This window comes from Nyctereutes procyonoides, unplaced genomic scaffold, assembly GCF_905146905.1.
Source record: "Nyctereutes procyonoides isolate TBG_1078 unplaced genomic scaffold, NYPRO_anot_genome, whole genome shotgun sequence".
In the NCBI taxonomy this organism is placed as follows: domain Eukaryota; kingdom Metazoa; phylum Chordata; class Mammalia; order Carnivora; family Canidae; genus Nyctereutes; species Nyctereutes procyonoides.
In genome coordinates this window covers 527,862-590,175 of record NW_026575112.1, presented here as the reverse complement: position 1 = coordinate 590,175, position 62,314 = coordinate 527,862, and the positions used below count along the sequence as shown (strand labels likewise).

The 62,314-nt window shown below is 35.9% G+C and overlaps 4 protein-coding genes across 4 annotated transcripts; 2 read left to right on the top strand and 2 right to left on the bottom strand.

Annotated features, from left to right (window-relative positions):
- Positions 1-9,246: 9,246 nt before the first annotated feature.
- Positions 9,247-10,236, top strand: LOC129514963 (olfactory receptor 1094-like). The gene has a single exon (XM_055333652.1). The coding sequence runs from the start codon at positions 9,262-9,264 to the stop codon at positions 10,234-10,236; it is 975 nt and encodes a 324-aa protein (XP_055189627.1). The 5' UTR covers positions 9,247-9,261.
- A 5,512-nt stretch (positions 10,237-15,748) lies between these two features.
- LOC129514953 (olfactory receptor 10AG1-like) lies at positions 15,749-16,705 on the bottom strand. The gene has a single exon (XM_055333644.1). The coding sequence runs from the start codon at positions 16,703-16,705 to the stop codon at positions 15,749-15,751; it is 957 nt and encodes a 318-aa protein (XP_055189619.1).
- Positions 16,706-29,462: 12,757 nt separating this feature from the next.
- LOC129514910 (olfactory receptor 5F1) lies at positions 29,463-30,434 on the bottom strand. Its single transcript, XM_055333599.1, has one exon. The coding sequence runs from the start codon at positions 30,432-30,434 to the stop codon at positions 29,463-29,465; it is 972 nt and encodes a 323-aa protein (XP_055189574.1).
- Positions 30,435-47,925: 17,491 nt separating this feature from the next.
- LOC129514909 (olfactory receptor 5AS1) lies at positions 47,926-48,864 on the top strand. The gene has a single exon (XM_055333598.1). It carries the CDS (start codon positions 47,926-47,928, stop codon positions 48,862-48,864), a length of 939 nt encoding a protein of 312 aa, XP_055189573.1.
- Positions 48,865-62,314: the final 13,450 nt, after the last annotated feature.

Here is a 62,314-nt window from a genome sequence, read left to right as displayed (position 1 = left end):
ATTTTTCTTTTATATAGTTAATCACATGTAAAATTCTGTTGTCTAGGCAAAAGTTTCATTGGTGAGATAAAAGAGATACATAATACCGGTTATGATGGGAAACTGTTTTGTAATCTCTGACTACCCAAAACAAATTAAGCACCACCAAGTACTAGAAATACAATTTTTATGCATATGATTGTATTTTTTTTTGTTATTTTATGTAAGCTTAACAATGTGTTTTCCTAATTTTAACTGTTTTTCCCCAATAGAATATGTTACACAAAAATAGATTTTTTCAAGCCATTTTATACATTCTAGGTCAGACTTATCACCTTCTGACTACTCCTGAGTGACCACAATCAGTGCCACATGAGACAAAATAGTCACCCAGCTGTGTCCTGCCTCAATTCCATACATTTATGAAGTAGTATTATTCTAAGTTTAAAAGTCTGGAGTATTTTTTTTTAATGAAGCAGTAGAATACTGGAACAGAGGCATTACATAATTGTTATAAAATCAACTTTCTTGGTAGTTTTTCTTCCATTATTTCTCTAGATTGGCACCATGTAGAAATATTTGATCATCAGTTACTATTAACATTCTGTGCTCTGAAATTATTGTCTTAATTCATTGGTGTTGTTTTCATAAAATGATATTACTGGAACCATATCTATTTAGATTACAAAAGAACTAACTAGGTAAATTAGGGTGTGCCAAAAATAAATAGTGTGAACAAGTATTATGTTAAAGGAGAGAGATATTTAAAAAAATAAAACTTCATTCATCATTTAATCCAGTATGATTGAAAATGGACCCAAATGAGTTGCCAGTATTTACTGGGAATGCTCTGAAGGAAAACAAACCAAAAAAATCGGCTTTCTTAATGGAACTTCTTGCTATTTGTTTGGGCACCATCATGATTCTCTTTTCAGATGTCACCTTTCTCAACTAGGAAGACTTGGCAGAATGATACAGTGAATACTTCTAGAACAATGATTTTAGTTTCTTTTTTAAGATTATTTATTTATTTATTCATGAGAGACAGAGAGAGAGAAAGAGAGAGAGAGAATGAGAGAGAGAGGCAAAGACACAGGCAGTGGGAGAAGCAGGCTCCATGCAGGGATCCTGATGTGGGACTGGATCCGGGGTCTCCAGGATCACACCCTGGGCTGAAGGCGGCGCTAAACTGCTGAGCCATTTTATGATTGGATTGTTTGTTTCTTTGCTGTTGAGTTTAATAAGTTCTTTATAGATCTTGGAACTGGCCCTTTATCCGATACGTCATTTGCAAATATCTTCTCCCATTCTGTAGGTTGTCTTTTAGTTTTGTTGACTGTATCCTTTGCTGTGCAAAAGCTTCTTATCTTGATGAAGTCCCAATAGTTCATTTTTGCTTTTGCTTCTTTTGCCTTCGTGGATGTATCTTGCAAGAAGTTTGTGGCCGAGTTCAAAAAGGGTGTTGCCTGTGTTCTCCTCTAGGATTTTGATGGAATCTTGTCTCATATTTAGATCTTTCATCCATCTTGAGTTTATCTTTGTCTTCCTCTGTGAAATTTCTGTTCATGGGCAAAAGCCATGAAGAGGGGATCCCTGGGTGGCGCAGCGGTTTGGCACCTGCCTTTGGCCCAGGGCGCGATCCTGGAGACCGAGGATCGAATCCCACATCGGGCTCCCGGTGCATGGAGCCTGCTTCTCCCTCTGCCTATGTCTCTGCCTCTCTCTCTCTCTCTCTCTGTGTGTGTAACTATCATAAATAAATAAAAATTTTAAAAAAAAGCCATGAAGAGAAATCTCACAGAGGAAGACATAGACATGGCCAACAAGCATGAGAAAATGCTCTGCATCACTTGCCATCCGGGAAATACAAATCAAAACCACAACGAGATACCACCTCGCACCAGTGAGAATGGGGAAAATTAACAAGGCAGGAAACCACAAATGTTGGAGAGGATGCGGAGAAAGGGGAACCCTCTTGCTCTGTTGGTGGGAATGTGAACTGGTGCAGCCACTCTGGAAAACTGTGTGGAGGTTCCTCAAAGAGTTAAAAATAGACCTGCCCTACGACCCAGCAATTGCACTGCTGAGGATTTACCCCAAAGATACAGATGCAATGAAATGCCGGGACACCTGCACCCCGATGTTTCTAGCAGCAATGTCCACAATAGCCAAACTGTGGAAGGAGCCTCGGTGTCCATCGAAAGATGAATGGATAAAGACGATGTGGTTTATGTATACAATGGAATATTGCTCAGCCATTAGAAACGACAAATACGGGGGATCCCTGGGTGGCTCAGCGGTTTGGCGCCTGCCTTTAGCCCAGGGCGCGATCCTGGAGTCCCGGGATCGAGTCCCACGTCGGGCTCCAGGCATGGGGCCTGCTTCTCCCTCCTCCTGTGTCTCTGCCTCTCTCTCTCTCTCTCTCTCTCTCTCTGTGTCTATAATAAATAAGTAAATAAATCTTTTTAAAAAATCCTGAATTGTTCAGATACCTAGTTCCAATTTCTCCTAACAGCTATCCATCTCCACTAGTTTAAAATTTTAGGAAGTGGAAAAACTTGATATGCTTTGCTGTATTGTAAAACTTAGACAATATCTTTTTTTAAGGTTCTACTGCTCATCTGTTCTTAGATTAATGACAGTTTAAATTTTAAATAAAAAAGAGGTAACATGCATGTGTTAAATGCACAAAACTTGTAAAAATATAAACTAGAATCATTCAGAAGTTATTCTCTAAAGGCTAACGATACAGTATTCTTAATTAGCTGATGTCTTTTTGAAATGAATAAGAAAATACATGATGGGGGAAAGGAACAAGAATATTCTCAATTTTTTTTTTAGGGAAATAGTATTGGGACATTAAATGTTAAATGAGAGAGGCTTTATTTTTCAGTAAAATAGTCCCTAATTACCAGTGAATTTCTTAGGGACAGTAGACTACTAGCTCACTAAATATGAGACTTAATGAAAAATTAGTTTCTCATGGGCAGCAGCAGAATCTGGATATATCAGAAAGTCCAGAATAAAACAAGCTCAGAAATGAGTAAGGATAATGACGTACACAGTTTATTCATTCACTAGTTGATGCACATTTCGATTATTTCTAGTATTGCAATATAGTGAATAAAGCTGTTATAAATATTGCAATGAGGACTTTGTGTGAACATATGTTTTCTTTTGTCTTAGGTAAAGAGCACAGAGCAAGATTTCTGGAGTAAATGGTAACTGTATTGTCACTTTGTAAGAAACATCACATTGTTTTCTAAAGTGGCTGTACCATTTTGCTTCTTACTAGCAACAGATGAGAGCTCCCTGTGCCCTGTATCCTTACGAGAACTTTCTATTGTTATTTACTATTTTTTAAAAGATTTTATTTATTTATTCATGAGAGACACAGAGAGAGAGACGCAAAGACACAGGCAGAGGGAGAAGCAGGCTCCAAGTAGGGAGCCCGACGTGGGACTCGATCCCGGGTTCCCAGGATCACACCCTGGGCCAAAGGTGGCGCTAAACCGCGGAGCCACCCGGGCTGCCCTGTTATTTACTATTATATTTTAAAACTTTTAGTCATTCTAATAGGTGTATAGGATTATATTGTGATTTTAAATTATATTTCCCTCATCTCAAATGCTATCGAATAATTTTTCATGTGCTTGAAAGATACACAGTTAACATCTGTGTATCTTCTGCGATGATGTGTTTATTTAAATTTATGTCTATTTTTTATTGTTTATTCTTCTCTCTCTGTTATTGAGTTTTTAGGATCTTTATATATTCTGGATATACTGTTTATAGGGTAGCTATTACATATTCTGTACAAGTCTGAGGCTGACTCACTCCCGCGACATTGTCTTCCAGTAAGCAGATATTAATTATGAGGAACACTTCATCATTTTTCTTTCCTCTGATTCATGAATTTTGTGTTTTACATACAGATTTGTGACTAACCCATGGTCACACAAATGTCTTATGCTCTCTCTATAAACGTTATAGGATAAGGTTTTATATTAGGGCCTAAGGTCCATTTTGAGATGAGGTTTTTATTTGGGGCAAGGAATGAGTTGCTGTCTCCTTTTTTTGAGGAGTAAGGTTATTCTACATATTTAGCATCATTTTTTAAAAGATTATCTTTTCTCCATGAATTTTTCTTAGAAACTGTCAAAAATCAACTGATTATGTTTTGTGAATGAAATTCTGAAGACTACTGTACTCCATTGATCTAGTCTATCTTTTCATGAATGCCACACTCTATGTTATTTTAGCTTTGTGGTAAATCTTGATCAACTTATGGGAATCCTCCAATGCTATGTTCTTTTTCAAAATTGTTTTGACTACTTTATTTCCTTTGCCTTTTTATATGAAATGTAGAATTATCTTGTAATTCCTGCAAAAACACTTGTTTAATTTTAATTAGAGTTACACTGAATATGTGGGTATTTTGCATTTAATGAATATATCTTTGTTCATAATTGAACTGGCTACAAATACTGTCTTCTCAGTTGGGATGCCTATCATTTTTTCTTCCTTCTTGCCTCCCTAACTTCCTCATCCTCTCTCTCCCTTCCTTCTTTTTTTTCTTTCTTTTTTTTCCTTGCCTTTCTTCTTTCTTTCTTTCTTTCTTCTTTCTTTCTTTCTTTCTTTCTTTCTTTCTTTCTTCTTCTTCTTCTTTCTTTCTTTTTCTTTCTTCTTTCTTTCTTCTTATCTTCTTTCTTTCTTCTTCTTTTCTCTATTTTTCTTTCATTCCCTTTCTTCTTTTTTCCTTCATTCCTTTATTCTTTCCTTCCATTTCTTTTCCTTTCTATCTCCCTTTCTTCCTTTTTTCTCTTTATTTGTCTCTTCCTCTTTTTCTCTTCATCTCCCTCCATTCCTTCCTCCTTTCCTTCCTTCCTTTTTTTCTTTCTTTCTCCCTTCCTCTCTTTCTTCTTTCTTCTCTTTCTCCCTTTATTTCTTCCTTTTCTTTTTCACCCATATTCTATGGCCAACATTCTTTAACTACTAATTTAGAAACTCTGAGTGTACAGTTCAGGTATCTATGTATTATTTACAATTTAAAAAAATTAAGTACATAACTAAGTACTAAGATATAGATTAGTATATGGGATCCCCAAGACAAGACAGGACCACATACAATGCAAGAAATTGACATTTATCTCTGCCACATCTCTAATATTCTAATGAACTATATAAAATACAGTAGTTGTCTGTACCCTACACCATATCTCCTGTCAATACTTGCTATTCATTTATTTATATTGTATCTCCTCTGTTAAACTCTCAATGAACTTATATATATATATATCTTGAACCACGTAGAAGTATAGCACTTTAAAAGTTAAATAAGTACAGGGCACCTGGGTGACTCAGTGGCTGAGTGTCTGCCTTCATATCAGGGTGTGATCCCGGGTTTGGGATTGAGTCCCACATTGGGTTCTCCGCAAGGAGTCTCTTCTCTCTGCCTATTGTCTCTGCCTCTCTTTCTGTGTCTTTCATGAATAAATAAATAAAATCTTTAAAAAAATAAAAGTTCAGTAAGGACAATAAGACTTATTAAGTGATTTTGAAGTCCATTATAGGTTATGCTTTCAAATTATTTCATTATGTACATGATTACAGAATTTTGAAAGAAGGAAACAAATATTTTTCCCATGAAGGAGAAAATACATTTTCCAAGAACTTAAGTCATCAACCCAATGGCATGTAGCTATTTATATCAGAGCCAGGATTATGTTGTATAGCATTAGATTTCTTTCCCAGCCCTACGCATATATTTTTCCCACTGAGAATCAGGTTATATGAGGCCAAAGTGCATCACATAGTCATTTTTCTCATGTAGATAATTACTCCAGAACTAGTCACTTGTTCATTATGGAAAAAAAATTAAGTCATCTTGTTATTTTTCTGTCCCAGAAGAGAATTAATGCTTTTTGTCCTTGGGGCATCATTGTGGACTTCAAGAAGAGCTTGAGAACCTGGCACACGAGTCCAAATGCTTAATATTTGTAGTGTACCTTAACTGAATGAGCAGTTTATTTCCACAGGTAAGAGGAGAGGTTTTTTCATACCTTACAAAATATTTTAGAAGCTATGAACTTAAATTTCAAACTAGATTCTACATTTTTAAATTTAAATCTAAGATAGAAATTTCTAGTCAACTTACTGTTGAATTAAAAATTGAATGAAGGTATTCCAGGGAATATAGTAGGGGAAATTGGAAAATTTCCATTATATTTAGATCAATAGAGCTATAAATTAGAAAATTGCTTTAATTTCTTTGATGGGCGGTAACAGTGAGAATGAGGATAGTAGTAATAAATGGCTATATTTAAATTTTAGGAAAAGCATTAGGTGGAAAAATCAATTATAAAACAGGCATTGAGTATATGCCATTTTGGGATCATAGATGAACTTAAAATTTATTTTGCTAGTTAGCTAATTGATCTACAAGCTACTGCAGGTTTTTATTTTGTGTGTCTTAAGTGTACTTAAGCCCGATGGCTTTTTAAAGAAATTCAAACATATGCAGATATTATTTTGTATTGATTCTAGGGGATAGCACTTCCAGAATTAGCGCATGTTACAGCGGGTCTTCAGTATGGACATGTGGAAGCAGCTTAAAACGTGTGACAGAGAAACCTGGAATTTAATCTTGCCTCTGTTAGTAATTTACTATGTGAGCTGGGTTAATTTACAGCTCCAGCTGGTCCTCTGTGTTCTCATCAATAAAGGGATCTGAATTATTTAGTTTGTAGGTTGCACAAAATGAAGCACACAAAATTCTTAACATCTTGTAGCCACTTCATAATTTATGGCAATTGTTATCAGATCTTGCTTTCTTCTCAAGCTTAGTGTTTGTAGTACAGTTCTCATGGCTTTCCATGTGGTCTGTTTCTGACTGTATTAGAGTTGAAGAACTCTTGATTTTAGTTTGGGTTCTGTATTTTGCCTTTCAAGCTTCTGTCTTTGAAAATCAGCTAGATGTAAAAATAATCAGTTCTAATGTCTTTAAATGTTAGTTGACAGAAAAGCCTGTTTGAAGAACCATCTTGGAAAAGTAAATGAACCTCATATTTTCTGTCATAATTTGAAACAAAATGTACCTTTATTCATAAACTACCTTCTTGCACTACACAAATGATCAGATATGAGTTATGGGAAATTATTATGGACAAAATTATGGGGGGGATTTGAGTAAACATTCTATTATTTTACTGACATGTCCAAAGTCAGTATGCAGTGACAGAGGTACGTTTTTAAGATGTCTGATACCACAGGATATTAGGATTCATTAGGTTTAGTCTCATGAGATTGGTATTTTAATATGTAAGTGTCATCTAAGAGATATATACACAATAAAAGAATAACCACTTGGGATTCTTTGATTGCTCAATGCTTTGATGAAAAATTGATCTTCTAACTCCATATTTATTTTGTTGTAATTAAATAAAATTTGGAAGTCATATTTCATGTGTATGTGCCCCTCACGTATAGCAAATACTTTATTAAACATATTTTAGTGCATCTCATACATAAGCACTCTGCAATCACATGATGTTCATGTAGATGAACAAGAGATGCACAAAAAATTTTGGTTAATCTTAATCTTTGGTTAGGAGCATAGAATTCTATTCCCGGGTCATATTACGTGCTAATTCTGAGATTTTAATCCAGTATTTTAGAGTCTTAGTATAATGTTCTTTATCTTCCACAGGTGTGCTACTTCAGACACATCAGTTAAGTAAAGGTTAGAACGGCATTGAAGCTGGAATTTCCCATATGTATGTCAGTCAACATGTATTTCATAATGGAATCCTCTAGTAGACCATCTATTAGTCTATTTTCAAAATTTGCTTTCATATTTTAATTTCTTTTCACTCTGTTTCTTTCTACCTACTTAATTCCTATTTTGTATCTGATCCTCTTTAGTAAATATTTATGTACACAATACATGGATTCTTGAAAGAGAGAGAGAAAGAGAAAACAACAAAAAATTTTGAAACATAAATGTATTTTTTGATGGTCAAGCAATACAATCATACATTTTAAGGTTGCTAATTGATGGTTTTATAAGTTATTTTATCACATAACCATTCAAACTAAGTTATTTTTTAAGAAAGCATTTGAGTGTGTGTGTTCTCGTGAGTAATGTATAAGTTGCCTGAATTAACACAGAAGTCAATATTTAGCTTAATTACATTTTTTGTTTTGCTCTTTAATTCTCTAAAGATCAAATGAACATTTTTTTTTTGGTTTGAAACCCTCATATTCAAAAAGCTATTTATTCTATGTATTAAGAAAGATTTTCATATGAATCTGGGAGGAATTTTTTGGGGGAAAATAAAGGTGAATTTTTTTTTCCTTCTAATAATAGTTCTAAGCTGGTTTTCCCATTCTGTCCTTGGTGTGTGGGTATCTCAGTATAACAAACATGGTGTGTTTCATTTAAGATATAAGTCAATTGTAGCTCACTGAATTCACCAGTCCTATACACTATAGATTTTCCACTCCTTTATAAATTTTGGTCTATGACACGCAGGGGAAAAACAAGAGTCACCATGCCAAAATCTGCCATCAAAATATGGTAGATGCAATATTTAATTATTTCAGGGAGGGAGGCTTTTAATCCATTTACTGGTGACTCTGCAACATTTTGTTCATTTGTTATGTGCTTATGTTTCTTCATGCTCCACTGGGTAGGAAACAGTCTGACAGCCTAGAAAAATAGAGCAGTAATAAAACACTATGGTGTGCTTATATAATGATTTTATTGTTTTAGAATTCACTCATACAATTTTATTATCTATTATCAGGTGATATTTATTTCATAGTAAATATAGAAATTCAATAAGCAACCATAACCCAGTAAAGGAATGGCCATGAATCATTTTTCACAGAAATGTATTTCAAAATACACCCAAGAGCTCTGTAAGGATAACGACCATATGTTTAGAGAAAGATCTTGACTTGGTACCAAGTTAAAATTTGAAAAACAATAAAAGTAAAATAAACTATGGAGAGACATGGGAAAACTGGAAATTGAACCACATGAAGTGCCATTGTTTTTCCCATGGTAAATTTAGCCAACAATGAAATGAAGTAACTTGTTTAATCTGTTTGTTCAGGGTAATGCATCCATGTGGACTCCATTTCTTCATTGCTGCTTATTCCTTCAGTGCCAAAGGTATCCATACATCCTTCTAAGAGACAAACATGAGGATATGACTGAGTAGATTATATTTTCCAAAAAAAAAATATTGTCTTTAGAACCTATGAGTAGAAACTGAAATGTCAGCAGTGCCGTCAGATTCAGATTTGTGCAGGGTTCAGATGGAAAATGTGACTGAAGTCACCACGTTTATATTGACGGGCTTCACAGATGATTTTAAACTGCAAGTTTTCCTATTTTTACTATTTCTAGCAATCTACCTTTTTACAATGATAGGAAATTTGGGAATGGTTTTATTGGTCGTTGGGGATTCTCGGCTCCACAACCCCATGTATTATTTTCTGAGCGTGTTATCATTCCTGGATGCCTGCTATTCTTCAGCTGTCACTCCAAAAATGTTAGTCAATTTCCTAGCAGAGGATAAAACCATTTCATTCCTTGGATGTGCAGCACAGATGTTTCTCTTTATTACTTTTGGGACCACAGAATGCTTTATTTTAGCTGCAATGGCATATGATCGCTACGAAGCAATCTACAACCCTCTCCTGTATTCAGTTCGAATGTCACCCAGAGTCTATGTGCCACTCATAATTTCCTGCTATGTTGCTGGATTCTTGCATGCTACTTTACACACTGTGGCTACTTTTACTCTATCCTTTTGTGCATCCAATGAAATTAGACATGTCTTTTGTGACATCCCTCCTCTCCTTGCCATTTCTTGTTCTGACACCCACATAAACCAGCTACTAGTCTTCTACTTTGCGGGATCTATTGAGATATCCACTATTCTGATAGTCCTGGTTTCTTATGGTTTCATTCTGGTGGCCATTATGAGGGTGCATTCTGCTGAAGGGAGGCGGAAAGTCTTTTCTACATGTGGCTCTCACCTAACTGGAGTGTCAATTTTTCATGGTACGGTTCTTTTCATGTATGTGAGACCCAATTCCAGCTATGCTTTGGATCATGATATGATAGTGTCAGTATTTTACACAATTGTGATTCCCATGCTGAATCCTATCATCTATAGTTTGAGAAACAAAGATGTGAAAGATGCAGTGAAAAGGGTATTTGGTAAAAACTGGTTTGCCAATTAAGTATACTTTTCACACTAAACATCAAATTGAAAGAAATTAAGACTGATGTAATTGTCTTCATATCAAAAATTTATGATTAAAGTGTTTTGTTTTCATTTATTAGTGTCTTTCTATTCTTCTTGGACATGTTTAAATAAAGATCATAGTCAACTCACTGCTAGTGTGGTTTTCACACAAGCAGAAACTGTGTCATCCATTTGTTTCTGAAACTGAATAAAGAGAAACCAATTTAAAAAGGAGTCAGGAGGCCAGCAGAAGCAGCACTTACCCCTACCACTTGTCAGCAAGAGAACCAACAGGAAGAGATGTATCTTATATTCCTAAGAGAAGAAGAATTCAATATTTTACTAATTCCAGCAAGAGGAAGGAAGGTTTCCTCCTCCCCTGGCAACAGCCCAGCCAATGAGAGACAGTCACAACCCAGCCAATGCAAAACCACTATACTTTGAACTCTGTTTACTCCAATAGACTTTTTGTTTATAATAGCCTTTCCCAAGTCTCCCCTTCCTCTACAAAAGAGAAACTCCTCTCCTTTGTTGTCTGAACTTGCCAATGTTTTTCCCATAGCTTGCATGGCCCAAATGTAATTCTCTGCTACTCTTGAATAAACTCATTTTGCCACTAAGATAATTAGCTGTTTTTATTTTTAAGGTTAGCACTTTTTATAAGGCTAACTGTCATATTGGATACAACATCATTTTGAGCTAATTATTCCTCAAAGACCCAAACTCTATATAGAGCTATATTCTGAAGTATTAGGGGAGAAGACTTCATCTTACAAATATTGGGTTTATTTACACACACATACTCATGGAGTCACAAATGCATTCACTCTTCAGATTAAACTGTAGTACTATCTTTCACCTCCATGTAACTCAAATTGTATAGGCTCCCACAGTTGCAATTATAAATGAACATTATACTCATATCTGACTATTTTGAGCAAATACCACCTCATTCATAGCAAGATCACAACTCACATAATCCCAATTCACTTTTCAAGGAGTCATTTGTATCTGACTTCAGATTGAACACTCTGTTCTAACCTTTAATCTATGCATTGGCAGCAATCTATTCCCAGCCTGTGATTCTGGGACCACAGATAGTGTGTTCAAGTCCCTGGTGTTCTTACCATGTTGTTTGTAAGGATGCATTTCTTCCCTTTTGATTATTTTATGCAGGACATGGACATTAAATCCACTTTTACTTCCTCATAGAACACAGAGACCAGGCATTAGCATTAATCAAAATTATACTTAAATTCAAATATGACAAAAGACAAGCACGATTCAGGGTAAATTACAACCAGCTGGCAGAATTGGGTTGACACAACTAAGCCCCAATCTATTTTTACAGGTTCTCTACAAGCTTGGTACAAATTCAGCCTTGGCTCTGTTTTCCCTCCACCCTGTGATGCCCTTGCAGATGGCAAAGCTCCTCACTGCCCATGTCTAAGAAGCAGGTACAGAAGAGAGTCTTTATCATACACACGTTGAGCCTTGCTTTCTCTTTTTAAAAGTAATTAATCATCTATTTATTTATTTGACAGAGAGAGAGCCAGAGAGCAAAAGCAGGGGGAGTAGCAGAGGAAGAGGGAGAAACAGGCTCCCCGCTGAGCAGGGAGCCCAATGCAGGGCTCCATCCCAGAATCCCAAGATCATGAACTGAGCCAAAGGCAGACATTTTACTGACTGAGCCACCCAGGCACCCCTAAGCCCGGCTTTCAACAGGCCTTATTTGCATTGCAAGGATAGATCTCCTTCAAAGTTAATTATAGGCACACAACAGAGACTTTGCAGGTTTAGTTCCAGACCACTAATGAAGTAAATCTCACAATTAAGCAAGTTGAATGAATTTTGGGGGATAATTTCCAGTGCATATAAAAGTTGTTTACACTATACTGTAGCTTAAGTGTGCCATAGCATTATGTTTAAAAAAACAATGTTCATACTTCAAGTTAAAAACATGATATTGCTACAAAACGCTATCATCTCACCTTCCAACAACTTATAATTCTTTTGCTGGGGGCAGAGGGGTTTTGCCACAGTGTCAGGCTGCTGGCAGATCAGGGTGGTGACTGATGAAGATGGGGGCAGCTGTGGCAATTTCTTAAAGTAGGACAACAGTAACGTTTATTGCACTGATCGACTCTTCCTTTCATGAAAGATATCCCTGTAGCACGTGATGCTCTTTGGTAGAAGGCCGTTTCATCTATAGTGAAAATCTGCTGTTTAGTGAGGCCACCTTCATTAATATCTTAGCTAGATCTTGTGGATAACTTGCTGCAACTTCCCTATCAGCACTTGCTGCTCCATCTTGCACTTTGATGTTATGGAGACATTTTCTTTCTTAAACCTCATGACTTCTACTAGCTTCAGAGTTTTTCTTTTGCATCTTCACCTCTCTCATCCTTTATGGAATTGAAGGGAGTTGTCCATTGCTCTGGATTAGGCTTTGGCTTACAGGAATGCTGTGGCTAGTTTGATAGCCTATCCACACAACTAAGACTTTCTTCATGTTGACAAGAAGGCTGTTCCACTTTCTTATCATTTATATGTTCACTAGAGAAGCACTTCTAATTTCCTTTAAGAATTTTTCTTCTTTTGCATTTAAAACTTGGCTGTTTGGTGAAAGAGGCCTACACCCTATTTTGGCATTGAGCATGCCTTCCTCACTGAGCTGAATCATTTCTAGCTTTTTATTTAAAGTGAGAGTTGTGTGACTCTCCCTTTCACTTGAACATTTAAAGGCCATTATAGGATTATTTATTGGCCTAAATTAAATATTGCTGTGCCTCAAGGGTTAAGGAGGCCTGAGGAGAGAAAGAGAGACAGGAAAGGCTAGTCAGTGGAGCAGTCAGGGCACACACAATATTTATTAATGGAGTTCATTGTCTTATATGCAAACTGTTCATGGCATCCCCCCAAATTACAAATGTAACATCAAAGATCACTGATCACTGAGTAACATAACATGTCTAATAATAACAAAAAACTTGAAATACTGTAAGAGTTACCAAAATGTGATACAGAGACATGAAGTGAACAAAGGCTGTTGGGAAAAGAGTGCCAATAGGCTTGCTCAGTGCGGGGTTGCTGCAAAATTCAATTGATATAAATGCAGAAAATTTTAAAAGCCTCCCTCAGGCCAGATGTTGTATATTAGTATTGTTTCCTCTGTGGGAGTCAACAGAGATAAAAATGCCTATAAGTTAATGTTCTATGTCTCCAAAAACTTGGTAGTATTTTGCAACTCAAGTTCTCATCTTCACATGGGACTTGCTTCTGGCATGGCTGCCCTCCTCATCCAAGAAGTCAGGCTGAACCTAGAAAGTCCACCCTTCTCCTGGGATTCACATGACTGGGACAATTCTCCAGACACAAGAGTTTTGTCACTTTCAGTAGCCTTTCTGTAATATTCCTATTTCTTTCATCCTTTTTAGACTGAATTTCCCATATGTAGTGTCTAATACAACATTCTAAAGGCATACATTTTAAAGGGAAATAAAATTTTGACATTCATGTATAGACTGATTGCATAGTTTAGAATACCAACACTGTATACCCTGATACCTCTGTTCTGCTGCTGCAGACATCTTTCAGAATTTTAATGTTCGAAACATGATAGACAAGTCTGATCTTATCAGAGGAGGGGCAGTTCTAGAGGTGACTCTGCTAAAAACTAAGATGACTGGTCCCATGATATTTGTTTTGGCCGCGCTTTCACATTAAGAACATCTCTAAGATCTGTTTTCTTATGATATGTCTATCTCTTAGATACAAAGCTATATTTTGTTAAAATTGGATATTATTATTACCTTGATAATTGTTTCTTAATATATGTTGTTCATTTTTCTTCTGTAAGTTGAGGTTTTATGCCAAGAAAAATTGTAGAGAAGTTGTGTTATGTGCACCCCCTCCTTTTAAAGGACTCTAATGGTAAATACAGCTGGGTGATGCAGAATGTGGAGGGAAGTAAAGGTACTCTGTATTTGGAAAGGAACATTATAGGAAGCCTGGTAGGAGTACCCAAGGTCCTGGAACGGGTGGTGCTCAGAGGTTTACAGAATTCAGGAATGGAGGAGGAAATGGTTACAGGAAGAACAATGTTGACTAATATGAGTTTTATAATTTTTTTTCTTTAATGTTCAAAATTACCCTTTCCTATCTTTCAACACAGCTCTTTGTCATTAAAAAACTATAAAATTTCTTTAAAAAAAAGAAAAAAAAAAGAGAGATAGGGCTCTTGGATGGTGGCCCAGTAGGTTAAGCAGTAGACTCTTGATTTTTGGCTCAGGTCCTGATCTCAGAGTTGTGGGATCGAGCCTTGTACTAGGCTCTGCACTCAGGGAAGAATCGGCTTGAATATTCTCCTTCCCTCTCTCTCACTTTAAAATAAATAAATAAAAATCTTTAAAAAAAGAAAGAAGGGAAATTGCTGGTTTCTTCTTCAGGAAGGGAGAAAGAGGTAAGAAAAGTAACTTACACAACCCAGAATTAACATTTTAATAGTTTTACAAAAAATGTGTTTCAATTACTCAAGTACCTTTATCTGCACCCCCCTCACACATACATGCTTGTATCCTCTCCATATATTTACAATATATCTACTTAAATTATCATCAAGTCTTCTAATTAACACAGTGAAAGTAAAGGGGATGAGCTAGTATTTTATGCTAAGACTGGATTCTGGAACTGAGATAATGTGGCACCCCTTTTCATATGTGAATTCAGCTTTAGGGAATTAGCTGATGAATCACCAATAAAAACAGATAGAATGTCAACTCTGTAACATGTTAACTGTACTCATTGCTGATGGATTCAAATTTTTCTTTTCTTTACATGACCCCACCTGATTATAATGCAATTGTTGATCATAAGCAGATAAGACATCAGTAGTTCAACTTTTGCTATTAGTCATGCTTTTAATATAACATAGCTAATTAGATGTCTGTTATTTTTTTATGCGGTGTGTTGGGACTGGAGAGATAAAAATGAATAACCTTTTTGTGAAAAAGAAAACATTGGTCATATTCTGGAATCTTAAACAAGTAACAACAACAGCAACCTTTAATAACTTCTATGTATTATTTTAAGTATTTCAATACTTTGGATTAAGTTTGAAATTAATTTACTATTTAAAAATAACCTCCAGATTTATTTCATGTTAGATAAAAATATGACATCATTTACATAGAATAAGTAAGAGTCATTGTAAAACTGGAGAAGAACCAGCATGAGTATATGAGGACTTGATAAATAAGTAACAATTTTTTTTTAATTTTTATTTATTTATGATAGTCACACAGAGAAAGAGAGAGAGAGAGAGAGAGAGAGAGAGAGAGGCAGAGACACAGGCAGAGAGAGAAGCAGGCTCCATGCACCGGGAGCCCGACGTGGGACTCGATCGCGGGTCTCCAGGATCGCGCCCTGGGCCAAAGGCAGGCACCAAACCGCTGCACCACCCAGGGATCCCCAATAAGTAACAAATTTTATAGAGTTATGTTTCTGAGTCATAGTACAATCCATTTTGGTAGGGATTTTTTGAGTGCCACCATAACTTCTTTGTTTCTTAGACAATATATTATTGGGTTAAACATTGGTGTCACAATGGTATAAAAAAGAGAAAGAAACTTGTCCATTCCTGTTGAATGACTGGACTTTGGTCTTAAGTATGTAATGATGCCTGATCCAAAGAATAAAGCCACAACCATGAGATGTGAAGAACAAGTGGAGAAGGCCTTGGCTCGCCCAGCTGCTGATGGCAATTTCAGGATGGTTGAGATTATTTTTACATAAGATGCAAGAATCAACAAAAAAGGAATAGTGACAACTAGAACAGCAACCTCATAAACCAACATTTCAATCATGAAAGTATCCCCACAGGCAAGCTTAAGTACTGGAGGTATGTCACAGAAAAAGTGATCCAACTTATTGGACCCACAGAAGTGTAGAGAGAAGATGAGGTAGGTGAATCCTATGTGTACTGGAACTCCAGTGATCCAACAGCCAGTTGCCAATTGGATGCACAGCCTGTTGTTCATGATGAGAGGATAGAGTAAGGGGTTACAAATGGCAACATACCTGTCATAAGCCATTGCAGTCAGAATGAAGCACTCACTGGCTCCAAAGATCAGAAAGAAATACATTTGAGTAGCACAGGCCAGAAAAGAAATATTTCTGTTTTGTCTACAAAGATCTGTTAATAATCTGGGGACAGTGACTGACACATAACATATTTCCAAGGAAGAAAAGTTCCCAAGGAAAAAATACATAGGAGTCTGGAGGGAGGGATTGACCTTGGTTATTATGATAATGAGGATATTACCCATCAGAATAATCACATAGATTATCAGAAACACCCCAAAAAGTAGTCCTCGGAGGTTAGGAACATCAGAAAAACCAACCAAGATGAAATCCATTAATGTAGTGTGATTCGCCTGCAGAGGATTTTGTCCTGTGGATTCCATCTACAAGCAAAATGATTTCAAGGCTTAGAATTCACTTAATTTGCTAGGCTCAGTTGCAGAATGGGGCAAATTAAACAGATGGTTTCAAATCCACTGACAAACGATAGATATCCAGCTTTTGTTTTGTTTTGTATTTTTGGTAATAAAAATTTGAGTATATAAAAACAGAAAGCAATCTTAAACTCTAATCTCCCTGCAAATACTAATAGATATATAAATGAATAACACACTGAACCAGACAACAATAAAATAAAAGCAAAACGTGTCAGGTACCCTATTCTCAGGATAAGAACTTTGCTAGTTAACACAGGACGTTCTTTAATGAGAAATGTGCCTCCTTCCTCATCACTCTGGAATCTATTGTATTTTGTTTGTATTATTTCTGCCTAGCATCTTTTAATTTACAATCCATTTATATTATTCTTTCTTGTTTGGTTTGATGTTTCGCCTGTGAACTGCATCTCAGATAACCACAGGGCAAGGTGGTCAGTAAGACTGCATAGCCAGGCCCCGTTCAGGCCAACCCTGGCTACAGTATCTGGGAAAGAGACTGAGACTCTGATTGGAAAAACAGAATATTACCTAGCTTCCATCATAGAAAACTATTTCATTTAATATCATACAAAGTTATATTAAAAATAATGCATCATAGCAAGTCATATATTTAAAATGTAAAATAAATTATATACAATTTTATTATAATATGTCCTTAACCTTACCATGGCCCCCAAAATCATAGTAACTCTGCTTATCTTTCAAATATTATGATTCAGGAATAATTAGATAAGTTTGGTTCTTTTATGAGATATTTAAACTAGGAAAATGGAAAATAAAATGTACAAGAGAATTTGATCTTAGTGTTCATACACTTGATGCCAAACATAATGTGAGATCTGTTTTTGCACACCTTTTTTTTCCTCTAAGTATGAGTTTCTGAATATATGTAATATATATTATTAATATACAATGCATGATTAATTTAAATATATATTATGAACATATATTTTGAGTATATATTATAGTTTATTTTGGATAAATACTGTGTAGTATGAATATAATATATCCAGTTGACCCTTGAACACTGCACCAACCTTACTCTGGGTAAAGCCAAAAATCTGCTTTTAGGGAGGGTATGTGATGTGATGAGCACTGGGTGTTACAGGCAACTAACTGATGAATTTTTGAACTCAACATCTGAAACTAATGATGTACTATATGTTGGCTAATTGAATTGAAGTAAAAAGAAAAAATCTGCATATAACTTTGGCTCTCTCAAAACTTAATTACTAATATTAACAATTAACTCATGTTTTGTATATATTATGTATTATATCCTGTATTCACACAATAAAGTAAGAAAGAGGAAAAAATGTTACTAAGAAAATCATAAGGAAGAGCAATCACTTTTACAGTGTGTTCTGTAAAAATCTATGTATAGTGGACCCATGTGGTTCAAATCCTTATTGTTCAAGGGCCACCTGTATTCTAAACATCTACAGCTGACTAACCACCAGGGAGTAGAGCACTAAATGCAGTGTAGACAGAGTCTACCTAGCTCCTTCAATAAATAAGCATTTTTACACCTCCTAAGTTAGGTCTCTGCCATGGCACTACACTCTAGACACCACAACCCTTTTTGTGATGTCCATCTAGACTTCATTATTACTAACCTGTGACCTTTTTAAGATTGTCACATACTCCAAAACCCATATTGCCATGACTTTTGAAGTCTCTTCCTCAATTTCCCAGTCTCCAAATTCGCCTTCCTTCTTCCAAAATACAATCCCCCTTTTCTTCTTTTGAGACCTGGTTCTTCTCACCTCTGACAGATCCCACATGACTGAAACAATATATAATTTATATTTTCTGTTTACTTCTGACCAATCCTAAATATTTCCCTCCTTCGTTCAGAGAATCCTCCATTCTGACTTTAATTTTTCAGAAAATTTTCAGAAACTTTCAGAATACTCTGAAGATAAAAGTCCTCTCCTGGCTAACATAAGTCAAGACAAGGGATCAAGACCTGGATGTTTCAGGTTCAAATAATATGTTCTATAAACTGAGACCAAGTGCACGCTCCCCAAATCCCCTTTTGCCATCATTTCTACCTTTGTTTTGCTGATCTCTTTCTCTGTTTTCTCCTCTTTTCACACTTTGGTAATTATTTCTCCATTTTATACCTTCTCAAAACTTTCAAGATTTTATATCACCTTTCTAATATATTTCTTTTTCTCCAGAAGTTATACATTAATGAAAAACTGCAATAGAAGAATTAAATTTTCAATGACCCAGACATGTTTGATGAATGTACCAGGCAATCAATCAACATACATTTTGTAGTATATGTGTGGCTTTAATGGACAAATTTAGTGCATTCAATACAAAGTAGACTAAGGATAATAATGGAGCGCCAGACAATTTATTAAGGTCATGATGTCTAATCTGGGACTTCATCAGATTTTATGGTATCACAGAAATCATTTTGTAGGGACAGCCGGGGTGGCTCAGTGGTTTAGCGCTGGCTTCAGCCCAGGGCCTTATCCTGGAGACCTGGGATCAAGTACCACATCGGGCTTTCCTACATGGAGCCTGTTTCTCCCTCTGCCTATGTCTCTGCCTCTCTCTGTGTGTCTCTCATGAATAAATAAATCTTAAAAAGAAAGAAATCATTTTGTGATTTTTACTTTTAAGAGAAAGTAATAAAGCATATTCCAGGAATAAATTGCCCTCATGAGCTCCTTCAGTTTCATATTCCAATAGCTAGTCAAATGCTTACAGGGATGAATGATTTTTAAGTAATTCCCCATGGGTAGTGGCACAAATGAATATTTCCCATCCATCTCAGCAATCACACTGCATTCAACTAGATTCAAATTCACTGACCAAAGAAGTTCATATTGAGTAACTTATTTTTTTTTCATATTGAGTAACTTATAACAGAAATTAGATATGTTCTGGAAAACTGTCCTTATTCAAATGATCAGAGCTCAATTTTCCTTTTTTGATGCTGTAATGATAACATGTAACTCAAGGAGTTGTTTTGCGGAGTAAGCAGCATAGTTTGCATTAATCACTTTACTTAAAATAAGTTGTAGTTCTAGTAGACACTATTATGATAATTATCATACTTATTGATATATCATTATGATTTTAACTTACATATATTTTTTCTTTTGAAATTTTCTCATTTTAAACTCTTCCCTGGAGAAGACTTTTCTTAACCTAGGAAAAGAGAGAATGTACAGGTCATGTTTTGGCAGGAAAACAGATTAAAATCAATAGACTTGGGCAGCCCGGGTGGCTCAGCGGTTTAGCGCTGCCTTCAACCCAGGGTGTGATCTTGGAGACCTGGGATGGAGTCCCACGTCGGGCTCCCTGCATGGAGCCTGCTTCTCCCTCTGCCTGTGTGTCTGCCTCTCTCTCTCTCTCTCTCTTGCGAATAAATAAATAAAATCTTTTAAAAAAAATCAATAGACTCTTCTATGCTGGAAAGATACTAGCCAGCAGCAATACCTGGGGAAAAACCACTCTAACTGGGATTTTATTTTCAATTTTTTTTCTCTCATCTGTGCCAGTATCCTATACTTTGAGCAAATTAGACAAGTAGGCTTTGTTAAAGGTATATAAGCAAAATTAAATTAGAAAGTTTAATTAAAAAAAAGTTTAATTCAAATCCTATTTAATAATGAAAGCATCCTGAGAGAACTTTCTTCAACTATTTTCTTTTCTGAAATTGATCTATTTTCTTTATTAACAGTTAATGACATTGTGCAGTTTTAGCATGAGAACTTGAGTTCTTCCTTTACCAATATTTCTATTTTAGCAGGAACAAGCATAGCTATGGACAGTTAAGAGGCCTGATTATTTGAAACTATTTTTTTATTGTTAGGTTTTGAACAATTATTATGTGCTAACCACTCTGTTAATGACGTTCCCTGTGTTATCTTGTTTATTGCCTTCTGAATGAAGTAGGTGCTATTATTATTCACATTTTGCATAAAGAGCCAGAGGCATACAGGGATTAAACAATTTGCCCAATATCAGGAAGCTCGGATGTGACCCGACTTCAAACTCACCCATGTAATCAAAGGGTCAATTTTCTTAATAAAAATACAGTGGGCTTCATAGAATTTTATGGTGATGGATGGTAGTTGCACTTGTGAGTATAGGATAATGTACACAGTTGTTGAATCACTATGTTGTACACTTAAAACTAATGTAATATTGTGTGTTTGTATGTTAATTATACTAAAAAAAACCTTAATAGGGTCCATAGAATATTTAATAGGAAATACAATTTTGAATTTAATATTTTTAGTAAGATCAATACAACTAAGAAATATAAAACATTTCACAATCACGAAAAGATTCCATGTCCATTTTATGTATCATTTACTTTTATAAAAATGAAAGATTGATACCTGTAGTTATAGTTTGTATATTTCAAGTTCAGAAGATTTATCTCATAAAAGAATCTAATTGGAAGAAAGTGTTTCCTTTATGGCTTTGGATTCTTGAATTGAAAAATATGTGAAATAAAATAAGCAGAGTAAAACTATTACTGCTTACCTCTTTATACTGTGGAGAAATCACCGTGTCACTCTTTAATAAAGACTATGATCTTATGTCATGTAAATTTTGGTTTTCAATTATTCAAGGAACAAATTCCAGCCATTCTTATTTTTCTATGAAACTCATTCTTTACTTAAATTGAGTAGTGGAAATTTGGTAGAAAATAACCCCTTATTCATTGCAGGGGCATCTTCTCTCCATGACATGTTGCATTTTTAAGCTCAATAATCTGTTTATCAGGTGGTAATTTAGAGAGTAACCAAGGCTGTCTCCGGTTGGATCAGTGCTGCCTTGAAGATTCCTTCCCTATGGAGTATGGTCTGAGGATCAGTAGCCTCTTGGCTACTCCTCTTTACCTTTCTTGCCATCCTCTCCTTCTTTGGAGAATAGAGCAATTCCCCTACTACTCTTAAAGTTGGTCTATATTTATGCATGAAATTTGAGGATACTAAATTTAGAATTATTAAAACACCATTTCTTAAACTCAAATAATGCAATTTTGTGATTATCTTGAGTCCATGCATCATCTGCATTGTTTATATGTGAAGGTCCTCTGTGCCATAGGTGGGATTTTTTATTTACATTTACTTACATGAGAAAAAAATGAATTTGGACAGGAAGATTCAGTACATTGAATTTCAAATTTTCTATAATTGTGAAGTTGAAGATGGGAAAATGACATGATGAGGGTTTTAAAAATATTAGGAGGGAAAGGTAGACTGAATCTTTATTGTTGCTATAAACCTTTGGTAAGTTATCAAAATAATTAGTTACTGCATGCAGCTTTTCTCTATTGAATCATTCAACAAGTGTCTAACTATATAAGGTGTTGTTGTGCTATGCACTACACGAGGCTCAGAAAACTCTGTACTCTATAGATTGTTTTGACTGTCGGACATCTGTTCTTCTATTAAAGTGACCCATTATTCCTGCAGGCAAAGTTAAATATTTCTACTATAATGTTCTCACTGCCCTCCTATACAACTAATTTGACGCTTATGATATTGTTTTAATTTTTATTCCATAATTTGACCTTCTCTTCTTGTCATTGGCCCCTTGATTCCAGGGCATTTGTGTTGTTTACTGGTTAACATTCAGCTCCAAGTATGGAGCCAGCCACATAGAACATTCTGGGGCTTTTTAGGGACTCAGTAATTCACACTTGTATCATTTAATCTTTCTAAGTCCCTAATCACATATATTGTGTTATCTTCCATTGTTATCAGTGACTAAAATGTCTGAAAATGGGATTAGATAAGAGCACAGCATACTCTGTCATGGACAAGAGTGGAAGCCAGAAGACATTCAAGTTTAAGGGGGTGGATTCCAGTAATCTATGTGGGATCTGATGGTGGCTAAGGTGAAGATTGAGGTTGTGTATCCATTGTGAGGCATGGTAACAGGATTTACATAGAGATTGTTTCCAATGACTTTCTTCTGTTTTGATTCTCAATTTTACCACATAAAAAATCAGCTACATTAGAAAATATGACATATTTATCATTCTCCATCACTTTCCCCACATAATGTAGTCAATCATCAAATTATGCTGACTCTATGTTTTAGATATTAGTTAACTCCACTTATATCTTTCATGGACATAGACACTCCCTTAGTTCATATCTTTGCAATCTTTCTTAATTGAAATACTTTTTTAAAAATATTCTTTCTTTTCAGTATTATCTCACATTCATCAATCTTCTCTTTAATATTTCAAAGATAACATTTTTTACAATGAAAATTAAATCATGGCATTTTTTGCACTTCATTTCTTTTATTGGCTCTCCTTGGCTTTAATGATAGTAGCACGCAACATGCTAGAAACTGTGTCTGTGAAATTCAATTTTCCTTCTTCCTTTCTTTTGATTTCCATAGTAGCTAGGATGTATTTCCAGTCTCTTTTGCACCTTTTCTGACTTAATTTTTGGCAATGAAATGGAAGGTAGAACACTGTGTGCACATTTACTCACTTGCTTGAGAGGATATCACCTGCAATTCCACTCCTCCCCACTTTGGTTGGCTGGCCCAGAAATGACCACAGCAACCATGGGACCAGCCAGTAAAATATGTCAAAGTCACCTATCTTGGAATGATTATTAGACTTGAACCTCATACTAAACCTGGGATTCTGTCCTATATTATTCTTCCTCAAAACCCTCAGAATCATAGGGGTTTTTGATTCTTCTGCTTAGCAAATTAACATAGATACCTTGCTTTTTCTACTCACCCTCTGCACACATTTTCTAAGAATATCCTTCACTCTGACCTGCTCATCATACATGGCCACTATGTACCACCTGACTGCACACATCTGGCCCCCATTGATTGGCTCAATAGTAGGTGTTATACCAAACATGGTTCAACCAGAACCATTTCCTGCAATGGTGTGAATAAGAACCAAGAGGAAGCCATTTACCCTCTGTGCCTCTAGATGTAATTTTTTGAATTTGGAAATTGTTGGATGCATCTTCTTCCACACTGATTGGAGGAAAGTCAGAACCCAGACATAGGATACACAGGGGAAAATTAAACAGGTGTGTGAACACTATCAAACTTGACATACAAAAAAATAGTGGAAGAGAATAAAGGGGAAAGGAGAAAAAATGAGTGGGAAATATCAGAAAGGAAGACAGGACATGAGAGACTCCTAACTCTGAGAAACGAACAAGGGATGCTGGAAAGGGAAGAGGGCAGGGGGGTGGGTTGACTGGGTGACGGGCACTGAGGGGGAAGCACTGGGTGTTATGCTATATGTTGCCAAATTGAACTCCAATAAAAAAAAAAAAACTTGACATAAGGATATATTAGTCCTTGTTTCAAGTTATTTCCCAGATCTGGATCCTGTGCTCAGGTTCTGGCAGCTTCTAAGGGTGCTATGAGACAGTCCATTAATCGTACAGTATATCCTATTATTTCAATTTGGTGAGTTTATTTTGTATTTCTGCAGTTTTTAGTTAGAAATCTAGCTTCCAAATGTTTCTCCATGCCAAATCTCAGTGAAGAGAGGCACACAATCAGATGCTAACATTAACTGTATGTAAAAAATGATTCGTGAAACTCTTGTCACCTAGACCCTGAAGTGTTAGTGTCATCCTAATCTCTTCCCCAGTAAGGTGAGCACAGGTGATAATGACAGTTACATTTCCACTGAGAGAAGTAACCAAGGGGTAATGTCAGGGAAGTGGAATAAGGAGGCTAGAGCAAAGAGAATAAGAGTCAGATGGTTCCTGAGCATACATGATTTAGTCTGCTCATTTCCTTCCTTCTTGTGCTGTTTACCTGGTACATAAACTCCTCTTAAAACATTTAAAAGTCCCTAGCTGAATCAGTCTATCAACACATTCTGGATGCATGGAATAAAAGATACCATATCATCTTAAAAGTCCCATCCATTTCTTTGGCTTTCTCTTTATAATTCATGTACACTGCCTTGCATATAGTAGCATCCTGTTCATACATTCTTGAGTATTTAAGGCTAATTATTTGTAATATATTTTAACTATGTCTTGGCTAGTATTAGCACTTAAACTTCTTTAATGACTTCCATAAATTACATCACTTTTAATATGAAAATTTATAATTTATTTTATTTTTTGAGTTCACATTGTCCAGTAATTATAATTTATATTGTCATTTGGAGCACATTATTTTGATAATTTTCAATATCCATGTACATGGGATTTTTCAATGTTATTAATGTCTTTTTATTTAATTATGATATCATATAAAATGCTATATTTCCTTATGTTTTATAGAATATATTGATTGCTTTGGGTAAGGGACATCCTTAGGAGTCCAAACTCATTCTACACAATCCTGTGTCTACGTAGCAGTTAACATTGTTGTCAAACTGTTAGTTTTCATGACTGTACAACTATGGGAACTGTGATGGTATTAGGTCAAGTTACAGTGCCATAAATCCTGTTATTCTTACCAAAATTAATCAGTTTTTATTGCTCCTCACATTGTTTCTAACTTTTGGTTGATATCCAGAGCTCTGAAAAAAAATGATTTAACATTTTTAAAGTATTTGTTTCATTAAAGATATAGTGATTATGGAGGTCCTTGGTCCCCCATTATTGAAGTCCTCTACATTTCTTTTACTTCTTATTTTTTGATTGAAAACATTGAAATCACTTATTAATATCATTCATCATCACATATATTTTTGATACTATAGATAGAAAGCTAATCTAGTAATCACCACTAGATATGTCTTCATATTTGTATTATCGATATTCAGATTTTCTAAAGTCTATTTCGTGACAAAATGTAAAACATTGCCTTTTTTTGTGTTGGAATATCAATTTTCACCATTGAAGAATCACTGCAGTAATTAGGATGTTTTCACAGCAAATATATTAAGATCTGTTCATCTGAACCAATCAATAATAGACAGCTACTTCATATGGGTATCACATGAAGTTATCAGCCTATCCTCAGGGGATAAATTTAACACACATGGCATTTTAATTTTTATTTATTTATTTTTAAAGGTTTTATTTATTTATTCATGAGTGACACAGAGAGACAGAGGCAGAGACATAGGCAGAGAGAGGAGCAGGCTCCATGCAGGGAGTCCCAGGTAGGACTCAATCCCAGGACTCCAGGATCACGCCCTGGGCTGAAGGCAGGCACTCAACCACTGAGCCACCCAGGTGTCTCCACATGCAATTTTTAAAAGGAAAAATAAAAATTAAGAAATAAGAAAATAGCATATGCTGCAATGCCATAGTTGCATTTTTTTATTCATAAATGTATTTTTTATTGGTGTTCAATTTGCCAACATACAGAATAACACCCAGTGCTCATCCCGTCAAGTGCCCCCCTCAGTGCCCGTCACCCAGTCACCCCCATCCGCCGCCCACCTCCCCTTCCACCACCCCTAGTTCGTTTCCCAGAGTTAGGAGTCTCTCATGTTCTGTCTCCCTTTCTGATATTTCCCACTCATTTTTTCTCCTTTCCCCTTTATTTCCTTTCACTATTTTTTTATATTCCCCAAATGAATGAGACCATACATGTTAGAAAAAAATAGCTTGTTCGATTCCAGGTTTCAGCACCAAAAAAAAAAAAAATAGCTGGCAACAACCATTTAAAAATAAAATCTGTTTCTTGTCACTCTGCTTGGCACCATCTTATGAGCGCATGTTTGTTGTCTATATTGGACCCTACCACTGGAGGTTAAAGATACACCACTGCAATTAGCCATAGATACATCTTTAGTATTTACTTCTTAAATGTGTTTTTCCTTTTGATTACTCTCACCAAACCTAAGATTTAGGATAATTGTGACACACAGTTCTCTTCTGTGACAGGTGACTTGGGCATGATAATGTTATTATTTGTAAAATCAAACCTCAACCTTTATTTCACATGTTTTTAATGCCACTTATTTTGTTTCCAAGCTAAGTAAACTTTCTGTTTACATGTGTCTCTGAGTCTGTAACTTCCTTTTATCTTTCTGCTTCTCTCATCAGTGTATAAGTGAATCTGACACACTCTCAGCACAATATTAGCTAATAAGTTATATATTTTTTACAACACATGGTTAAAATGACCACAAAACTTCAGGAGGTTAAAGGTTAGGAGCCCAATTATGACAGCTTTTAACACAGATCTTCATCCAGTTGATCTTCTGTTTGCAAAACCTTAAAATTACATAGCCAATATTCACTACCTTCCTCTTTAGGGAAGATCTGGATGTAATAATTTTTGTTAAGTAGCTGGAATATACCAAGAATTCTTCTAATATTTGGGAATGATACAAGGACATATGCAATGATTTCACATTAAGATTAATCTTAATCACAAAATTTAAAGAGAACCTTAAAAATAGTACACACCAATTTCACAGCCAAAATAGTAAATAATACCTAAGTTTAGCAACAATGACCACATTTCTGTGTTCTGCTACAACAAATCCTATTTGCTCTGTTTTCAATAAACCTATTTAAGATTGTTTCTATAATGCTATGTATTTCAATAAAGCTGTATGTTTTATTTCTTAAAGATTTATTTATTTATTTTAGAGGTGGGGGGGTCAGAGGGAGAGAGAGAATCTCAAGCAGACTCCCCACTGAATATGGAGTCTGACACAGGGCTTCATCTTACAACTCTGAGATCATGACCTGAGCTGAACTTGAGAGCCAGATGCCCAACAGACTGAGCCATCCAGGTGCTCCAAAGTTATACATTTTCAATACAGCTTTTTGTACATTCCTTTTCTACAAACTACATCTTCTCACATCACCTTAACTTTTTTGTATTTAATTTTTTCCCATTCACCCAACCACTTAGATATTATCTTCTTGATGAAGTATTGCTTATTATCTTCATCCTTGGAAAAACGTTTACTATGAGCTAAAAGTGAGCTAACAGTGAGCTTTTATTTGAGCAGTGTTAAATTAAATAGGATTATTACTTGACCTATTTCAGCACCTAACCTTTACTTAGTTATTGTTTACAAAGGTATACCTGCCATTTTTAATGGACTGATGGAAATTATCTTGTCCATATTAATTTATGCATAATAAACAAAATCCACAATTATTTTTATGTATAATTCCAAACTGTATATACACATTTTTCTGCTTAAACACAGGATTTCAATATTAATAATATTTCTTTATTTTTGGATGTTTATTTGGATCTATGTGATTCTTGAATATTCATTCTTTGACTATTTCCAACTTGTCTGTTCACTCAGTATAATAATTAGAAGCTTCAGTGGCTTTACAGATTAAAATTATTTTGAGTTTTTTATTTTTATTTTTTAAAGATTTTTATTATTTATTTATTTATTCAGGAGAGACACAGAGAGAGAGAGGCAGAGACACAGGCAGAGGGAGAACCAGGCTCCATGCAGGGAGCCCGATCCCAGGGACTCAGTCCCGGGACCCCAGGATCACACCCTGAGCCAAAGGCAGATGCTCAAGCATTTAGCCACCCAGGCATCCCAAAATTATTTTGAGTTAAAGAAAATCAACAATATTTGGAATATTTTTGCATAAATGCACTTTACAATATACAAGAAATTAGGATACTTTAAAAATGTTTTTATGAGTTCCTGGGTAAAAGAATTAATGAAAATTTACATAAGAAATGCATATTTAAGTAATTAAAAATAGACAATATAATTAAGTAATTATAGCTCCCCAAATTAGAAGTATTTGTAGATTCTGTAAACGAGATTAAGTAAATGTACAAAGTTTATCTCCATATTAGCAAAGCATAACTTTAATATTGAATTAAATTGATTTTTACTGGCAATTGATTGTTATCTACAAGCAGGAAATTCATGAGCTTATTTTAAAAATGTGCCAGATACACCCACTGAACATTGATCTACTCCTTTTGTAACTATGCACTGATTAAACTCTGCAGCAGCTGAATGCGTGGGTATGTAACTTTGTGGCATATATTAATCCAAGAGACAGAAAGAGAAAGAAAGGTTGGAAATTTTGAAGAACAAAGAACAAAATAGGAGATTTGTAATTGATACATTCTAAAGAGATGGCATTTCTCTTGATAGCATATTTGGACAAGCTAACATTTATTCATTAGTGAATATATACATATGTGAAGAGAAGGATATAGGGAAAAAGGTGATAAGTTTATGGTAAAATTAAATATAGTCCTGAAATTCGATTTAAGCATCCTTCCAGGAGATAATTCAACATATTAAACTGTAAATCTATTTTAAATTAAAACATTATAAGCATATCTGATATGTAACAATCTCTACACACCACAAAATGGTAGAATAAATTGCATAAGAAAAAAATAAGTCAACGATTACAATTATTCTACATGGCTTTTTTTCATTGATATATTTACTTTTGAATGTAAAATCTGAATCTCTTTCATTCTCTAACCAAGATTTCGAATAAATTGCATAAGAAAAAAATAAGTCAACGATTACAATTATCTAATGGCTTTTTTTCATGATATATTTCTTTTGAATGTAATATGAATCTCTTTCATTCTAACAAGATTTCATTAAAATAGCCCTATTTTTTAAAGACCCAGCAAAAACAAAGAGTAATTAGATGAAAGTCCTAAGTCCATATATAAGATTGATGATTCACTTTATATCTAATTGGGTGCATGCAAGTGAGTTAACATACTTAGAAATATCCTAATGAAAAATCTAAGATTCAATCAACCTAGAAAGTTCATTTAATACCTAGTTCAGAAAATTTACTAAGGAGATCCGAGAAATGAAGGGAATCCTTGTCCTGATAGTTACATTCCATAAAGCTTTCTTTACTTCTCTATTCCTGAGGCTGTAGATCAGAGGATTCAACATGGGGATCACCACTGTGTAAAACACAGAAGCCACTTTGTCCTTATACAAGGAGTAGCTGGAACTAGGTCTCAGATAGGTGTAGATGGCGGTGGCATAGAACAGAGTTAAAGCTGTCAAGTGAGAGCCACAGGTTGAGAATGCTTTGCGCTTCCCCTCCCCTGAATGCATATGGAAGATTGAAAACAGAATGTAGGAATAAGAGGTCAGGATGACCAACAAAGCCCCGACCATATTCATACCAGCAAATGTGGAAAAGATGCTTTCATTCAGGCGTGTGTCAGAACATGAGAGTCTAAAAAGTGGAGGGCTGTCACAGAAGAAGTGGTGAATGACATTGGAACTGCAGAATGGCAAGCTGCTTACATAACTTGTGTTAACCATGGAGTTCAAGAATCCTGCTGTAAAAGCCCCTGCTGCCATTTTGAGGCAGACAGGCCTGGACATGATCAAGGAGTAAAGTAGTGGGTTGCATATGGCCACATAGCGGTCATAGGCCATTAACCCAAAGAGGATGCATTCAGTTGTGGCCAAGGCGATGAAGAAGTACAATTGCAGGAAGCAGCCAGCAAAGGAGATGGTTTTCTTCTCTGACAATAAGTCTACCAGCATCTTTGGGGTGATGGTGGAGGAGTAACAAACATCCACAAAGGACAAGTTAGCCAGGAAGAAATACATGGGTGTGTGAAGTTGGGAATCAGTCCTGATTAAGAGGATCATCCCAACATTCCCCAAAACTGTAAGTGTGTAAATCACCAGAAAAAGCAAAAAGAGGATGACCTGTAGCTCCATTGTGTCTGCTAATCCCAACAGGATGAATTCAGTTCGTGAAGTATGGTTTCTTCTGGTCATTTGTTACACACTTAGTTTGCTTAAACTTGCATTCGGTGTAAATATTTTCCTCTCCTAAGTTTATAAGCAATAAACGTGTTAATGAGGTCTTTCACACATGAGAGAATACAACAAGGTAGTAAACAGAGTGATGGAGGAAGAGGAAATTGGGGGACAAACAGATCAGCCTTTGAATTTAATGAACAACTGTCTATATTGAATCAGATTCGGGGCCTCTCAGCTCACTAGTGAAAGACCACACACTCGCATTCAGTTTCTGCAAAATTTAGATATGTTGTTCTGTTCTTTCATTCCAGCCAGCATCCATATACAAATGATAACAATATTCTTACTGCAAACTCTCTCATTCTGTAAACAGATATGTGTGTTTAATTACTTTTTTTTTCACTCAAGAGCACTCTGAATATTTTTCAACACCAAAACTCCCAGGAATCATGCCTGTCTACCCCAAGTAACAAATATTGGGGCCATTTCTAATTACCAATATTTTGACACCTCTCATTGACTTAAGAATAATTCTGTAAGGTTTTAAAAGTGAAGGAAACAATTGTTCTTGTACAAATACACTCTCAATTAACATCATGTAGTAGCAGACATACTACTTGTCCACCTCACTGAGTAGTAGCATCAAATCTTGCTAAATTCCTTCCTAGTATCTTACCTGTATAGATTAGTATTTTCTTTTTCATTAGGAATTCTCGATTGAAGCTTAAAAATCAAACACAAGAAATTTTTGTATTTAAATGAAATATAATGCAATGAAAATGTGAATTAACCATTTGTTAAAACTTGAGAGACCTAAAAAAATTCACATTGCCATGCTTTTATATAGTTTTTCAGAAAGAGAAAAGGGTAACCATAGGAACCAGATTATATATTTTAATTGTGAGTCAATCCTCTACAGGCAGAAAATCCAGTGTCAAAGGAAAACACTTTATGATCACATGCAGATATACGGAATCAAACATTATGTGGATCTTGCATCATAAAGGCACTCTTGATCTCTGTGTTACTTTAAAGTCTTATCAAAATAATTGATGAATTATTATATAATACAATGCATGTTAACTACATTGGAATGTAAGATGACTTAAAAAGTAGTCTTTTGCCAATGTAAAAAAAATAATTTTAATTGGCTATTCATGTTTCTTCTTTGTATTTGTAGCTTATTCCAAATGAGTACATGGCCCAATACCAATATACTATTCTTCCCTTACCTTTTCACTAATTGAAAGAATTATTCTTCTTTCCCACCCCTTTTGTGTGTATAAGTGTTTACAGTGTGTGAGTGTGTGTGTGTGTTCACCTTTCCCTTTGTCTTGGCAAATTTATCCTTTAATCCAAATATCTTGCTGAGTGAATTTAATGACAATGAGAAACTAAATCCATTTTACAATGTTTAAAGAAATATTATACCCTAAGTAAATAATATAATGGATCAGAAAACCTAACTTCTTTTTATTATTTTAAAAATGTGTTGGCTTTTTGCAATTATTTTCTGGTGGAACAGGATATTTTCCATATCTAAATACAAGTAAAAAGAAAGTGGAAAAAAAAACCCACATTGAGCAACCATACATACAGTCTACCTCCATGGAGAGGTCATAATATATCAAAGTTTCCATTTAAATTGCCAATTAATCCTTCACACCAGCCTTTGAGGTTACATTATTAATTTACACATTTTATAACTGAGGTTTCAAGTTATTAGATGACTTTTCAATAGACAAACTATGAAGAAGTGGAAGAATCAATTTGAGGACAATCTTCAACAGAAAGAAATAATAGAAATAATACCCACCTACCCACCTACCTAACTTTCTTGTCCCATCTCATTTTATCATAGTCACTTAGAAGATTATAAATATATGTAAATAGATATATGTTACATGTTAACATATGTACACATATTTGCATGTGTCTTCCAGTAAATACAATCTTCCAATCATCAGCACAGACAAGGTATTTCTGCATCTAAAAAAGAATTTTAACATCTTGCAAGATATTACTTAAAAGCTTGACTTGTAAGAATGTCATTCTTATGCCATTAAAAACTATCTCCTAACCGATCTCTAAAAAATCCATAATATTTTTTAGAATGTCTAAAAATTAATTAGCAATGTGAGAGATGGAGTGCTTCAAAATATTTGTAATTAAACAACCAGAAATGTGAATTAAGAGAGACAGAAGGAGAATTAGCACAGTGAGTCTTCACAGATGCAAGGAAAGGAGACAATGTTATAAACAAAGAAGAGATCAATATTATTATGCCAAAATAAAAACAAAGATTGAAAAAAGATTAAATTTGTTGAACAATAGAATATAATTACGGGTCTTGAAAGGAGTTTCACTGAAGCAGTAGAAAGAAAAACATGAAAAAATTTAAATTTACAACATAGCTAACTAAAAACGATAAAATTTTGAGTTGGAAGCTGTCAGTTTTTTAAAGTCAGGCTTGATGCACCATAGGTTTCCTATGGTAAATTATCACCATGTCTAGGTACGCAGTTTGGTGAGTTTTGACAAACACAGTCTTGCAAACATCACCACCATCAAGACAGAATGTTGCTGCCAACCTAGCAAATTCCATTATGTCCCTTTATAGACTATTCTACCCATTTCTCCAGACTGACAATCACTGGGAAACCACTGATGCAATTTAAGTCATGCCTTTGCTCTTCGCAGGGTGTGATCTAAATGGAATCACAGAGTTGCTAGAGGAGGTGATTGAAAGGATGTGACCTCCAGTTGAGTTGTGAGCTGAACCTAGGCAATCAGAGGTTCTTTACTCTTTTCTTGTCCTTGAAATGCACATTTTGCCCATTATTCCAGTGTTGGCAGCCATTTTGAGGACATAGCCTTGAGAGAGTAAGATGTTGTCAAGACCATCGGAACTGAAAACATGACTGAATCCAGAAAAGGCCTCTATATAATAACTTTCAAGATTCTAGTGAGCGGATGTGGAAATCTACTTGTTTTGCTGTCTCCCAAAACAAGTGTTGTATATAAGTTACCTTGCTTATTAAACCTGCCTCCATCTCGAATGATCTGCCTTTTTCTTAAATCTCTGCTTGCCATCTGTGTTTGGGCTAGTTTGCAGACCAACCATAGTGTGTAACCTTTTGAGTCTGGCTTCTGTCCCTCATGGTAATTTTGAGATTCAATGATGTTGTTACTTTTATCCATTTTCCCCCCTTGTATTACTAGGTAGTAGTTCATTCTATAGATGTGTCATCAGTTGGGTCTGTTTCCAATTCAGAGAAATTATGGATAAAACTCCTGTTCATCTATGTTTTTATTTATCTTGAGTAAATAGAAATAAAATTGCTGGAAGCTATAGTAAGCATAAGCTGTTTAAGAAATTGACAAACTTTAACAAAATTATCATGTTGCTGTTTATTGTCAACAATTTTGAGAGTTCCTGTTCCTTTTTTTTTTTTTTAAGAGGGAAAGAGAGAGCACGTATGAGCAAGAGAGAAAGAGAGAGAGGAGAGTGTGTATGTGAGCAGTAGGCAGGGGCAGGGAGAGAGGGAGAGAGGATCTTACAGGCTCCATACCCAGCATGGGGCTCCACTTGGAGCTAGATCCCACAACCCTGACATCATGACCTGAGCCAAAATCAAGAGTCAAACTCAACCAACCGAGCCACCCAGGCACCTCTGTTTTATTCAAGAATTTTTAAATTAAATTTTACTTCTGGTCTACCACTTTTCCCTTGATTTTGGTGTATGATTTGATGTAAGTTTCCTTTCTCCCTCCCTCCCTTCTCACTTACCTCTCTCTCTCATTTCCTCTCCTTTTTTTTTTCTTTGTCTCTTTTCCTTTTCTCCTTGTTTTGCTTTTGCTTATTTGTTTGTTTGTTTTTGGCAATGTCCAGTTGATCAACCAACCAGTGAGTTGAATCTTTCCCTGGTTTTCAAGGTCTTCAAGTTCTGGGAAACCAGCATTTCTCAGGACTCCCCTAAACTGCTTATTCGGATCCAGGCTCTAGCACCTGAGTTGATAATATTTGCCATTCAGTGGTCAGGCCACATGCACATATCAATTCCATAAAAAGAGTAAGCAACAAGGTAGGGTTGTCTTCTGGAATGCAAGCTCACTACATATCTATTAGGGTTTCCATGTCCCTATAGGATAATGAGGAGGTGACAGGAATAGGTCATCTCTTTTGAAGACCTCTGAGTTATAAACTTCACCAAGACTGATCTTTAACCTGAAATAAGTGGCCATGGTTTTTGCCTTCAACTTCCTTATCACAGTAACTAATCCAGGTAGCCATGACTTCTATGACCTGGTCAGATTAAAACAACATTCTTATGATATTATTTTCTTAATGGGGTATGCTGTTCATAGGTACCAACTTTTCTGTCCTACCACAGATGACTCCTCTTGTGATAATTACAGGAAAAATAGAAAACAACATAGCTGCTCAGGCAGGCTTAGAATGCTGATGATATTCTTGCTGTTTCTTCTATAATATGTTCATTTATGTTATATAAAGATAAATATTTAAGGGCCCAAATATTGAATATATTAGAATTACTTTGCACAGAGGGGAGGAGTGGGAAATACATCTCTGAGTAGACAGATGTCATAAAGTTTGAGACCCTACATTCTGTATTGGATCTTTGCTACTGGTGGCCTTCTTTTTAATGCCATCAGTGACTTGCTTTATGCTAAATCCAATGGACTTATTTCATTATTTATCTTAATAATGTTTATAAAGAATTGTACACATCTGTGAAAACTTCTTTCAGTGTATTGATTCCTTCTGATTACTTTATAGACTTTCACAGAAGGTGCATGACAAATCATCTCTAGTGTTTTGTTTTGATGATTGCATTCTCTTAACCTGTTATAAATTTACTCATCAAAAGGATATTACAGTGTATGAGATGCACAGTAATTTTTATATTTTCACATGTCACATATTCAGTTATTAGCAAACAAAAATGTCTACATAAAAAAGAAATTATGAAAGGGTAATTTTAAATAAACTAAATTTTGTTAATCATTGAGCTTCATCATAGAGGTTACTCATTTTTATTGATTCAGATTTCTATACATCTTCATATTATGATATATGATTATTGTATACCTTAAATATTTTATAAAAAACTTCAGCATCAAAGATAGAATAAAGCCCTTAATTAGAAAAATTTATTCAATTATAATCTCAGGACACATAAATAATAAAATTGATCATTTCAGTTACTTGCTCATATATTTTTTCTTTTTTCTTTTTTTCTAACAAATTTTTTGGAGCACAAAGCTTTACCCTTATTAACCAGGTTAAAAGAACAGTCTTTGTCATATAGTGAACAAAAATATTTGTGAAAAAAATTGTGGATAAATAAATAAAATGAATGGACCTGATTATATTTTAGACTGTAAATTTAAAAATATTTAAGTCATTTATAAATAATTAGATTTATAATTAATCACTTAGATGGTAAACATTTTTTATCTATGTAATTTATCTAAATATCAATCTTAAAATGCTAACATTTTATTCTAATAACTTTATTCAAATTAATAAAGCAAATACATGTAATAAATTGTAAATATTGTAGGAAAAATGGGTTTTTAATATTTTTAAAGATTTTATTTATTTATTCACGAGGGACACACACAGAGAGAGAGAGAGAGACATAGGCAGAGGGAGAAGCAAGCTCCATTCAGAGAGCCCAATGTGGGACTCGATCCTGGGACTCTGGGATCATGCTCTGAGTCAAAGGCAGATGCTGAACCGCTGAGCCATCCAGGTGTCCCTGGGTTTTTAATTTAGTCATTTCTGTTGCTGAAATGTATGTGTGGATTTTTTTATACTTAGAAGAATGAAAAATGTTGATTCATTAAGTAACTCTAATGTCTATTGATTTCTCTTGAGATTCAATAAGAAATGGCATAATTAGGAAGCATTCTGAAGCTGAACCCTGTATTTTCCCCAATGAAAAAGGTAATAATTCACAATTTTCAAAGGGATTTGTTACATTAGAATAAAAACACTAAGGAGTCTTGATTTCTTTATCATATAGTGATTATTTTTCTCTGAGGATAATCATCACCACAGTACTTATCTCTTCAGTAATAATTGCACTGTATATTCTTTGAATTTAAGCTAAAAAATGCACCAAAGATTATTGTGGAGGAGACCCACTGGGCATTTACTTTGAATGGTTGATCTATCTCAAAAGGTAGTAGCATCAGCAATGAATATTTGTGACTTAAAAAGGTGAAATGATGATCCTTTAGAAAAGAGTAGAAATCACTTTTAGTGGCATGTCTTCTTTTACAATTCAATAATAAAAAGTTTAGGATTTAGTTGCTTAAAGTTTCATTTCAAAAGATTTGTCGTTGCAAAGGTTTTGTTTTGTTTTGCTTTTATATCTTCTTCTAATGATGATGCAAGACAAGCCAGGCAAACTGAATTTGAAGGCTCAGACATAATTCCAATTAAGACCAAAGATTAGATTATTAAGTTGGCATCCTATAATGAAAACCAATAAACAAGACTAGAGATATTACTTTAAAATTATATAAAAGATAATGGTGTTCAATGTTGTCCATTCTAGGTCACAATTCAATGGAAGATAAAGCTAGCAGAAAAAAAAATTGAAAACAGAACTTTAAAATCCATATGAAATATATTCATGGAATATAAATAAAATAGCAAATTATGAGAAGTTTTACAAAGTGATCTTTAAATACAGTGCAATTCCAAAAAAAAATTAAATACTTATTGAATAACCCCAAACTAAAAGGCTAAGTCATTTCTGAAGAGTATCCTAACATTATTGGTTAGGAAGGAAAACTTACCAGTGAAGAAAGTTTAACAGAGGCTGATGATCAAGACAATACAGTCCAGAAACAGATTCGCATGTAAATAAAAATTTAATACATTACAGGATGTCACTGAGGGTGAATGGAGACTTTTTTCCCCCTTACTTAATTAGAGAGAGAGAGAGAAGGGGCAGAGAGAGAAGAGAAAATCTCAGGCAGACTCCTCACTGAGCATGGAGCCCAATGCAGGGCTCAAGGTCACAACCCTGGGATCACAACCTGAGCCCAAACCAAGAGTTAGACACTTGACCAACTGAGCCACCTAGGTGCCCCAAGAGCATATATTTTTAAAAAACGGTGAGGAAAATACACTGTCTGGATTCAAAAAAGAAAAGATCCCTACTTAAGACAATAGACAAAAAATAGCAATTCCAGATATTAAGGACTTAAATATCTGACACTTCCACTATGTTGGCAAAAAAAATATATGTTAAATATCTGACCATAACAAGTATTAGTAAGTATATGGAAGGTATTACATGCAATTATTGAGAGTATAAATATGAGTAAGAAATTTAGAAAACATTTTGTTATATTTTAAAGTTGAACACAAGTATACTGTCTATCCAATCAATACCACATCTAGGGATGTACCCAGACTTATACCTGTGTACCATGTGACCCATAAGGTAGACTCAAGCATTAGTCATGATAAAAGGTAATGGACAATTTAACTATGACACATTAAGAAAAAATAGTTCTACAAAACTGTAAAATTAAAGAGCTTGGGAATACATACAAACGTAGGAAAGCATTAGAAACAGAATACTGGGGATGCCTGGGTGGTTCTGTGGTTGGACCAGGACATGATCCCAGGATCCAGGATCAAGTCCTGCGTTGGGCTTCTTGCAGGGAGCCTACTTCCCCCTCAGCCTGTGTCTCTGCCTCTCTCTCTTTCTGAGTCTCTCATGAATAAATAAATAAAAATCTAAACAAACAAACAAAAAAGGAAACATAATATTGAAGAAAAGCAGAAGGATAAACTGGATGCCATTGCATTTGTAATATTCAAAAATTTATTTATGTTTTTAAATTTTATTTATTCATGAGCGACAGAGAGAGAGAGAGAGAGAGAGAGAGAGAGAGAGAGAGAAAGAACAAGTGGTGGGGAGGGGGAGAGAGAGAGAATAGCAGAATCCCTGCTGAGCAGGAAGTGATTTTTAAAATTAAAAGCTAGGGAATGAAAAATACAGAAGAGTAGTTGTCACTGTCAAGGAAGCAGGATAATAGGGGTGATCACACAGAATTATTGATTTGGGCAATACTCAGAGTTCTTTGTTTTTTCACTTCACTTGGGAGGTGAGTTTATATGTATTCATTTATTTTTATTTTCTAATATTTATTTTATATTTTTGGAATACATTAAATTTCACATTTTACATACCAAAGAATAAAGAAGTTTGAAATCTTAATTAAAAAGAATAAAAGGAAAACCCTTGGGGAATTTTTTTTTATTGGAGTTCAATTTTTCAACATATAGCATAACACCCAGTGCTCATCCCATCAAGTGCTGCCCTCACTGCCCCTTATGCAGTCACCCCCCCACCTCCCTTTCCACCACCCATTGTTGGTTTCCCAGAGTTAGGAGTCTCTCATGTTCTGTCTCCCTTTCTGATATTTCCCACTCATTTTTTTCTCCTTTCCCCTTTATTCCATATAATGATAATAATAATGAATGAGACCATATAATGTCTGTCCTTCTCCCATTGGCTTATTTCACTCAGCATGATACCCTCCAGTTCCATCCACGTCAAAGCAAACGGTGGGTATTTATCATTTCTAATGGCTGAGGAATATTCCATTGTATACATAGACCACATCTTCTTTATCCATTCATCTTTCGATGGACACGAGGCTCCTTCCACAGTTTGGCTATTGTGGACATTTGCTGCTATAAATGCTTAAAACATTTGTCCACTGGAAATCCATGAAGACCTGGGGGCACTCACCCCGGCCTTAGCCCGGCTCCTCGTGGGGCCCCTCCCCCTTGAATGCAAAAATTTTTTGAATTTAGTACTTAGGGCAGAGGTGCCCAAGACCGCCAGCAGGTTTGATGATTTACTAGAAGGACTCCGAAACTTAGAACGGCTATTATAATTAGGGTTTAAGGTAAATGGAGGACTATGGGTAGCTATGCTGTGTCAATGCATGGCATGCATGAGGACAAGAGGTATTTGGGAAATCTCTTAATTTTGCTATGAGCCTACAACTCCTCTAAAAAATTAAATCCAGAATATAATTAGGGTTTATTAAAGATACAGACTTAGGTTAAAATTTCAAAAGAAAAAGGTGTGTAGATCAGTGTCCAGGAGAATACAGGCATAGATAGCTTCTTCTTGTACTCTCCTGGTGAGGTCACACAGATCAGCACTTGGTTGTCCTAGCTATGTTTCCTAAGGATTCTTATGAATTCTTGCCAACTAGAAAAACAAAACCAAGTCTTAGTGTACAGGTTTTTTGTTTTTGTTTAAGTAGGCTCCATGCCTGGTGTGGAACGCAACGTGGAACTTGAACTCAGGACCCTGAAAGCAAGACCTGAGCTAAGATCAAGGGTCAGATGCTTAACTGACTGAGCCACCCATGTGCCCCAGTGTACAGGGTTTTAGTGGAGGCTTGGAGAGCCCACATTACTGTCCATAGGTATTTAGTCTCCGATTGATCCACCCCAGAATTCAAACTGGCATTTGTCATTAATTACGTCATTAACTTAAACTCATGTCAGACCCCAGGATACAAAGGTACTCTTATCAGGTAGGCTATTCCAACGTTTCAGAAGTTATCTCTGGGAGGTCAGTAAAAGGCCAGTCCTTGAAGACCTATGGAATATGCAGAGTCTGGGCAATCCAGGCAGGCTGAGTCAGCCCATTATGGCACAGTTCCAACATGAAAACCTTGGTGACAGTGATTCTTATATAATTGTAACTTGCCTTTTTAGTTTTGCCAATATAGAAAATTAATGTATTTATAAACTATTAGTTAATTATCCTTTATGAATGTCATCAGCTGATTACTTCCATTTATAATTAGTATTCCCAATATGGTACTCTTCCAACATAGCCATGATACCCTATGTGGAATGTAGCTTTTCAACGACATGATGATTTCTCTCCTTCCCTGCCCCACACAAAAGAAACAAACATCCTGAATAGTTTTGTTTGTCTTGGCAGGGGAAACAAAGAACTTTCAAACATTTTGTCTCTAAATGTGTAAATCCCAGGTTCCTGAAAAATAAAAATTAGTTTGACTCTCAGTATCACGTGAAAATATACAACTATCTGCAATATTGAAGACCAGAATATCATATTGCATCTGCAAATATTGGCAATCTAAAAACCTTGTTTCTGTGGGTCTAATCAACTAGGGAATGTTGGTATATCTTCCATTTTGAGTTTTGCACTCAATTACCAATATGTGTGGCAGGCAGGGGGTTCCAAGCCCAGATTATTACCCATGTTTCTAACAGACTGCCTGTTGATTGGAGCTTTCAGTGACCCTCTCCTTGGATTATAGTTTAAGGTTTCCACTCTAAGTTTCCTTCCCTGTTCAGATACCCATCACAAAAGGTTGTTACCTGGACATTTGACTGAAATGGCTATAAATCTGGGGTTCCCAGGACCTCTCCATGGGTTTTATTGAACTGCTACAGTGGCTCAGAAAACTCCGAGACACATTTTACTAACTGGATCACCAGTTTATTATAAAAAGACATAACTCAGAAACACCCAGATGGAAATGATGTGTAGGATGAAGTATGGGGAAAGGGTGTGAAGCTTCCATGCCTTCTTAGAGGACACCACAGTCCCTGAATCTCTAAGTGCCCATCCATCTGGAAGTCCCTAAATACCATACCTTTCATTTTTTATGGGGGCTTTATTACATAGGCAAGATTTAATAAATTATTGATCATTGGCAATGGATTCAACCTCCTGCACTCTCCATGCCCCCTTCCCAAACTTAGATGAGCTAGGGACATTCCAAAAGTCACTTCATCAGTACCATAGCAGAAGATACCTTATTCTCTTCCAACATGTAGGAAAATTCCAAGGGTTTTAGAAACTGGGATGAGAACCAAGTATGTATTTCTTATTATAAGTCACAATATCACATCTTTCCTCAGTGGAAGCACACTTTCCTAAACCTTGAGTGTTCTATCATATGAGAGATGCAACATATTGATAAACAGCTTTCAATTCTGGAGGGTACATATACTGTATGGGTGAGCCCACTTTTCAGCTCACTTTTATGCAGGATACATAGCAAAAAACGGCTCTTCAGACTACATTGTGAACAGTTCTATACCTCAGTCTTTTTCATGTAACATTCTAACATTCCCCGAATGGACATTGGGATATCACAATGTTATGTGCAGTAACAGAAGCCTTCAAAGATTTTAAGATCAAATTTCTTTTTTCCTTCAACAGATTTACTCTTCTTATTTTGAAAAATAAGTATTATTTTGCTACTGGGTTCAGTTGAGATTGAGTATCTGACCATAGGACACCAAGTTATCACGAGTCCTAAATTTCCTGTTATGAACAAGGAGTTATAAGATCTCTTATTGATAAATTCAAGTACTCCATGAAGAACATTATTTCATGGAATTTGCATTATGTGAAACTGGGCCTGAACGAATCCTAAAGTCCATGTAATTTTCAAGAGACCTTCACTTGCTTTCCCAGCACAGCATGGCACCAAGGGACTTCTCTATGCCTAATTAATGGAAAAGTTAAAACAACATAAAAGAAAACAAAACAAAACAAAAACTAATCCTGATTGTTGGCAGGCTCTACACAGTGTAGTGATTACTGCAACGAATGCATTGCCACAGTATTATTACCCCCGGCTAAGGTTTTCCTGAAGAATATTGGATAATTTATCCATGAAGAAGAGCTTCCAGAAATAAATATCTACATTTCTTGGTAGGAGAAATCTATTTCAGGCTGGCCAGTTGATTGGGAATATAAAAGAATACAATTGGTAGTGAAGGAGAGGTTCAAGGACGTTAGATGTGGATGGGCTTTTTGGCATGGGTTGTGTGCATTCCTAAAAAAAAATAATAATAACACATTCCTAAAAATGATTCCTCCCTACTCTGGTTCAACTGCTGTGTACAGGAAAGCAACACTTCCTCCAAGGGATACAAGTAGTGGTTGCACTGCATCCAGTGCAGGAATGCCAAAAGGCCTTTTCAGACCCATGACAGGCTAAGAAGATACATAGTTCTTTTTCTAGCTCCATAGAAACTAAAGCTTGAATATGTGCACTACTCCTGGCTGATCAAAAATTCAGTTCCTAACTTTTAGTCTTTTGAATGTAAAGCAAAATAAGGGATTAATTTCACAGCAGCTGACAATGGAAGGGTTGGCAATTGTGGTACATGAAGCAGACTGTTCCTGTGGAGCTATCCTCACTCTTATCTATTTCCTTTGGTTCCTGCCAAGTTTCTCAACTAATCCCCCATCTTCCTTATATTCCAAAGTAGTTAGCCAATCCATTTTATTCTTTCCTTGAGCAGAGCTGTTTTATTGTTGTTCGTCCCCATATCACCGTTTGTAAAACAAGATGTCACTCTTTAAAGTGAAGGATACCTTTGAAAGTTTTGTTTTAAGATTATATTTATATTTTTGAGAAAGAGAATGAGTCATAGGAAGAGGCAGAGTGAGAGCGAAGCAGACTTTCGGCTGAGCAGAAGCCAAAGGCAGGACTTGATTCCAAATCCAGAGATCATGACCCAAGTCAAAGGCAGATACTGAACTAGCTGAGCCACCCAGGTCCCCCACCTTTGTGCTGTAATAACACTTATACTCCTTGTAGAGAGGGAGATTTTCTTTACAATCACATTTTTTTAAAATGCAACTAAGAGATTATTATTTTTAAAGTATTTTTCTATTTCTTTTTGGGATATGTATAGGGTTATCAAATGAAATGGGGGGAAAAAGAACAGTGATTTTGGCATCTCTCTCTCTCAGAAATTTGTAAGCTATATTTTTCTAGCTCTTAATTCTTCACACACATAGCTGTTTTGATTGACAAAAGATGACCTTTAAAAAAAAATTCACTGATCCTGGGCACCTGGGGTGGCTCAGCGGTTTAACACCACCTTCAGCCCAGGGTGTGCTCCTGGAGGCCTGGGATCAAGTCCCGTGTCAGGCTTCCTGCATGGAGCCTGCTTCTCTCTCTGCCTGTGTCTCTGTCTCTCTCTCTCTCTGTGTGTGTCTCTCATGAATAAATAAATAAAATCTTAAAAAATACACTGATCCTTTGCCTATTAAATAAACCCTCTTGTAGCAACAAAAGTGATTTTCATTTTCCCACTAGATATAAGAAAAAAGCTAGTTGTGCGCAATGTCTGGCGTTCCGGATTTATCTGTTCTCCATTCTGTCTACCTTAAGAATCTTAAGGTGCAGACTCCATACCAATGTCAACAAATTAAAATCCAGAAACTGCATTTTAAGGATTAAGAAATACTGCTGTAAATAATGCTATAATTATTGAAGAAAGCTAAGAATTGTTTTTAAAGATTTTCTTTTATTTGAGAGAGACAGAGATAGGGAGCACAGAGGGAGAAGCAGACTCCTTGCTGAGCAGGGAGTGCAATGTAGGACTCGATCCCAGGACCCTGGTATCATAACCTGAGGTCAGATGCTTACCCGACTGAGCCCCTAAGGTGCCCTAGAAAGCTAACAGTTATTAAATGAATATAACCTGATGACAGGGGTCTAGGTTTTACATGCATTATCCCAATCCCCACAAGAATCTAATAAGATGGGCAAATATTCACAACTTAAAAATTAATAAAAATCAGGTTAAATAAGCAACTTAATGTCTCACATAGTTGTGACATAGCAAAACTAACATTCAAATTGAGGTTGTCTTGAGACATAAGCTCTTACTCCTGCAGCCTGTCGTCCAAGGCTTATTTTCTTATATGGATTCAGATAACTGAAAACCAAACAAAAATCAGGGTTCTTGGAATTCTTGTCAATAGCATTGAGATTGTACTTTAGAATCCCCTCACATGATTAATACTTTAAAGCATCTTTCCGTATCTGATAGAAATCATAGCTCTAACAGGAGAAAGCATTTTTATTGTTCAGTATTACTAAAATATTTTTGTTGATATTGTTATTTTTGTAATTAAACATCACCCAGTGATGGAGACATGTGTTATATTGTAACTGGCTACACTAGAGTCCATTTCATTACCATTTTCATCTTTCTCATCTAAAATAAACCATTCAAGTCACACCACTGGAAAGTAAATAGTTGCCTATCCTAAGTCCTCCTGGGGTTGAGGATTATCTTGGGGTCATGTCCCACTCGTCACTGACTAGAAGATAAATCTCATCCATTGTAAGACCCATTTGTAAAATTTCAAGAGAAGGGTTGTCAGCCTCTTGTTCAAAATAAATTTTACGATTCAAAATTCTAGATGGTGCCAGAGTAAGTGTCTGCTGTAAATGTAACAATGTAACAAAGATAATATTTTCTTATATAAAAGGTATGTTTACTTATTCTCTGTGGTGTTTCTTAGTTTGTGTATATACATGGGCTGAGGGAGTGGATGGGGAATGAGGGGGCTTAAATCGGACTTTACCTTACCCATGGCATTTCCCAAAAGCACTGCCTGATTCATTGTGTCCATTATTGCCAGGCAATGAAAGCTGACTGTGCCTACTTTGGAATTTGGGGAAATCCAATGGTCTAGTTAATTGAGTAAGCTTAAGTAACTGTCATCAGTAAGCCAAATCTCACTTGCTATAAGCACATACATATGTTCGCATAAAATATAACTATGTACTGCTTGTTCCTATAATCATCACTTCAGGGAACTTATTACTTTGGAGTCAGATGTTGAATTATTGAATAATCATAAGGGCATTAACAGTAATAATAGACAATGGATCCATGTTATGCATCTATAATGTAATAAGTACTATAAATGGTGCTATAAATTATCCAGTTTAATCCTGACTGCAACCTTATGGACTATTATTATGCTAGCAAACATAATCAAGAAATTTAGGAATACAGAACTCGAATGATTTATAGAAACTTAGATGCCACATATGAAGTTAACATCAATCTTGCCTACCTAAATCCTATGTGTTTAACCGGTACCTTGCAGTGCCATTTGTTTGCTATTGCCAGTGAGAAAATAAAACATGTTTTTTTATAAAGTTGCCTGATTTTAGAATTTCTATTACTCATCTCCAAACAAAGATGAAATTTTCCTATGTAATCATGAAGCTCTTGAATACTTAGACTCATTTGCCTTATAGGATAATTCTATACAATAAATAAAGCAAGTGTGATTTTTATAAACAAGGATAGGTTGACACAAAGATTGAATAACTTGTAGTCCAAGAACCAGAATTAAAGACCAAGGATCCAGACACTTACTCATTTTTTTCTATTTGCTAATCTTCCTTGCCCTAGCCTCTTCTGTACCAGTGATCCCAAATCAAGCCCAATAAGCAGGCAAATGTGATGATCTGGAGATCTCAGTGTAGAGTGTTTTTATTCTTATAATGAAGCTGAGGCTAATCATAATATCTCAACTGATACAATCTTTGGGAACCGTGGCATAAAATCTCCTAAATTTGGTATACTTTTGCTATTTAATTGATCCTTTAATGTTAATTCTTTGGTTAGAAGTTTTACAAAAACGACTTAGAGGAAACCTTTTTATGATTATCGATTCTTTAATCACGGCATCTGTGCAAACTCTTTATTTAAAGTCCAATATAAAATGTATATACAGCAAGTAATTAATTAAACTTTCTTTAACCATGTTAATCATTGAATTGATTGTTTAACCATCACTTCGGAGAAAAAAGAAAAGACATATTTAAATGAGAATATGAAGATTAGATAAGGCTTACACATAACATTGGCACAGCGCAGTCACTTAATTTTTTTTCTCTTTCAAGACATCTTTTTGACACCTTACATCTTTTCTCAATCAAGTTCTTCCTCTTTAAAATCTGATTCCCAAAGAAGACTGACCTCTTTTCTCAGTGTATCTAGAAGATTGCAGGTCATTTTTTTGGGGGGAGGAGCATTCTCTGGTTAACAAGCATGACAGACAGAACAGACATCCCTTATTCATTTGCCTTCTTGCTCACTGTAGTGTTATTCTAACATTACAAACCCTTAACTACCTGCTGATTATATTCCATCATGGTATAATTTATTTTTTTATATGCATTCATCCTGTTTTTTCCACCCTAATTAATTTCCTTCTGGTTATGCAACATAGCCAGTTTAGAAGTCTGCTCATAAGTACAGAAATACAGTTGATTTTCAAGATGTTTTGTGTTTCTGGGACCTTGCATTGGACATTGTCTTACCTCAGAGGAAAGACAGAGACATAAGCCCAGGGAGAGGAAAGCAATAATTATAGAACATGCGCAAAAGATTTACTACTGCCAAACAATATATTTGTATAGAACACACACATACGAGACACAATGGCTTTTTTTTTGAAGATATTATTTATTTATTTGACAGAGAGAGAGAGAACAAGCAGGGGAAGTGGCAGGCAGACAGAGGAGCAGGGAGCCAGATGTGGGCCTGGATCTCAGGACCCCGGGATCCTGACCTGAGCCGAAGGCAGATGCTTAACCAACTGAGCCACCCAGGTGCCCAACACAATGGCTTTTCTTCACAAGACAGCATGGATCATATAACCAGGATGCCAAAGATAAGATGAATTTTGAGACATCTTAATATTTTATTTAGAATATAGTTGAGGGGTGCCTGCATGGCTCAGTCCATTAAGCCTCCAACTCAATCTCAGCTCTTTATCTGAAAGTTGTGAGTTAAAGCCCTGTGTTGGGCTCCATGCTGAGTGTGAAGCCTACTTAAACAATCATTCAATCAATCAATAAAATTCAGCACTGAGTAAGCAATTAAAAGGAAACAAAAAGGTCAACTTATTTTTTAAATTATTTTTTAATAAATACTCATATTAGTGTTTATTATATGCCAGTAACATAAATATTTTACAAATATTTACTAATTTATTCCTCTAACCATCCCATAGTGATTAAATAACTTTATCAAGCTCACACAACCAGTAGGTAGCAAAGCTAATATTTGAACTAAGTCTTCTCTTATAGTAACTACTGTGTCATAACTGTTACATTAAACTACTTCCCATGATCACAGATACTCTTCTGTAGAATTATCTAGCTTATCTGTGGGCACTTTTTTTCCTAGAAATTTTCTCAACTTTCCTTTCATGGAACAATGTAATTTTAGGATAGAAAAATAAAGCTTTGCTTTAGGGATTTTGCCAATTTTCACAATTCTTCTGGGTCTTATCAACCAAGCCACATTCATTCTCCTTCAGCTCCAACTAATATCATTTCTTAATGTGTACAGCTTTCGAAGAGTTGCTGCATCTCAAAACACCAACTCTGAAGTATCAATGAAGATTTTTAATTATCTCTTTCAAAGAAAATGACAAAAAAATGAAAGCAAACCAAATAGATCCCAGAACATGTGATAACTGTGATTTTGTTATCCTTCTATTTGCTTCCTTAAAGGGAGAATAAAGATATTCTTGCTTCATACATCACTCAAGTCAACTCACGTATTCTGATGCCATCTATTTGGGACAAGGAAAACAAGAAAACCAAGATGTGGGAGAGCAATTATACCATGCCAACTGAGTTTCTTCTTGTTGGATTCACAGATTATCTACCTCTCAGAGTCACACTATTCTTGGTATTTCTCATAGTCTATACACTAACTATGGTAGGAAATATGAGTTTAATAATCCTAGTTAATATCAGTTCAAGCCTTCAAACTCCTATGTATTATTTCCTCAGCAACTTGTCTTTCTTAGACATCTGCTATTCTACAGCAATCGCACCTAAAATGCTGGTAAATTTCTTAGCATCCAGGAAAAGCATCTCTCCCTATGGCTGTGCGCTACAAATGTTTTTCTTTGGTTGTTTTGCTGATGCTGAGTGTCTTATTCTGGCAGCAATGGCTTATGACCGCTATGCAGCCATCTGCAACCCATTGCTCTATTCTACATTTATGTCTAGGAGAGTCTGTATTTGCTCCATTGTGTTGGCATACTTCAGCGGAAGTATGACATCTATGGTACATGTGTGCCTCACATTCAGGCTGCCATTTTGTGGCTCCAATATTGTTAATCATTTTTTCTGTGATATCCCACCTCTCCTGGCTTTATCATGTGCAGATACCTATATCAACGAGCTTTTGCTCTTTGCCTTGTGTGGCTTCATTCAGACCAGCACTTTTGTGGTCATATTTATCTCTTACTTCTGTATTCTCCTCACGGTTTTGAGCATTAAGTCCTCAGGGGGCAGAAGCAAAACATTCTCCACTTGTAGTTCCCATTTTATAGCAGTCACATTATTCTATGGAACACTCTTGTTTACATACTTACGTCCCACCACCAGCTATTCCCTAGACACTGACAAGGTAGTTGCAGTGTTTTATACTGTTGTCTTCCCCATGTTTAACCCAATAATCTACAGCTTTAGAAACAAGGATGTAAAGAATGCCCTAAAAAAGCTATTAGAAAGAAACTGGACTTTTAAATGAATGAAAATTTAAATCACTTACGAATATTCCAGGTATAGCCTGTTCTTCTAATATCACATGCCATGAATACCTTGTATGCCAACTATTTGAAATTTATCACTTTTTAGGAATAAAAATAACTTTTTATCCTCAATACTTTAAAATACTCATCTTCTCATGTAGAAATGTGCTCTCCAAAATTATTCTATTCCATGAAATACACTTGACATAAATAGATAATAATAATTGCTTTCTAATTAATGTCCACAAAATGTTTTGTGCACTGATTCATTATATTCTTTATTGTGTTATATTAAAGGTATATGTTGAATTGTCTGTCAACTTACCTATAATAGAAGCTCATTGGCAGCAGGGGATATATATCTTGGTTTATTATTCCAACTTCTATATAATACTGGACATATGGCATATTCTCATTATATGTGTATTTAATGGGTGAATAAATGGAATAAGTAGATAGATGGAAAGATGAATGAGTAAATGTAGCTTTCCATGTCTGGGAAAGTGAGTCTAGGTTCTGCACTTGCAGAACATTTATCATTAGGGACATTTGATATCACTTACGATAAATGATGGTGGTTTCACTGGCTCTTAGGAAATTAGATAGAAGTCACATAGCAATAGTCTTTAATACTAGAACAGAGTGAAGTTATAACACACTACTTTCCTTTGGGCTGATTAGTGTAAGAGATCCTGTTCCATTCATAGTGGGTTTATGTGAAAATCAAACATATTTGTGAAGATCATCAAGTATATAAACTGTATACATTGCTAATTATTTGCCCATATGTTACTGAATTAATCTTTGAGTCCCTAACTTCAGGAAGAGGGTGAACAATTGCTCTGATAATTTTATTCTGTAAATTGACAATACACATCAATTGAAGTATAAACACTTCTTTCTCTGGGATCGCTTTTGGTGATTGAATTATCAAACATTTTCTGTAGTTGATTTCTTTTTTTTTATAAATTAATTTTTATTGGTGTTCAATTTACCAACATACAGAATAACACCCAGTGCTCATCCCGTCAAGTGTCCCCCTCAGTGCCCGTCACCCATTCACCCCCACTCCCCGCCCTCCTCCCCCTCCACCACCCCTAGTTCATTTCCCAGAGTTAGAAGTCTTTATGTTCTGTCTCCCTTTCTGATATTTCTCACACATTTCTTCTCCCTTCCCTTATATTCCCTTTCACTATTATTCATATTCCCCAAATGAATGAGAACATACACTGTTTGTCCTTCTCCGGTTACTGTGGCCAAGTTCAAAAAGGGTGTTGCCTGAGTTCTCCTCTAGGATTTTGATGGAATCTTGTCTCACATTTAGATCTTTCATCCATTTTGAGTTTATCTTTGTGTATGGTGCAAGAGAGTGGTCCAGTTTCATTCTTCTGCATGTGGATGTCCAATTTTCCCAGCACCATTTATTGAAGAGACTGTCTTTCTTCCAGTGGATCGTCTTTCCTCCTTTATCGAATATTAGTTGACCATAAAGTTCAGGGTCCACTTCTGGGTTCTCTCTTCTGTTCCATTGATCTATGTGTCTGTTTTTGTGCCAGTACCACACTGTCTTGATGACCACAGCTTTATAGTACAACCTGAAATCTGGCATTGTGATGCCCCCAGATATGGTTTTCTTTTTTAAAATTCCCCTGGCTGTTCGGGGTCTTTTCTGATTCCACACAAATCTTAAAATAATTTGTTCTAAGTCTCTGAAGAAAGTCCATGGTATTTTGATAGGGATTGAAATGGACGTGTAAATTGCCCTGGGAAACATTGACATTTTCACAATATTAATTCTGCCAATCCATGAACATGGAATATTTTTCCATCTCTTTGTGTCTTCCTCAATTTCTTTCAGAAGTGTTCTATAGTTTTTAGGGTATATTTTGAGAACCATTTGAATGGTAAATGGTTCTCCAACCTTTTATTTTCAGGTTGTAGGTGTCCTTCTGTCTAAAATGAGTCTCTTGTAGACAGCAAATAGATGGGTCCTGTTTTTTTATCCAGTCTGAAACCCTGCGCCTTTTGATGGGGTCATTAAGCCCGTTCACGTTCAGAGTTACTATTGACAGATATGAGTTTAGTGTCATCATGATATCTATTCAGTCCTTGTTTTTGTGGATTGTTCCACTGAACTTCTTCTTAAAGGGGAATTTTAAGAGTTCCCCTTAAAATTTCTTGCAGAGCTGGTTTGGAGGTCACATATTCTTTCAGTTCCTGCCTGTCTTGGAAGCTCTTTATCTCTCCTTCCATTTTGAATGAGAGCCTTGCTGGATAAAGTATTCTTGGTTGCATGTTCTTCTCATTTAGGACCCTGAATATATCCTGCCAGCCCTTTCTGGCCTGCCACGTCTCTGTGGAGAGGTCTGCTGTTACCCTAATATTCCTCCCCATGAAAGTCAGGGACTTCTTGTCTCTTGCTGCTTTAAGGATCTTCTCTTTATCTTTGGAATTTGCAAGCTTCACTATTAGATGTCGAGGTGTTGAACGGTTTTTATTGATTTTAGGGGGGATCTCTCTATTTCCTGGATCTGAATGCCTGTTTCCCTTCCCAGATTGGGAAAGTTTTCAGCTAGGATTTGTTCAAATACATATTCTGGCCCTCTGTCCCTTTTGGCGCCCTCAGGAACCCCAATTAAACGTAGGTTTTTCTTCCTCAGGCTGTCGTTTATTTCCCTTAATCTGTCTTCATGGTCCTTCAATTGTTTATCTCTTTTTTCCTCAGTTTCCCTCTTTGCCATTAACTTGTCTTCTATGTCACTCACTCGTTCTTCCACCTCGTTAACCCTCGTCGTTAGGACTTCTAGTTTGGATTGCATCTCATTCAATTGATTTTTAATTTCTGCCTGATTGGATCTAAATTCTGCAGTCATGAAGTCTCGTGAGTCCTTAATGCTTTTTTCTAGAGCCACCAGTAGCTGTATAATAGTGCTTCTGAATTGGCTTTCTGACATTGAAGTGTAATCCAGATTTTGTAACTCTGTGGGAGAGAGGGCTGTTTCTGATTCTTTCTTTTGAGGTGAGGTTTTCCTTCTCGTCATTTTGCTCAGTGCAGAGTGGCCAAAAACAAGTTGTATTGGAACACGGGGGAGTATCACTGGTCCGTCCAGCTGGTCTTCTGGGGGAGGGGCCTGCTGTGCTGATTTTCAGGTGTTAGCACTTGGGGGAGCTGCTCTGCCCCTGCCTGCTGCAGGGCTCAGCGGGGGTTGTTTACCCCGTGGGGCCCCAGGAGGATCAGCCGCAGTTGCTATGGCAGCTCTGGAGCCCTGGATCAGCTTCCACAGTAACTCGGAACTCTCCGTCCGCAGGGCCTGGAGGCTCCGGGGCGGGGCCGCTGATCTGCTCAGCTCGGGGCAGGAGCGTCCTTGCTGTCCTGGGTCCTCCCGGCCTCTGCCTGTCCCGGGGGAGGCCGGATCCTGGGCTGTGTCCCGGCGCCCTGTGCTCCGGGGCCTGCGCTGTTGGATTCGCGCTCCCGCCCCGCAGCCCCCTCCGCGGAGCCGCCGCCCGAGCCCCTCCGAGCTGCTCCGGCCCCGCCGTGCGCGCTGCAGCCCTTAGGGAGCTCGGCGCACTCTCCTGGGGCGCAGGTGTCTGTTAGTGTCCCCGGGAGCCCGAGGGCATCCCCGCCCTCCTGGGTCCTGCTCCAACTCCCTGCGAGCCCCTTTCCGCCCGGGAAGGTTGGTGCAGCTCCTGCTTCTCCGGGACGGGGCTCTCCTGTCCTGGGGACACTCGCCCCGGCCTCAGCCCGGCTCCTCGCGGGGCCCCTCCCCCTCGGAGGCCTTTTGTTCCTTTATTTCTTTTTCCCCGTCTTCCTGCCTTGATAGAAGCGCGAACTCTTCTCACTGTAGCATTCCAGCTGGTCTCTCTTTACATCTCAGGCCGAATTCGTAGATTTTCAGGATGATTTGAAGGTTATCTAGGTAATTTGGTGGGGACAGGTGATTTGGGGACCCTGCTCTTCCGCCATCTTGCCCCTCCTCTCTGTAGTTGATTTCGATCCTTCACTCTCCATTTCCTTTTTTTTTTAATCTGGACAAAGTTGAAGGAATAAATTATGTATTTTATTGTGTATTTTCTAGTAAACATGAAAATATGAATGACTGGATTAATTTATACAAGATGTAAGCCTATAAATGGAGATAAGACAACAATAAGATATTGCCCATTGATATGAGTTGTTTTGAGGATTAAGTGAACTAATATATGTAAAGCCACTAATAGGATTTGAGAATTAGATGATCAAATATATATCAATCTCCTAGAGTATATGTAAAGCTTGTACTGCCAATTACAATGTAATGGTATATAATTTTTTATTATTTTCTAATATTATATTACTATTTGATTTTAAGAATCAGCAAAGTTTTGATTCCCAGAAGAGACTAGGCATTTCTTTTTTTAAGATTTTATTTATTTATTCATGAGAGACACAAAGAGAGAGGCAGAGACATAGGCAGAGGGAGAAGCTGGCTCCCTGTGGGAGGCTGATGCAGAACTCGATCCCAGGACCCCCAGATCACCACCTGCTCTGAAGGCAGATGCTCAACCACTGCCACCCAGATGTCCATTGTTTTGTTTTGTAAATTCTACATACAAGTGAAATCATATCATACTTGCCTTTCTCTCACTGACTTATTTCACTTAGCATAATAGTCTCTATCTCCATCCATGTTGTTGCAAATGGTAATATCTCATATTTTTGACTTTTTGAGAAAACTCCATACTGTTTTCCAAAGTGGCTGCTCTAGTTTGCACTTTCAACAATAGTGTAAGATGACTTTACTTTCTCTACATCCCTATCAGCACCCGTTGATACTTGTATTGTTGATTTTAGATATTCTGACAGTATCAGGTGATGTCTCATTGTCGTTTTGATTTGTATTTCCTTGATGACCAGGGATGTTCAACATCTTTTCATGTGTCTGTAGGCCATTTGTGTATCTTCTTTGGAAAACTGTCAATTCATGTCTTCTGCCCATGTTTTAACTGCAGTGTATTTGTAAACTATAAAAATGTTAAGAATATATCTAATTCAGAGTTCCTAAAAGCAGCACTATTAACATTTTGGGCCAATATTTCTTTATTGGGGAGTAAGAGAAGCCTACTCTGTACAGTTTAGGATATTTAGCAGCATCCTTGGTCGCTAGTCACTAGATGCCAGTAGCATCCTTCCTATCCAGGACAACCGAATGTATCCAAACATTGCCAATGTCTCTCTGGAGACAAAATTACCCCTGAGTGAGAACCACTGAGCTTACTCAAGACTATATATTTGTCCGGAAACCAAGTGAAACCCATTAGCATGAGGTTACTGACTGAATATATCAGAAAAATAATTCTGGTAAGAAACTCTCAGGTGTGATTTTGTTTTGTTCTGCATTATTTCCCCAATTTTGATTTATTTCTAAGATCTACTTTGATAATATGCATAAACAGAGAAATTTACATACTTTTAGTAAAGTATGCATATAAATTTAAAGTTGGTGAATATGCATTAAGAAGTAGGCTACAGTTGAGAAAAAATTATAATAAAGTATGGTATGTGTGGTCATTACGGCTTATGACATTTATTTTTCTGCTTCTGCCTATGGTGAGAAAGAATGTTCCCATAGAAGCTATATTATGTTTCATTATATTACAAGAAATCAATGCAATATACAAACTTAAAATACTAAAATGATGTTCCCTCCATAATAATATCTGCATTTTAATGCAGATCTCTCTATTCATGTCAGAAATAAGTCTATGTGACAATTCTACATCTTTATTATCCTTACATTGAGCATTGGAGGTCAGGGACAAGTGAATTTCATGGCAGGAGTTGAAAAATGCCATTTTTTCCCTAGGGACATGAAGCAAAAAATCCATCAGTCATATTTAAAAGATATCTTCAAAAGAATACATTCATAAGTAATTTTTTTCTCAGAAATAAATATAAAATATTTTCTTAAAAAATATTTTCTTGAAACACATGAGATATTTACCAAGTTGATACAGACCAAGGGTATTAATTGAGAATCCATACTTTCTCTTAGTCAGCTGCTAACTATGGTAAGGACATGCCATAATTTATGATTGATATGTTGTTGTTCATTCTAATTAAGTATGTATATGGCCCATTGCCTTGTTATATAAACATAGTTATCATTGTTTATAAAAACCAAGATTTTATCATAACACACAATTTTCCCCCTATAAGATGGTAAAGGATCTTATGCACCACATAATTATCATTTTTGTTTTAGGTGTTCTTGAGCAAACTAAAGAAAAATTTCCTGGCACCACCTCCTGGTGTCATCCCTCCTCAAAGATGGAAACAACATCAAGAATACTGTTCTCATCAGTGTTTAACCCATTCTGAGATAATGTATGATAATCTGGCTGGATCAGTCATCATTATTGAGAAGCAGGATATGCAGCTTTTAACGTTTATTCTTAGGGGAACAACCATCCCTCCTTCTTCTTCTCAGAGGATAGGGTCTAATAGCCATATGTCATGGTCAAACCCTGCTTTAGCGCTTTTCCACAAACTCAAAATTCACTAGTTGGGAGAGCACCAGCTTCTTTTAAAGCTTGATTTCGAGGCTGAAAAACAAGCTTTACAACTGAGACCATGAAAGAAGATGAAATCCTGGCATTACCACAAAGGGGCACCTCCACATGTCTGGGTGAGCAAGAGCTGGAATCCAAAACTTTCAGGTGGACTGTAAAAATAATGCCAGATTATGTGACCTGAGTTGCCACCTCAGCATTTGTTCTGGTGAATATTGCTCTGCTACAAAACTTGGTGGCTAAAAAACGACGATTCATTTTGCTCAGGACTTTACCATGTGGGAAGGGTTAGACAGGGGTCATCTTCCTGTTCCCCAGTATCTGGTGTCTCATTTGGGGTCACTCAAATAGCTGGGACTGGAATAGCTGGAGGTTGACAGCCCATTTCTTTTTTGTGCAGTCTTATGGATTCTCCTTTAGTCTCTCCAAGTGTTCTCTTCAATAAGATGGCCTCAGGATAACTCAAGAGCAAGTGTTACAAAAAAAAAATTAAGGCAGATATTCTAGTTTCTCATGTCCTAGCCTCAGAACTCCCAGAACATCACACCTTTTGTCTTCTATTGAGAAGTAAGTCATGAAGGTGACCCTAGATTCAAGGGGTGGTGTGTCAATGAATCCACCATCCATCTTTAATCCACCACAGCATTGCATCATAGTTGATTTCCTTAATTTCTCAACCCTATATATTTTTCATAGAGGCATACAAGTGGGTAGCCAGTAAAGAATTAGTTTGGAACAAATTAGCTTAACCCCAATTCTTTCTTTCCTATCCAAAATGGTGGCTTCCATGATTTCTACCTTGTTACGTCAGTGATCCTTTCCATTTCCACTAAAAAGGGTTGTTGACAGAATCCCTGACATTACTGCAGGAGCAAATATGTACATTTAGGACTGTGAACATAACAAACAAAAATGTGGTGACACCTGAAGCCTTTTACTAAACCAGGAGCCCACCATCTAAGACTCCTCCAAGAGGGGATATCCAAAGACAGTGATGGTACACTTTAGATGATCATCTAGTTTTTTTCCCCCAATTTAGAAGTCTGCTGATATTGATCTATATGTAATACAAGTCATGAACCAGGATGCATATATGTTCTTGGCTGCTTATTTGTCAAGCCAAACATTCTGGTCTAATTCACTTGTCCCCCAGATTGGGTGGTCCTCTTGATCATTTGGCATAGCCTGACTGGTAGACTTGAATTGATTTTGTCAGCTCACTTACCTTCATTAGATAGAAAGACCACCATTTAAGGAGTAGTTAGATCTTTTATACTTCTCAGATATCTGAGAATCACTGCTCCTTAATATCCAAGCCAAAGTATGATTGAATTGTAGGTCATGGAAGACATATGGAAAAATGAGGTTGGTTAAGTGACAAGCCCCAGGGTGCAGGCCATGTTCACATGTGGCTGACAGGGGTAGACATTTATCCATACAGAAAGATTAGCCTTTTCAGGACAAATTTTCCAGTATATAAGGTGTCATATGAATCAACCAACCCAGAGTTGATATCTCCATCATGAAAACAAATATATAACAAGGCTAAAATCTGTGGCTACAGTGTAAAACTAGGCAACTGTACTTGGAAGTTTTTTTCCAGTGACCAGAGGAACTGTTTTCATCTGGATGGGTGTGGTAAGCTGAATAACAGCCACCCAAAGATGTCGCCTCAACATTCATATGCTGCAAAGCATCAACCCTTCCCATGACTTGATGAGGATCAAGAACCTCTGGTCCAAACATCATAAGTGCAAATACAAGACGTTGGGCTGAAGTCTAATCTGTTAGCTCAGGCTTCATAGTTAAGGAAACACCATCTTTCCTGGTTTAATCAGGGGGATGGAGTCCAATTGCTGATGTTGAAGCTTTATAACATGTGGCTTCACTGCTTCTTCACCTCAGCATCTTCCTTTACTGTCTTCATATTGATCTGTACCTGATTTCCATGCAACTTTGCAAGAGGACAACCTGTAAGGAACCACTCTTGAATAAGTTAATTCTTATCTATCATTTTTTAGGAATAGCCCGTCTGTGTTAGCTTTTTATATTAACAAGCCTTGCTTCCCATTTCACTAGTGAATATATTTTCACAGATTTTATGTCAGCCACTATGATCAGTATGAGTGCTGGCATTTATAGAGGATTGGCTGTTGTTGATTATTCTGCTTGTAGTGCAAGGTTTTATTGATTATTCTGGAATGCAACTCAGTTATTCATTTATATCTGGCATCTTTAGTTATTCACACATGCACAAATATCTTAATCAATCCCTTGATATTTTATAATTTTTACAAATATTATTTATTTCTACCCCAAACTGTAAAGATGGTAAATAGAATAATATAAAATATATTCAGTTTTCCCACTAACGGTTATTGTACAATTCAATATACCAGGCATTCTGTTAGGCACTGCTAGAGAAAGACATAGAAAGATTTTGACTATGGGATTCTCTGATAAAAAGGCTTGTACATTGACATAAAATCTGACCTAAATCTATAAAATAAGGTTAAAGAAAGTCTGTGATGTTGAATGTGAAAGGGGATAAATTGTAGTGTTTGCCAGACATATGTCTAGGGGTATATTCTAAGTATATTCTAAGTATAGAATATACTAGTATATTCTAAGAATGGGATTCTAACAATTCTTCTTAAAATTTTCAATTTCCAATTCTTACCCTGGTAACAGATCAATTCTTTATTTGATTGAACTTTGCACTATGAAAGTGAAATTATAAAAGCTTTTAAAATAATGATGGAAATCCTAATGTCTGTCCTAGGCTGTCTATTGTTTTACAATTTATATTTAAAGTCATATGGATATTCTCTCTCCTCCTCTCCTAGCACTATCTCTCCACCTCTTCCTCCCTCCCTCCCTTCCTCCCTCCATCCTTTCTTCCTTCCCTTCCTTCTTCCCTCTCTTTCCTCCTTTCTTTGTTGTTTACTACCGGATTTCATTGGTACATATAGAAAGGTATTTTTTTTAATCCAATGTCACCAGAGTTTCACGATACGTAAGAATCTGAATATAATGAAGTTTTCAGTGTGTAATTAGCAATTAATATACTGATAAGTTATCAATGTATCAGACTTCAAATATCACTTATCTAAAAAGCTGGAAATTAACTAATGTGAATAGTGATTTTTTGTTTTTGAAATATTGAGCAAATTATTCCCCATCTAATTCTTGAAATGTGAGTTATTTGTTAGCTTCAAGAACCACTTTTACATGCAAAAAGACTGTACTATTGGGATCCCTGGGTGGCGCAGCGGTTTGGCGCCTGCCTTTGGCCCAGGGCGCGATCCTGGAGACCCGGGATCAAATCCCACATCGGGCTCCCGGTGCATGGAGCCTGCTTCTCCCTCCGCCTGTGTCTCTGCCTCTCTCTCTCTCTGTGACTATCATAAGTAAATTAAAAAAAATAAACCTGAAAATTAAAAAAAAGACTGTACTATTAATTTTCTGTTTTATTTTTTTCATTTTTTCTAATTTTATTTTAATTTTTTTTACTGGAGTTCAAATTGTCAACATTTAGCATAACACCCAGTGCTCCTCCCGCCAAGTGCCCCCTCATGGCCCATCACCCAGTCACCCCAACCCCCTGCCCACTTCCCCTTCCACTACCCCTTGTTCATTTCCCAGAGTTAGGAGTCTCTCATGTTTTGTCACCCTCACTGATACTTTCACTCATTTTCTCTCCTTTCCCCTTTATTACCTTTTGCTAATTTTTATATTACCCAAATGAATGAGACCATATACTGTTTGTCTTTTTCTGAATGACTTATTTCACTCAGCATAATACCCTCCAGGTCCCCCCACGATGAAGCAAATGGTGGGTATTTGTCGTTTCTAATGGTTGAGTAATATTCCAGTGTATACATAGACCACATCTTCTTTATCCATTCATCTTTCCATGGACACCGAGGCTTTTTTATTTAATAAGCAATATTTTGCTGTAATAAGTATAAAAATCATCTTTTTTCCTTACATTTTGATTCCATTGTGAAACAGGGTGGTCTAATTGTATAACTAGTAAATTACAACAATCACTTTTCTTTCTTTTTTTTTAACAATCACTTTTCTAAGGGCTCTTAAAAGTTGCTACAATCTGTAATCTTATTTAATTAAACTCTTTATATTTTAAATTGAATTTATAGATTTCTTTTTATTTCCTTAAGATTATTAGGTTAACAAATGAAATCAACACAGGAATATAAATGCTTTATATTTTAATAATGAATATATAAATATGGTGAATTCCAAATTGTCGTATTATTTTTATAATGTTTAAAATCATACTGGGATACCTGGGCAGCTCAGTGGTTGAGCATCTGCCTTTGGCTCAGGTCGTGACCCAAGGTCCTGGAATGGAGCCTGCATCACGGTCCCCACGGGGATCTTGCTTCTCTCTCTGCCCATGTCTCTGCCTCTTTCTCTGCATCTCTCATGAATAAATAAATAAAAAATATTTTAAAAAATAATAAAACCATATTAACATTCTCTTCAATTTTCAACACAAAAACCAGTTCTAAGTCAGTTTCTGATTATGTATTTGAATTTGGTTCACAAATATGATCATTCTGATAATATAATATAACAAGTTCTCTTAAACTCTGTTTTATGAATTTAATTTTATCATTTCTATAATAAATCTAACCTTCCCAGGATCCAAAATACTTCTCCATTTTTGATGCAAGTAACCCATCTCAAGAAAATCAGATTCCATTTCAGAAAACTTAGGTTGTATATCGGCCAAGATATTTTTGGCCAGCATATAAGCTTGTCTTCTTGTCATTGACACTGATCCCTTGTTTGAGTTATTGTAGCAACAACTTCACAAACTGTGATCCAGTTGGTGCTAGAGCATGTGCCATTAATTTGACTATATTTAACCATATTCCTTTTTTTCCCTACTTCTAATTTGCAATCCAGTTTCATTATGTAGCTAACTCCATTCCTTCATTTACTGTTTTGTTGGTTTCTGAAAATCTTTTCTCTTATTACATGGCAATATCTTCTAATTTGTATCTAAAGACAATCTAATGTTGTCATTGGAATTTTCACAACTGCATGTAATTTTTTTTATTTTTGTACAATATTTGGATTGACATGATTTCACTATTTTATTTTCATATATTGTAACTTACTCTGCTTTCATGTTAAAATTAACAACACATCTTAACAAAATCATCTGCCATCCTCTCCCAAACACACAATAATAAATATATTATTTGTATGATTAAAAAGAGCCAATATAAAATTATGCAAAAAGCTAATAAAGCTATGTGAGATATATGTAAAATCTCCACAGTTTCTCATGTGTCTACTACCACCTTGGGAACATGGAAACTACAAAAGAATATAAGACATAATCCACAGCTCTGTGATATCTGTTGAATTATTAGAAAAAAAGAAAAGCATGTATTTTTACATAAATAAACCAAAAAGAGAGTATACAATTCAGTTACTTCTATGTGTATGTGTATGTGTGTAAAATCTCAGAAAAATTTAATGTAAATTACTGTTAAAGTTTGGAAAGTATGATGTCATGTATTAATTTATATCAATTTCATAATGAACCAATGAGGTTGATATAACACGTGTGAATATCCCCATTTCACAGGAATAAAAGACAACCTCAACTGTTTCATCATTAGAACATTTGAACATTTGTCTGAGTAGCATATATGTAATTGGAACACATTTCTATTGTTCCTGCATTGCATTTAGTCTCTATTTTGTGCCTTTACCCCAAGATGTGTGAATGTTTTATTTATAAAAGGGAGTGCATTTTATCAAAGCGAAAGCAGAGACACCTAGTGAATGGTGTTTGAAGAGAGCTGCAGGGGCATGATTAGCTCCGACCTCCAGAGACCAGAAAGAATGCTAACGATCCAAACTGTGGACATCTGAGATTCACATCTACACATGAGCTACAGTTCGTGTCCCCAAAAGAAAATAACCAAACATTAAAAAATCTCTACTCTCAGCATTTAGTCTTTTAAGAATCATGAAAACCTGGTCTTCTTCACTAGATATTCTAACTCTGGACTTCGTTTTGTTGTGAATATATTTAAGAAGTGGTAATGTAGGTTTATTTAAAACCTTTAATATTTCCTATCTCCTCACACTAGAAGAATATGTTAACAGCTGTTTGATTTCAGTATTGTTCCCAAAGAGCCAGAAAACAATGTCCTAACTTGTGGGTTATTTATATTTCAAAGGTTTCAAAGTTTCTCATTTTATGGGAAAAAGGGCAGTATTTTCAATATTTTCGTGTATGCATGTGTGCTTACAGTATTTAATATTTGATTTATATAGTAACTTAAGGCTACTTGTCCAATTATAAAAAATTCTTTAAGATAGAATATCTAAGAATTATAATGTATTTTAACTATATCACAAGGAAAACCATTTCTTTCATATCTATACAATATTTTAGAAATATTTTAGATATGATTTTATTTTATAATTCCAATAATATTTTAATAATTAGTTTCTATTTTCCTTGAGTTTGTATGTATTGTTTTTAAATCAGGCTATCCAAGCTATAATCTGGGGGGTCTCTCGGTATGACAAGGTTGTTGCTGGTAAATTTTTTACATCTCTATTTGTGATTATTATTTTTTATTTTTTGTGTGTCATCCAATTTTTGCTTCCTTTGTCTTATAAGCAATTTTTAGTCATAAATCATTCAGTATATGTTCATTTCAAATTATAAGGACATGTATATATTTATGAAGTTATAGAAATGTGAATTTAAACATCTAATAATATTTCATATCATATTTCATCAGTTCTATATTTATTTGTATATATTTAATAACATGAACAGTAAAAGAAGTAATATTTACGTGCAATATTTTATAACAAATTTATTTATAAATGCATAAAAAT

Bases quoted from the DNA above. Each gene is read 5' to 3' on its own strand.
- LOC129514963 (XM_055333652.1), top strand. From the start codon at position 9,262: ATGTCAGCAGTGCCGTCAGATTCAGATTTGTGCAGGGTTCAGATGGAA.
- LOC129514953 (XM_055333644.1), bottom strand. From the start codon at position 16,705: ATGGAATCCACAGGACAAAATCCTCTGCAGGCGAATCACACTACATTA.
- LOC129514910 (XM_055333599.1), bottom strand. From the start codon at position 30,434: ATGACCAGAAGAAACCATACTTCACGAACTGAATTCATCCTGTTGGGA.
- LOC129514909 (XM_055333598.1), top strand. From the start codon at position 47,926: ATGTGGGAGAGCAATTATACCATGCCAACTGAGTTTCTTCTTGTTGGA.